We start from the raw sequence: 72,089 nt of genomic DNA on the forward strand, positions 1-72,089 counted from the left end.
GTCCTGTGCCCACTGCCATTTGGTCCCTGCCTTCTAACTCCAACCTCGCGCACTAGCTGCATACTGGGTCTCAGTTTCCCCCACCCATCCACTGAGAACAGTCATATTGACCTCGTAGAATAATCAAATGAAATCAATTAGTAATGACCAAAACTCAAGATAATTAGTGATTGACAAGCAGATAGTCTAGAAGGAGAAGTTCACCCATAGAACACAGTGGATCAATGAATGACCTAGAATTGAAGTCCAGCCTTAGATTCTCAAACCAGAGCTCCTTTTCATGCACCAGGGCTTTCAAACAGTATTCCTATCAGGAGTCCCTTAGTGACATGATTTTTTTTTTTTAATTTATGCTTTTGTTTCAAAAATTGAAGGGCATTAGTGAGACCCCATTGGGTTGTATGCAGTTGATCATGTCCTCACCAAATAATGCCTTGAGAATTCAAAGCTCACATTTACATTGGGGTTTACTATAACGTTTTTGCAAAATGAAGGCCAAATAACTTCGTTGGCTGCTGTGCAAACAAAGGTTTAGCAATTGTTCAAATAGAAACAAGTGGAAGAAGGATTGAGTCATCAAACAGCACAGGTGACACCGGCAGGCCACACACAACCACCTCTGTGCTGAAGCAGACAGGATCCTAGTCTCTACTTTGCCTGAGTGAATGACATCTTAGTTTGTAACAATTTGTGAGATAGCACTAGCAGTAAGGATATACAACTGGAAAAATTTCTTGCCAACTGGAATATATTTTTAGTGTTATATTTTGGGTGCAACATTAAATCGATCAGCCCATCAAAATCATCTGTGGTGAAAAGTTTGCCTATTGTAACAAATGAAAAAACAATAATATTGATAACATTTCTATATTAAAATTGTAATAACCCTGGCAATCATGCTAACAGTGATACAGCATTCCCAAACATCAAAACAATCTAGTCAATAACATGCAGAACTTAAAATGGGAATACATCCTTCTGTGATTCACCCCAACTCTGGTGATCTTCCTTTCAGCAAAACATCATCTGTCACATTAAATTAATGCCATTAATTTGAATTTTAATGGTTTTATAGTTTTGTTTGCATTGAATTTGTAGTTGTGTTTTGGTTTTATTGCTATGTTAAAGCTCAAAGCATAAGGAATTTATACTTACTTTTATGTTTGTATATATTTAAGTAACAATGTGATCAAAATGATTTTAGTCAACACTGGGGGTCTGCGATACTTTTTTCCCTTCAAAATGCATATACTAGTCAATTTTAAGAATCACTGAGACACTGGTAAATGCACACTGCTAAATGCACAATGGTAATTTAGCTTAAGTCCTGCGTGATGTTGGATTTGGTCTGGCCCGCTGCAAGGTGGGATAGGAGTGTGAGGCAAAAATCCCTCAAGAGCATATCTTTGAGTTTTTCAAAGGGGCAAGCCAGTGAGTCACCCTCTCAAATGGCTGAAGGATCCTAATAGGCTACCAGTAATTTTTTGGTCTCTTTATGCTGTTCATTTTCTTAACAGTTCCTAGCAACTCCATGCGATTCAGTGATAAATCATTTGGTGACCTGCATCATACACAAACTTTGCATACATGCACTTTGCTGGAGAAGGTCCATGGTGCTGGCCAGGATTAGGTGTAGATTTCCCTCATGATCAGAGAGTCATGCCCCCACCACCACCACCACCACCAAACGCTGAAGGCAGTGTCTGATGTGTCTGTGCCTGGAGCTGTGGCAGGCTCTTTCTTTGTTATTCTCCATCCCCAGGAGAAAGCTAAGGAAACAGCGCCCCCAAAAGACTGGGTCACATATTTGAGACTCACAGCTAAGTAGGTATCCATGTGACTCCAGAGCTGGGGCCCCTAACCACTCTGCTCCACTGCCTCCCTCTCTCCTGGGGACTGTGGGCGAAGGAAAAAGAGAATAGAAAGTGGCCCCTGTGCTCAGGAATAGCTAATCTCCTATACCCAGGACTGGTTCTGTGCAACAGGGGAGTCCTTCAGCTGAAACCCCAAAGCCAGCAGCAATGGGTGACTCTCCCTATCCAAATAGGAGTCACCAGATTACTAGAATTCCTTCTCCTGGCTATGTGGAGAAATGTCTGTACTGTCTGTCTTCCTCACCTCCTCAGCCCACATGCAGTCTATTTAAGCAGAGAGAGAACGTATGTAAGCAAATGAGGTCACTGGAAAAGTCCAATGACCTTATTGCTCCCTATACCACTCAAGCTTCAGAGAAACTCTTGTAGAGATTAGGGTGCCTACAGGAAGGGGGAACTAGCACAAACCCCAAGCTCAGGTAAATTTATGACACATCCCTCCAGGTTTCTAAGTCGGGGTAGAGAGGGAGAACACTGCTGGGCTGCAGGGAAGGCGCAGCGTGGAGCTGGATGTAGAAGGAAGCAGTACAGGTCTGAACCGCTTCTTTCTGACATCCAACGTAAAATTTGTTCTGTGTCTGTAAATGATCAGGAAGCCCAGAATGTGCCTACAATGTCGTCAAGGGGAGGGAAAGGAGATTCAGCGGCCTGTTTGAAAGCATTGAAGGGAGAAAAGTAAAGACATTTTCTCTCCGTACCCCATCGAGTTCAGCCCATTCAATATATGGTTATATATACAAGAGGCAACTAGGGACCAAGGCAGCACAATATAACATCAAGTGAATTAAATCAACTGTAGAAATGGGAAAAAAAAAAAAAAAAAAAAGCACCGCAGAAAGAAAGCACTAGGGTTGTCAGGGAAGAACCACTGAGTAAGGGCCCTGCCAGAGACAGATCTGCCTTCAAGAACAGGGCAGATTCTGCCCAGGGGACACAGCATAGGTGAGTTCCAGACCTGTGTGAGCCGAGGCATGGGAGCCAACCTGAGCCAAAGCTGGAGACAGCCTGGATGCTATCCCAGGAAGGTCTACGACCCTCTTAAAGAACTTTTATGTCCCCCATCCTGGGCGGCGGATGCAGATTTTATGTGTATCTGCAGGAGGCTAAAACTGTCTTCAAACACAAAATTATAATGATCAGATGTCTGTTTCAGGGATGGGAGCGTTTCCTCGAGCTGAAAGAGCGTGGCAGACAGTGCCAGAAGTGGATTATAAATAACCCACTACCACTTCACTCCTTCCCATCGCCGAGGCTCCTGGCCCTGAGTCTCTTTCTCCCAGTTGGCATGTTCCCAGATTGGTTTTAATTAACAGTTTGCTTTCTCAGCTGCATGCATCTAGGTTTTCCCAGATTGAAAGGATGTGCTTCTGTCTCCTCTTGTCTCCTGGCTTTTGAGCAAAGTGGAGGCTCCTTGGGACCTCAGAATGTTGAAAAGAATAGAAAGGCCCCACACACCTATCAGAATGGAGTGTTTAGAGGGAAATACCCCCTTCATAGAGGAGGCAAGGTGCCTGATGTTTGGCAGAGAGATTCTCAGCTGGGCATCCACCATCATCTCTGAACTCAGAGGACCACAGGAAATCAAGACCGAGGTGTCCTGATGAGACCCACACTGTTAAGAGATCGAGCTTCCTTTTCCAACCCCATGTGCTGATTCTCCTGCTAGGCAACTCTGTTAAATTGGACATGTGCTGTTCACAACCACTACCCATGATGAGCACCCCCAACACTGGCTTGTGTGCAGGACCCTGCTCCCACTCAGGTCTCACCTCCAAAGCCAAACCCTCCCTCTGAGCCCAAACCTCACACAGCCTTGCTAGAAGCTGCCTCCCTGGGTCCCTGAAAACCTAGTTCCCCTTATCTGCTCCTCCTTCCTAGAGAGTCCTTTTTATCAGCTATCAGGGCCTTGGTTCCCAAAAGGGGTACAGCTGAAGACATGCCCATGCTCTGCAGAGGAAATAGGGCAGTTAGGACAACAAACTGTACCCTTCTGTGGATTCTACAGCATAAGGCATATGGACGTCTGTAAAGATTCCTGCCTAATAGAACATGGCTGGCAGAGGACCACCCTAGGATAGAAGAAAAATCCCTGGAGAAATCCCTGATTCTACCACTCAGGCCCCATGGCCAACACTGTCCCTCCCTCGAGTCTCTGCCTCTGTCTCTATGCACAGAGTTTCTCTGGGTATACACTTCCCTGACCAGGCCCAGGAGGTCTAACTACCTCTGAGGGTATGGGTTGCAGGAAACAGAGCAACAGGACATCTCTCTCATGAGGAGTTCTAGAAATGCCATCCCTCTTGGGAAACAGGGAAGATAGATGGCTCTGATGACGGACATGGAGGACACACAGGGAATCAGAGAGCTCCAGCTCCCAAGAGGTGCGGGGGGCGGGGCTGAAGAGAGAGAGATCAATGGACCTGTCAGTAGATTCCAGAAGTGAGCCCCACATGCCGTTCTCAGAAAGGTAGCAAAACTCTCAAGTAGATGCCTGGGATCAAGAAGAGAAAGCTGTGCTCCATGCCCAGCGGAAAGAGCTGGGAAAGAGGTAAGGTTCTAGAAATATCTGGCTACAGGATATTCCCAGACAAATAGGGCTCAGACAGCTTCAGAATTTTGCATGCCCCACTGGGTAGCAAAATGAGCAGTGGTTCTGTGAGTGTCCAAGTCTGGCAGGGAAGGAGCAGACCATGTTTCCAAGCCAAAAGAGTCTTGAAGCTGGGGCAGCACCCCCTAAGGGATCACACCAAGGGCCATGTTGCCTGAAGGACATGCCCAAGAAGCCAGGTGTCCATCCATCCTGTCACCATGCTCCCAGAACTCGCACACGCTGAGGAAGGAGAGGGTCACAGACACAGGGTCCTGTATGGATCATCTTGGTGGAATGGAAACCAGAAGCATGAATGAAATTGTTACTGGAAATTTGAGGAAATTCTGTTCCTGCACAGATGAGCTTCTGACTGGTGTTCTAGTCACTTTACCTTGTGAGATTTCAGGTACCTCCCACTATGGCCCTCAAAAACACCCAGTTCCAGAAGACCTGCTAGACCAGCTGAAAACTTGGCACACCTGCTTTCCAGGGGCTGGAGAGGAACAGCACCGGTTCTTTCCCAGCCTTGCAGGCAACTTCACTCTCCCTCCTGACAGTGAGGCCTGGAGCCTTCTCCCCAGTGGTCACATGTCCTTGCTATTAAAGATTGAACGAGATGCTACCTAATGAACGCCCTCAGCGCTGTCCCTGGTACAGATGAAGCAAGCCCTCAGTGAGCGTTGGCTCTTGGTCTTATGATTGCAGAAAACACACCCCCCTCTCCCTCCTCCATGGCGTGCCCCTCACTCTCACCCTCCCCACCCCACTTTCCCAAAAGGGCCCCCACTAATCAGTTTGATTTGTTTGGCAGGTGGCCGGTAACATTTCTCATCTATTCTAGCTGTCCTTTTCCAGTGAGTCTTGGTCATGGCAGCCCCTGCTGAAAGCGCCTAGTGGCTGGAAGAAAAGGGACCCCTGGACAGAGGTGGGGACAGTAGCGCAGCATGGTCAGCCTCTGCCCTCTCTGGTGCCATTGAAGGATGCTGACCTGGTAGACTCCCCAGATGCAAAGGTGCTCGGCCCTCATTCTAAGGATGGGGAGGCAGCGGAGGGAGGCAGTGAGCTTCCCTGGCCACAATGGAAGCAAAAGCAGCGTCAGGCTGGGAGCCAGACCTAGCCATCCCGCCCACTGCTTTTCCACACTCTGCTTCCGCCCGGGGCTGGACTCACAGAGGAGGAACAGGAGACTGCTTACTCTCATGTCTAATGACAGTATCACTCACTTCCTTGGATCCAGTCCCAAAGGGGTGGTCCTGGGAAGTCAGGAGGCAGCAAAGCAGCCAGATAATCCCCCTACATGGTCTCCAGAGAACAGCACTGAGCTAATGGATTCAATTCTGCCCCCTTCTCCAGGTTCTGGGAAGCAGCAGCTGAGACCTGGGGCTGCCCTACAGCTTGCAGGACCTGGTGGTCCAGTGAGAACCCCCAGGTGGGCAAGTGGGAGGGACATTGTCTTGGCTGATCCTGCAAGTCTGTATCCCTCCTGGGCACTGATTTTTGCTGACCACATTGCGACTGAAATGAAAGCATCCACAAACCGAGTCCAGCTTATTCCCACTTTTTTTTTTTTTTTCTCATCTAGACCCGACTATTTGGCTCAGCTCATCCACGGGCAGCCTGGAGACCTCAAAGGCAGCACTATTTCCTGTGAGTGAGGACAAAGGTCAGGGAGCTCAGCTCCTTTCTAGCCATAACCAGCTATGCTCATCAGTCAGTACGTTTTGCTAATCTTATAAAAATAGAATGTATCTGAAGCCTTCCTCCTTACAGGTGGGGAAACTCAGGCCCCTAGAGGCAAGGAGCTGGCCCAAGGTCATTTTCAACTTTTCTGTGGGCCTGCCCTGAGGCCTGCCCTGGCACTCCTCCAAGGCTAGGTCTGGGTCTCTCATCCCTAAGCAGCCACACCCCGCAACATAGTCTCCCTTCAATGATTTGGTCCGAGGCTTCCTTCCTTTAAAAGAAGACTTCTCAGAGGACAAGGTTTAAACCAAAAAATGGATGCTCCCTGGAGGACATGGGGCTTGCTGGACACTGTAGTGTGTGGGCACGGGTTTCTGGGGCCTCCAAGGGGGAGTGAGAGCACATTGGCAGCCTTCATCTTTTGCTCTGCAAGAGGAGGGCACAAGGGCATTGGCCCAAGCTCTGATTTGCAACGCTGTTCAATATGTGTGCTTCTCTCCCTCCCTCCCTTGAGGTCCAGCCACTGGTGGCCTCTGGAGAGGACAGTTTTGCAGCAACCACCAGGGGCTGAGCAGTGCAAATCTGGGGACAAATGCAGCTGACCTTGATTTGAGGGGAAGAAAAAGATGGAAGTTTAGCTTGTGGCCCTTTCAAAACAGATGAGGCCCCAAACTTACCCATTCTCACTCCAACTCATCTATTCACACCTCACACGCTCCTTGCTCTATCGTTCACACCACACCACACCCCCCAACACACCCATACTTCTTTATTCGTTTGTTCTTTATTCATTTACTCCTTCACGTGATGTCCTCTCACCCCCGGGTCGTCTCCTCACTCTTCTGTCCCTTTGTTCAGTCACTTCACGGACTTGTCCCATCATTGTCTTATTCGTGTACGAGGTGGGCATTAGTGCTGTTTGCGTCATTCCAGCTCTCTCCCTCCACGTCAGGTGGTGGACATTATCTTCGGGACCCCTCACGGCAGAGGATCAGCTCATGCCAGTGGGTTACAGTGGGGCTTACACGAATCTCCTCTGAACTAGAGCCTTTCATTGCCCGAGCAATGAAATGCCCTGGCGTCTTCCTAACCATGTCACAGGGGTCAGCAACATTCCAGACGGTGGCTTCTCCAAAGAGCCAGGGTCCCAGAGTGCGGAGGGCAGAGAGCCAAGTTCCTGCCCACCTCAGCAGCCAGGGGGTGCCTCTCTCAGATCCCCCTTCTGGAGAACCTGCTGGAGGAGCAGAGCTGATTGCCAGCTGCTAGCTGTGCCCCTGGCTCCCCCACTGTGTTCATATCAGGCTGTACCCTACTCCTCCCTTGAGCTGTACCAGTGACGAGCGTCCGCGTCAGGGATACCAGAGCTGGACCATTCCTGACCAGGGTGGGATTCCACTAATGGGCAATGTTGGGTAAGGGGTTCCCCACCAGCCTGGTCCAGACTTTTTCAGAATTGCCCAGTAGCCAGGCTCTTCATGCCCTGTCGCTCCTTCCTTCTCCTTCCACAGCTCTCACACCTGCATCAGGTTTCCCCCTGCCTTCCACTGCTCCCTCACCCTTTATCCTGCATAAGCCTTTCCCCAAGGAAGGCTTCTCTAATCCCACCTTGGGGATTTATTTCTCAGAGGACTGACACTGACACTGCAGTCCCAAAGGATTTGTAGCACAAAGAAGAGCTAACCCTTTGTTGTTTGTTGCTGCAGCAGAACCCAGCCTTATTCACTCATGCATTCAGCCACTCAATCTACGCTCATCAATGGGAGGTCTCACTGCTTGTCACCCATCCACAGGGTGCATGCTCATGTGTGCACGTACATGGGGCCCTGTCCCGTGCACAGGTCTGCTGTAGGGGGTGGAGGATCCCTTGTTAGCCCAGGCTCCTGCTAAACATGAGCCCCTTACCTGCCCCACAGGCACCCCCCACTCACATCTCTGTAGCACTGTAGAAAGTGGAAGCCGTGCCTGACTGCAGAGTGGTGTACGGGACATCAATTCTTCTAGACTAAAACCACCCAAGTGAAAACTTAAACAATGCCAACCCGGCCCAGGCAAGGAAGGGGCCTCACCTCGTGCTGGAGATGGAGCAAACAGATGTCAGCACAGACAGCTGAGCCGAGTTTTAGAAATGAGACACAGCAGGGATTACTACTGTTAAATCAGCCCCTCATTTCCTGAGCCCTTCCTCCCTACAGTGATGGGCTCATCCACAGCCCTGCCACACACGTCGTGGACTTTCTAATTAGCCTGGCAGGTATTTTTGTATAGGATGAGTGTTCAGGAATCCAGCCACCTTCCAAGACCTCTGGAACTTGGATCCCCTCCTCTTTCTGCCACCCTTTCTTACAGGTACCAAGCCGGGTCAGACAGAAGATCAGTCAGCTGGATGCTAATTCTTCTTGCCCTGACCCACCCTCCATATGGCCTCCAGAGTGTTCCCCTAAAGATTCATTTGTATCCCATTAAGAGCCCTCTATAGTTCCCTATCACCTCACAGAGAAAGCAGAACTGCTTAGCATGGTGGTTCCTGGCCCTCCTTCTCTCCTGCCCCTCCCTCTATCTCCCAGTACGTACATACGTATACACACACACACACACACACACACACACAGAGCATATGGGATCACCCCAAACTAGGGGGACTTTCCCTCAACTTAGTTCATTTCTCATGTGCCTGAAGCATCATTCCCACCCTTCTACACTTGACACAGTCCACTTGGCTCCTAGGACGCTGTTCAAGGTGACCATCTCTGTGACCCCCACTCAGCTACCCTGAAACGAGTTCAGGGATCTCTGGCCCTCTCTTAGACACCATGTTGAGGAGCTTTGGACTCGGCTTCAGTCAACATTGGAAGTGCATCAGGGTCCTGGCCCCTCTGCGAATCTCTGTCTGCATCTACAAGTGAAAATAATAACACTAACCTCTTCAGAGAGTGGTTGTGAGGATGGAAAAAAATATTCAGCAGACGAGCCCACCGTGTCCCCGTGTTTATGTCTGCACAGCCACAGTCACGGGAGATGGTCCGGAAGAGCAGCCACCACCACGGTGCTCTCGGCAGTTGCCTCTGGGCAGAGGAGATTTATGGGGATCATTTCTACCTTTGTTTTCCTTAGCTGAGTTTTCTGCATATGTTTTTTTAAATAATAAGTACGAACTGTTTTCATAATGAGAAAAAATAAAAGGAATATATTTCAAGGGGGATAAAATGAATAAGGGAACGTGCCTGGCTTGCAGCAGGCTGCCTGCCTCCCGGAGGCCATGGGCTCTGCTTGTCTCTGTGCATCCTCAGAGCCTCCCCAGCGGCCGGGCCTCATGGGCACCCATGAGCTCATCTGCTCAACAGCTTATTTAGGAGATGGGAACCTGAGATCCAAAAAGTGGACTCACCCAACATTAAACATAAATGAATCTTTCAGGGGGTCAGGCTGAAGCCCAGGCTTCAAGCCTCCCAGGCCAGGCTCTTCTTCTCCCACCGGTGGAGGACAGGTGGAGAGGATCCACAACCCCTCTCTTCCTGCACTACCTGCTCTCTGGGTTGGGTCTCCAGCCACCCACCCCCCAATACCACGCCCGCCCCAGGTTTGACTGGGTCTAGCCCCAGACTGAGTGTAAGCCATGCCCCTGAATCTGACATCATCAGGCCCACTGGGGTGTGGGGGACATGCACAGGGGCAAAATCACTGAGCTGCACGAAGGCGCCCATGTCAGGACCGAGACCCCAGAGGAGGTAAGGCCACCACACCACAGAGAGAACAAAGGGAGCCAACTATAGAACACACCTGCCCCACCGCTTCCTCCATTGTCTTCCTCCTGCTCCTGTCCCTCCTCATGTTCCTCCTCCCTCCCTCTGCTTCACCTTCCTCCTCCATTTCCCCTTCTTCCGCCATCTCTCTTCCTCATTTTTGGATGAATCTCAGGAAGACATATTTAAAATAAAAGCCAATTTCACAAAGTTCACAAGAACATCTATGCTTGACAGTAACATTTCATTTTCAAGTACAACAGAACCGTTTTCTAATGACATTGAAACAGGGGTGGCTGCGGGCTTCCACCCTAATACCTCTTTCCTGCCAAAACACTAATCAAACAGTAAGGATCCCTTCCCAGAATTCAGGAGGCTGTAACCTGCTTGGAGCGTCTACTTTTTAATATTAAGGCAATGGAGCCATTTTAATATTAAGAAACCCCTGTGTCTACCCCATATAGTTGACGATGGCTGGGATGGGACTAAGAGTGCTGGGGCAGACGGAAAGGGTTCCCCTGACATCTGGGTCATGAGGGTTATAAAGCCCACATATCTGGATATTACATACATATGGTCACCCCACAACAACCTTACAATTCCAATATGACACCTTTTGAATATAGTTTCAGGCAACTCTAGCACCAAAGAGAGGGGGAGCACCTGAGCCCCCCTATGGCACTAGTGTCCTTTGTAAAAATCCTTCTAGCAACCTCAACTTGACCAGAGCCTAGCCCCGGAGAACACTGAGACACAGCACTACAGAGGAAACTGGGAGGCTGCCAAGGTTTCCATCTGCTAGCAGGGGTCTCTCAAGTAGGCCACATTCTATTTAAAGTCCTAAGAAAGAAGGAGGGGTGGGGGGAGAGAGGGAGGGAGGGAGAAAGGAAGAAAGGGAAGGCAGACAGACAACTGCAAGGAAAGTCCATGAACTCAAGTGGAAAGATCTGTAAATGGTTGAATTATATCCCCCCCAAATTCACATGTTGAGGTCCTAACCCCCAGTACCTTAGACTAGATCTGGACATGGGGTCTTTAAAGAGGTCATCACATTAAAATGAAGTCCTTCAGGTAGGACCTAATTCAATAGGACTGATGCCCTTGCAAGCAATGGAGATTAGGACAGAGACAGGCACAGGGGGAAGACCACGTGAGGACACAGTAAAAAGATCATGTACAAGGTAAGGGAAGAGGCCTCAGGATGAACCAACCCTACCAACACCTTGATCTAGGTCTTCCAGTCTCCAGAACGATGAGAAAATCAGTATTTCTTGTGTTGCCCACCCAGCTTAGGTGTCTATGACAGCCACAGCAAACTGATACAAAATCTGAAGTTCACTGTCACCCAGGATGCACCTTATGGGCCTGTCCACAAGTATGTAGCTAACATTAGCATACCAGCAGAACATTACTATTAAGTAATTACTATCATTTTATTACTACAAAAATATAGAGAATAATATTAAGATGACATATTTTCTTCAGCCTAAAAGTTTTTTTTTCTTCTGATGTAAGGAGAAATTAAAGCATTTTTGTGGGTACCTGAGATACCGTGGTTTTGGGCACATGCCTACTGTGCAATCGGGGCAGCGCTTGAAGCACCCATGGCTGAGGCCGCACCACAGGCAGGCTAGGACACAGCGGGCACTTTTGAGAAGGGAGCAGTAAGTTCTTGTGTGAAGATGCCTTCGGGGTGGGTGGTCAGTGTCAGCCCCTGAACCCCAGCTGAGCAAAATCACTCCACCTCCAAGGTCACATCTCATTCCCAGAGCCTCCTATTGCTCACCAGGAACCCAGAGTCCAAGGGCCACGCCAGAGATGGGCTTCTGGCTGCAGCTCTGACTGTTTCAAAGGTTTTTGCTCCTGGGTCACAGCAGGCAAAGCCAGCAGGGAGAATAAACCGCTGCCTCTGCAGGGCTGTCTCCTTCACTCCCCTGGCCAGACCTCAGCCCCTCCTGCTGTGGGCTAGTTCTCCCACAAATCTCCAGGGATCCCAGAGTGGTTCTGGGAGGAGAGGCCCCAGTCCTCTCCTCTGCAAAATGCATGACTGGACAACATCAGAGGTTTCAGACATTTTTTTTCTGTCACAAATTCTTTTCATCCAATGAATTCCTATGCGGGAGCCCAGTGGCTCCCTCAAAGAATGCCCTCAAAACCCAAAAGTTCTAGGGGACACTTTTTGTAAAACTTTGGGCTGGATCATCTCTGGGACCAAGTGGGAAGGGCAGGGCCTAAGTCCCACAGTCAGGGATCAGCAGAGGCCTCCTGTTCCTGGACCAGGGTGACTAAGGCTGGGGCAGGGGAGGGAACAGGTGGCACCCCACAAGTAGGGAGCAGGGGACTGCCAGGTAAGAATGGGTCAGGGGTCATGGATGCAGAGGTCATGGATGCAGAGGTCATGGGCTCAGACATCATGGACACAAAGGTGACATACACAGAGCAGAGCTTCTGAACACGGCCCTGGAGCACACAGCGGCCATGCACACAGAGGTCAGCACACAGCAGTCGTGGACACAGGTCATGTACACAGAAGTCACGCACACTGTGGGTGTGGACATGGGTCATGCACACAGCTCTTGTGGCCCAATGGGCTTGCAGACGGCGGTCGTGGACACTGCCCTCTTGCACACAGCAGTCATGCACAGCCCACTGGGACGCTTCTGCTGAATCCATTACAGACTGGAGGCAAGGCCCCACCCCTTCTTGGGAGCTTTCTGGCAAGCTAATCCCTGCATAGCTGGAACATTAAATCATTGCTTCTCCTGCCTGTGGGCTGCCCAGGTACATCTGGTTTCATTTAGTTTCCCCCACTGAGCAGAAACACATGTTGTGAAGCCTGGCTCTCTTCTGAGGTGGGAGTCTGTGTGTAAGGGCTTCTGGGGCAGGCGGGAGTGGGGTTATGAGGAGAGATCTAAGGCATCCCTTTCAAAAGTGTGCTTTTTGGCACACAAGTGTCCTACGAGATGTTAATTAGGTTCTGTGGAAAAAAGGTTTTTTCGGTCAAGCTAACTGGCAAACTATGCACTGAACAAAAGTCGACAGAATTGTGAGATTTCACAGATGTTAATAGGTGACCCTGAGTGGAGAAGAGAAAGCACAGTGTTTCCCAAGCAGCCTTTGCTGGAATTGGGGGAAGGATGTTTTTGGCCGCAGGTGAATAGGAAATCCAGCTCCAAACCGTTTCTGGGAAGTCACTAGCTCACCCATAGAAGTCCCAAGGTGGGCACTTCAAAGATATGATGACCAAGCAATGCCATCCAAGTCAGACAAGAGCCCCCCATCTTTCATCTCCTCATCCTCTGTGTGTTCTATTGGGGATAGCTCCCCTCTGGGGTCCAAGGTAGCCATTGCAATCCCAGAATTTCCATGCAAATGCCACAGCAGTCAGCAGCAGAGGGAACCATGTGCCTTTTTCTCAAATGTCTTTTATCAATGAGGTAAGCCTTTCCCAGAAATGTCCCCAAAGACTTGTCTTCACATTTTATTGGCCAGAACTGAGACATGTGCTCCTGCTAAAACCAGTAATTCATTGCTATAGACCCATGGTTCCCAAACTGCTGGCAAGACACCCACTCAAAATTCAGAGGTGCTGCAGGTTACTTAAAATTTTCAAGAGAAAAACACAGCAACACTGGACAGTACACGAACTACTGTTCACGTTACTGCGTAGTTTCCACATTAGATCATACTTCATTCCTTTGATGATATCAAATCTTTGAAAAGTTGAGTTTTTAGTGGTTGCTATAATAAAAAAAAAACAAGCATTTAATGAAAACCAATCTAGAGAAACAGAAAACATTAAAGGTGATGTCCAGTCCAAATCCAAAGTCTGAAAAAACATGCAGTGTCCAACAGGTACACATATGCCATCAGGATATAATTCAGTTATTTTAAAATAAACTTTCTCCTTTTTTCCCTACCATTTCACATATATCATTTTTGCAGGTGGCTAATAAGTTCTTCTGGCATAAATACTAAGTGTTTGATTCTAACTTAACAGAGTGTTAGTTAGGTATTTCTTTTACCTTAAGGGTACTGTGGGGGGAAAAAAAAGATTACCGTGACAGGGCTAGAGCTAGAGCCAGCCGCACCTGAAGCCCATGGAAGGCACATACCTCTTACAAAGAAAGAAAGAGGGAATGTGTTAAGAAGACAAACAACGGGGTCTGCTAAACGGGGCATCATTTCTGCCCTGTGCAGAGAACTGGAGTTCTGCAAGTCTCCCTTTCAGAATTGTCAATCCAAGCGAGATTCTGTTCTGTAGATTGCTTTTTTCTTTGTCTGCATTATCACTACTTAGCAACTGGTTCTCCACCCCCATCCCTCACCCCCTCCCTCATGTTACCTGCAAAGATTCAAAGAGCAACAACTAGCATTCCTCACCCTTGTTGGCTCCACTCTATGCTGATCCCTTCTCTCTGCCCACCAGAGAGAGATTGAGACCCTAAAGCCTCCCAGACAGGCTCAGATACTTACTTCTCTCTTCCCATTAAGGCTGGACCATGCAGCTATGCTCTGAGAGAGACCACATGCCAGCCTGTGCTACCCAATCCTGCCTGGAGTTATAATGTGTGGGGTGTCCACAGGGGCTCCCCTTGTCCTCCTGCATCAGATCTAGCCTGAACTTAGTAAGGTATCCATGACCACTGGGTCTAGCTCAACCCTCACACCTGGCCTCACTACTTCCTCCCCCGCACATTGCTTCTTTGCTCCAGTCACTAGCCTCATTCCTACCTCAGGGCCTTAGTGCTTGGAGCTTCCAAAAACTGGGAGGGAGGGTACAGCCCTGCCTCCTTCTCATCCTGAAACAGCTCCAACCCCACCCCATGCCATTCACTTGTTTTCACATTGCTCTGTTGTATTATTATCTCAGTCAGAAAGAATTCAAATTTTCAACTGGTCTTTTATTGTCTGACCCACTAGGAAGAGAACCTCATGAGGACAAAGGCCCATCTAGTTCACCCCTACCCCCTTTTTTGGAACAGTGCCTGCTACTTCAGTGATACCCATCAATATCTGTTCAATAAATGGCCGATACTCACAATAGCCCTAGGGGGTGGAAATCATGCTCCCATCTCATAGATGAGGCAGGAAAAGCCCAAGGAGGAGAGCATGGGCACCATGCCACAGTCTAGAAAGGGCAGAACTGGTCTTTTCCTCTCCTCTCCATATGATCTGGTGTCCTGGCCAGTTGCCCAGCTGACCCTAGTGTGTCTGGTCACTTTTATATGGAAGTGCAGAGGACTGGCTGGGGGGGTACCCAGGCAGAGTCCACGTGGGTGTCAGGACAACACAGGTCACCTCTGACTCTGCCACTTCCCTTTTGCAGCCTCAGGTAGACAACCCACTCTGCGAACCTCAGTTTCCCCATCCTAGCAATATGGGTGCTAGTTTGTCTTGAACATCACTATCCTTTTCTGGTATCAGAATAGCAGGTCCAAGAGAACACAGTGGAATCACAGCACCAGGAAATGGGAGACACACACCCCACCAGCCCCAATCCTTTCTGACACTATGCCTGGGCTCCAAGAGCCAGTGTGCTTCATTCCTACCCACTCAACTATGCCTCCTTGAGAATAAGCCACAGATGACCAGCTCCTTTTACAGATGAGGACCCCAATGCCAGCAGAGACTCACCTTTCCTAAGGTCCTACTGCTAGTAGGTAGTTGAGCCAGAGACTGAACCCAGATCCAAAGACACCAGCCCCAATCTCAGAATGTCTCTGTCTGACCCTACAATACCCCACTCATTGTCCAGTCCCAAGCTGACCTATCCTCTCTCCCTGACAGATGGACCATTCTCTACGGGTAGTAAGTATCAGACATAGAGGTTTCCCAGAGACTGGTTTCTAGAGCTTCTCACAAAAGGAGTGTTCTGAAGAGTTTTTCTTATTAATAAAAAAAGAGAGAACTTCCCCAAGGGGCTAAAATGATAAAGGCTGAGGAGCTCATTTGGGTCACATTCTTCCTGTGAAGCCAGAGGGAACAGCTGGCCCCTCCCACAGGTGCCTCTGCCTGTCCCCAGACCATTAGGCCATGTTAATGTAATTTTGGAAGTATTGCTGGCAATTCAGATGGTTCCTGTATCTGTTTTATGAATGATGCGGGTTTCCTCTGCATGGGGTGGGGCGGGGGGTGGGGAGCTGAGCTGTGTCTGCTTTTCCTCTCTCTCAGACACGTTGTGCTGGACCACAGGACCATTGGGGGGCTGCTGTAAGCTGATTTCCATATCTACTTTAGACCCTGGCCAGATGCACAAAGGCCCAGTGTGTCTATGGCCTTCCACAAGCCTGGTGGTCCTGTTGTGATCTCTGTGTTCTCAACAAGGACATCACAGTTACCAGCCTTTCCCCAGGCTGACGAGCCAGCTGGTCACTGCAGTGGTTCTCAGGGAAGGAATGATGGCCAGAGGCTAGAGTCTGGTTTCTGAGGCTGACCTGTCTACCAAGTGCTGTGTGACCTTCACATTTACTTGAGCTCTCTGAATCTCCCAAATCATGTCCTGATGTTATTGAAGAGCAAATAAATGTGCCTTCCTACTTTAAAAGATGGTAGCTCCACAGTATTCTGGGAATGGGGAAACTGAGTCACAGAGAGGCAACTGTGTCCTCCTGAATTGGACAACTGGAGCACGGCTTGGCTTCTGCACAGGTTTCCTGCGAGGAAAGGGATGCTTTGTCATAGTGTTGGAGAAGCCAGAGATAGGCTATGGGGAGGGGGGAGGCACCCCCCTCCAATTGGAGAAACCCTCCAATGAAGATCATGGAGAGAAAAGGCTCTGCTAAGGAAGCAGCATGTCCCAGGCAGCAAGGGGATGCACGCTGGTTTGACAGTTGTATAAGATTTTCTCAGCCTCAGCCTTGGGTGTGGAAGATGAATATATGAATGTACTCACATGCACGAGCTGTGGAAAGGGTAAAATGAGGCACCAGCCGCACCACAGACTGGCCTGAAACTCAGCACACGTTTCATAAGTACACAATAAATGCCACACATATACACACACATACCTCTGCCATTGACAGGGCCACCATTCCAGCATTTTCCCTGATTCCCATGGTTGGTGACATCATCTGAGCATGACACATGTTCCTTATGATGAGGGCTTTCCTCTCTGTTCCATGACAACCTGTCAAGGTGCAGAGACAGGACAGGGCTTGATTTCCCTATACAGCACCCCCTCCCTATGCCCCTAGGCTAAATGCTCCTGGATCCTACTCCTCTGTCAGAGGTGGTGCTTTCTACATCTATACCAGCCTGAGCATCTTCTTTTGGAGTTAACTTCCACCCACCCTCTTCACCTCTGCTAACCTGCACCCCTGCACGTGAGTGGGGTCTCACACATGCCTGCTCAGGGTTGAGGGGAGAACAGGGGAGTACCCTGAGCAGGACCCGGGATAATGTGCAAGGGAAGCTGAGAGGTTTCACTTCAGCCCTGACTGCTGGGGAGACAGACTCAACACGGGCTCTGAGAGCCCACACAGGACCCTGGGTCTGGGCTAGGGCCCCCAATTCTCCACACAGCCATCTTTCTAAGAAGCCAGATGCTCTGCTGCCTGCTTGCCTGTGCTTCATCAGAATTCAGCAAAAGGGACATAAATAAATAAAGGAAACTCTGCTTAGCTCTTTCCTCCTCCTAACAATCGCCAACGTGCAGACGCTTAGAGACCACATTTTTCCAGAGGAACAATGGCTGAGAGGTAGAAGAATTTTCTGTCAGATATTATTGTTAGTTGCATTTTTTAAATGAACCAAAGCAAAGGGGTGGGGGTGGCGGGCATCACTGAGATTTCTATCAGATCCAGAAGGTCTCCTGCATTTCAACTTTTGTTTATTTGTTTGTTTTTTGTCAATATGTTACTGACTGAAATTTGTAACATGCTCACTTGCAGCTAGAAAAATTCCCTGTCATAGGGCAGTGCTTGAAAACACCATATTTTTAATTTCTTTCAGCTGGGCTTCTATCAGTAGATCTTTGGTTCACGTGGATTCCTTATTCATGATCTTGCCCCTCCCCATCTCTGTGGGGCTAATCAGCCTATTGGACATATGGACCTATTCATGCTTAAAGCAGTTAGCAACGTCACAGGCCAGACTGGTTTCAGAGAAATATATCCCTAACCCTTGGGGCAGAGCCCCCAGACCCCATTAGGCCTTCTTGGACAGAAGTGCACACCCCCAAGTCTAACCCTGAGGGAACACTGTGGAGGGTCAGAGAATGTTTTCACAGGGCGCACCAGACAGGGAGGACTGCTCGAGCTCTCCCCAGCACACTGTGTGACCTCAGCAATGCTTTTCCCTCTCTGGCCTCCTTCTATAGCAGTCAAGGGCAGGGTTGGACAAGAAGCAGGAAAAGCAGCAAGGTAGGCAGACAGTCCTAGAACACTTTGTGTGGGGACCTCGCATCACCCAGCTACATCCCTAGGCTGGCTCTCTCGTGGCATGGCAGCCAGTGGTTCTCACAAGCTGACTTCTTCCTGGGGGGTTAGAGGAAGCGTGGGTTCCATGGAAGCAGGCCTGACTTACAAGCACCCTAACTCATTTCCATAGACTTTGCAGGTATCCATCCTGCCCATCCGGTGGTGTTAGGCTGAAGGCAGGAGTGAAACAGCTGGAGTCTGTCCTTTGTGAAGGTGGAGGGTTCTCAGTCCTCACTGAGAACTTTTCCGGTCCTCACGCAGCCATGGGAACCCAAAGAGGTTCGGCCATGTCACCTGTCCAAGCCACAGGCTTATTAGACAAAATATAGGCTGCTGGTTACATTTTAATTTTGATATAAGGAGCAAATCTTATAGTAAGTATATTTCTAGTATAAGGATGTTTCAGATATTACATGGGACAAACTTATCCTGAACAATTTTCATCTGACATGCAAATGTAACGGGAAATCCTGTTTTTGTTTCTGTTTGGCTAAACCTGGCAGGACACAAGGTATAGTAGGTGAGAGCACTAGGACCAGAGCCCAGGCCCCAACCCCAAGTCTCACCTCTTTCCCCAGCACCTCCCTCTGCCTGCCCTTCCTGTTATCCTCCACCCCCAAAACACTGCAGAGAAGAGGGATGGGGTCAATAAAGTGATGCCTGTATTGCTGTCCTTATCCTCCCAGCAATCAACTCTTAAAACTCTGCTGCCAAAAGCAGGGTCTGAACAAATTCAGTAACTTCTTTATTCATGTTGGTGGCCCTGCCAGGCCTGGATTATGCTCTAGCATGCTACAAGGAACAAGAAGGAAGTAGGGAATTAATGAATGAGGACTGAGTTGCAGCCCTTTTTACTGGCTCTTGGGAATGGAATTTGTGGCATTATGGAAGACTAACATAACGGGAGTTTTTCAACTAGGGTCAGCATCCAGCCTCCCCCATCTTGTCACCTTCCTGCTTCTGAACAAGCCCCTCAGGACTTGGGTAGCACAGACACAGGTTCTCTTCAAAAAAGAAGTGGCCAAGGGTGGGTGGGATATGTGGGCCAGTTCTGTGCCTGAGCCCTGCTGTGCCCCAGCCCCCAATGCCTCTCTGCCTTGGCCCAGACACCCTTTGCAGAGTTGATGGAACCACTGAAGCAGAGAAGGATGGGGAAAGGAGAAGTTTGCAAATGAGCACTGGGCCATGTCCTAAAGTGCCAGCCAGATGGCCATCTGTGAGGCTTGGCCTCCCCAGGTCTGCCGGGGAAGGAAGTATGAAGCCAAAGCCAGACGAGGATGGGGATCCAGCCAAGTGCCTCTCTGTAGGCTCCCCCAAGCACATGCCACTTCCTCCCCAGCAGACGTGCACATGTGCATGCATGCACTTGCACATCACACACATTCTACTCAATCCTCTAGTTGGCCAGTGCCGATGGGTCTAAGGGGAAGGACAGTGCTCTGTCCTCGGATGAAGACAAGACCACAAGTCCACTCTGAAAAAATACTAAGATTGCGCAGAGGATTTCCCAAAATACTTACTGAGTCCCAGACAGTACTCCTGAGACTTGAGATGAGTCAGAGAACAGGATCCAAAGACAGGATGGCATCACAGGACAGCCCAGAGCTCAGAAGCAGATGGCCTATTTCTTCCTGGAATCACCTAAGTTCCTCAGAGAAGGCTACCCCTTCGGCTTTTAGGCCTCATATGTGAAATCTATAAAATGGGGATCTTGTCCTTCTGACCTCATTAGAAAGGAAAGTTCCTTGTAAACTAGAAAGGACAAGGCAGAACTTACAATCTCTGCTTTCTACATTTGCTTCCAGGGTTGCAAGGAGGCTGTTCTATTTCTGTTGGGTGTGCTATTTCTCCCAACAGCCCATGGTCAAGTACTTGTGTGAACAGGGCCAGAGGAGCTCAAATGTTGGAGAAGTTACTACATGTTGGTCTTGTGTGTTGTACCAGCCTGTCACCTCCCTCATTCTGTCTACTGGACCTCTATTAATGTAGCCCCTGACTCTCATAGGACTTATGGTCAGCTCCACTCTGTGCTTTTTTCCCATGCTCTGCTGCTAGCATTCCAACCCCAGGCCTGGGTGGGCCTGGAGTCACATGTTCCCCTGTTCCCAGGCCTGTAGAAATCCTTCTCTCAGGGTATCTCCGCCAGACCCAGATAAAACTCGTTCCTGGGCCAGGAGGGGATTAGAGGCCCCCACTGAGTTGGAGCTGGGGATTTGGCACAAAAATACCCTCCTTTCAGCTGGGCAGAAAGGAGAGGGAGCAGAGCCAAGAGCCCCAGGGCTTCCTGAAGAAACTTTACCAGAAACCTCCTGTTTCCTGAGCTTCTGCTGATGAGCAAGCTCCCCTTGGCCCTTAGTTGCCCAGGGCCTGGAAAAGGTTATCCAGATGCCAGGGAAAAGGTTCCCCACCCAGGTCACTCCCCTCAACCTCACCACTTACCCAACTTGCTCTGTGATCTCCTCCAACAAGTGTCTTCCCCTTCTGGGGCTTTAACTTCCTCAACAATAGTATAGAGAATAATGGCTTGTCCAGTGAAATTTCAGAGTTGAGTGGGTCTTAGAGAAGCAGAGTCTGTCTGGAAAAGTAGTGTCAGGGACTGCCAACACTCCTTCCTGTTTCTTCACTCCTTCAACAACGCCCTTACTCCCTCTAAAACCTGGGCCCTTGCTGCCTGAAGGTGAACTCTGGGCTCTGGACTGAATGACCCAGTTAGCCCTGCCCATATGGCTAGAGGAGAGAGGAGACAAACTGGAGGGGCCCTCAGTGCCAGCCTGCAGCCATGTGAGCAGCAAAATAACTACTGAGAAGATCAAGTTTTAACCCCTAAAGTCAATAGCCACAAGTCTATCTGGTTACAAATAAATAACTGAATAAAAATATATGGGACAGCTCTTCTTTACAGAAGATTCTAAGTGTAGAATGAAAGAGGGTAATAAGTTTGCCATGAAAACACCACAGTAATGATTACCATAGACAAGATACACTGATGTATGCTAAAATATGTGGGTGAGGGTTTGAAAAGGCAAAGAATTTTTGAATTGTCTCAAAGTATCTCCTAAGATACTTACCAGTTATGAAAGGAAGAAACCACACAATAACCCGCAGTGGGGAAACCCAGCTGATGCCCCTCGAACTAAGTGACCAAGGTCAATGAGACCAGAAATAAGACTTGTCGACATCATGGGGATTCCTGCTGGGATGCATCATGTATATGGTATTCTTGCCAAAATGATGAAACCTAAATCTAATCTTATGAGAGGAAAAATCAGACAATTTCAAAATAACTGCTCAGTACCCTTTTAAGGAGTCAAGGTCACGAACAACAAAGATTTGCTAAGGCACTGTCACAGATTGGAAAGGACTAAGGAAACATGAGAATTAAATACAACATAGATATGGTCCTGGATTGGAAACTGGAAGGAGAAATGAAAAATACGGTGAGTTCTGAATGAAGTCTGCAGTTTAGTAACAGTATTGCCCAATATTAATGCATTAGTTTTAATAATTATAAATTACGTAAGATGCTAGTAATATTAGGAAAAGCAAGGAGAAAGGTATACAGGAGCTCTCTGTTCTATGTTTGCATTTTTATTTCAAATAAAAATTTAAACATAAAATAGCCACCCCACATTCATTTCTTTAGGACTCTTCATGAAAGCCAGCCAATAGTTTACAGGGGCTCCTTCCATGGGGCCATCCCTTAATAAATGGTGGGCCCGCTGTGCCAGGTATTTGAAATACACAATTCCAATGACTCCTCATAATGATACTCTGAAGTAGGTATCAGTAACCCCATTTTATAGATAAGTAAACTGAGATCCAGGGCCAAGACTAGGAAGTAGAAACACCAAGAGTCAATCTGAAAAGTCTGTCTCAATGTAGAAACCATGCGAGGTGATGTGTTTCCTCAAACGCAGGCACTCACAGAGGAGGCTGCAGGCAAAGAGAGCAATGCCTTGCAATCCTTGGAAGCATGGCATTCAGATGCCACCCACCCAATCCAAACACAAGGCAGCTAATTACCTACCACTTAGGTGCAAATCCCAGGCCAGCTAATTACCTACTGGGCTCTTCCAAAAGCTACTTAATCCCTCTCCCTCAGACTGTTACACAAAATGAGGATTATTTCTGACATCCTATAGCCTGACTTAGGACAGTTCTACACACATCTTAAGTGTTAACCACCACATTGTCTTCACTCTCTCCATCACAACGGTGCTCTCAAACACCTGCAAAATGCTATCTTGCTGAGGGGGTTTGTCTAAGCTAAACAGTGAGTCAAGGCCCAAGCAAAAGCTAAGAGCGCACTGCGTGGGGATAAGTAAGAGGGTCGTCATCTAGCTGCCATTATCAGCCGAAAATCCTAAACTGGGAAACAGCCAAGAATCATCTAGGGGCATTGTGGAATTAGAAAAATGTCAAGGCAGGAAAGAAGCCCTGGAATAATCCAATTCTCTATTAACTCTCATGTGATGCACAGGCAGAGGCGTTCAACTACCCCAGGTATGACCAACCTAAGGTTAATTTTAAAAAGAGAAGGAAAAGAAGGGAAGGAAGAAAGAAATTGAAAGGGGAGGGAGGAAAGGAAGGAAGGAGGAACAATTCTCACTGAATGATCTCACCAAGAAATCCTAGAATCCCTGAAGTTTTGAGCATGAATCAATAAATCTCAGAATACTGAGCTCCCAAATCCAGGCAATGTTTGACTCCTGCTGGCTCAGTGAAAGCACTATTTTTTAAATGCATAGAATGATTGAAACCAAGCTGAGAACCACCCTCACTGATGAAACCTGGAGATGCAATTGATATGAGCAATGGCAGAATATGCCCTGTGGTTCTCCAGAGTGTTGAAGTCCGTTAAATACCAGAATCTCATCAACTTGATCAAAACCAATCAATGACTCCCACCAAGTCTATATGCGGGCACTTTTGTGGTAATAAGACTGATTGAACTGATTTGAGGACTGCAGAAATCCACTGTTTTGCGTAGCTAATGGGTTGGCCTTAGCTACTCAGTTTTGAGGATTTCATCTTGAATCAAAGTACACTGCAAAACCTCCTGCCACAATTGCAAACACCTAGATGCCATGAGCTGCCTCCTGGGGGGATGTAAAGAATATATCCTGTCCTCTCTGTTTTAGGTAGGCTTTCCCACAGATAGGTATCACCTGCATTTGCCTCTAGCTTGCATTTGCTTCTAACCATTCTTCACCTCAGTGGCTGTGTCTGCGAATTGGGAGGGTTGAATAAGGTGAGTGGTTTTCAAACCTGTGTGTACATTGGATCCAGGATCCAATCCAGGACCCTATGTTGTATTTAAGAAAAAAAATTAAATACAAATGCCACTCTAATTAAGAGAGACTATCTGGAATGAATTCCAAGTATTGCTCTTTTTTAAAAGCACACCAGAGTCTCCTGTTTGGTACCAGACCAGTTCTCTCAGCTTCCTATTGCTGCTCTAACAAATTACACAAACTTAGTGGCTTAAATAGTATAAATTCATAATATTACAGATCTGGGTTTAGGAGTATGAAGTGAGTCTCAGTGGGCTAAAGTCAGGTGTCAGCAAGGCTGCGGTCTTCCAACAACCATAGGAAAGAGCCCTATTTCTTCGCCTGTTCCAGCTTTCTAGAAGCCACCTCCTTTCCTTGGCTTATCTTTCCCTTTTCCCATATACAAAGCCAAATCTTCATACCATCATCTCTCAGGTTCCCTCTCCCTCTTTTCTTTTAAAAATCCTTGTGATTACCTGGGGCCCATGTGGGTAATCCAAACCGACTTCTTTATTTTAAAGTCAACTGATTAATTAATCCAATCTTAATTTCCCTTTGCCATAGAACATAACTTTTCACTGGTCTCAGAGTTAACAGGTGGTTAGCTTTAAGGGTTCATATTCTGCCTTTATACAATCTGAAATAATTAGGGGGGAAAGTATGACAAAATATCTAAGACAACTCTCACCAGACATTGGATAACAGGCAGCACAGGACTTCCATCCCTGAGAAAAAGGAAAACAAAGGAAGTGAGTCCCAAGATTCCAAAGATTTCTGCCCAGAGACACTTAGTGGATGTGGCAAAGATTCAGGAAGATCCAAGTAGAGCATTAGTCTCCATGGGCTGAGAATGAGAGATTAGAGTTTGGGAAGGCTGAGACTGCTAGAATTTGTGTGACTGCTAGAATTTGTGGACTAAAGAAGAAGCAGCTAAGCTCCAGAAATCTGCATAGGGATCCTTTGCGTCTTTGACAAAAAAAAAAAAAAATCAAGCTGAATGTATTAGAAGATACTCCATGAGGTCAGACAAAAAATAATTAGCAGGGAGAGAATAGCTACTGGGAAACTGCAATCTAAGCAAAGTCACACTATCTGGAGTGAGTCCCAAATATTGCTCTTTTCTAAAAGCTTCCCAGTGAGCATCTCAATATCATCAGGGTTGAGAGACAAAAAGAACCCCTTAGAAGTAGAACTAAGTTATCCCTAAATAAAAGTTACTCTAGACCCTACACAGTTTATAAACAACTCTCAAAAGTAGAAGATTATCTGAAAGCAAACTAACTGGCTGCCAGAATACAATTCAGTGCACATTATGGGAAAAAACAAAATCCAGACATTCAACAACCTCATGCACACAAAGTGCAGTATCTAATAAAAAGCAACCAAACATGCAAAAAATGTAACCCAGGCAATAGAATAAGTCTATAGAATCAAACCCAGAAATCACAGAGGTGATAGAATTAGCATAAAAAGACTTTTAAAGCAACTATTCTAAATATCTTCAAAATTTTAAGGAAAATATAATGAAAAGAAAAGAAAATGATTTTTTTTAAAAAACACTAAAACAAATTACAATCTAAAGCAAAAAACTCACTACTGGGCAGGCTTGTAAGCAGGTGAGCCACTGCAGACAGAAAACACAGGTAAAACTGGAGAGAAGACGAGAGTGTCTCTCCAAATAGAAGTAAAAAGAAAGAAAACTATTAAATCAGACATACCTTGATAACATATAAGACAAAGTTAAGTGATCTACCATATCTGCAATTAAAAATCCCCAAAGGAACCTCCCTGGTGGCGCAGGCGGTTGAGTGCCGCACTGTGAAGCTGTCCACAGCATCTGCAGCGCAGGTTCGATCCTGGCCGGCCGGTGAGAATCCCACATGGTGAAGCAGACCTCTCCTGTCTCGCCTGCTGCTCCCCTCAGCAGTGTGTTTCGTCAGTCTGCCTGTTCTGTTCCCCACTCTGTCTCCGGTGAATCCTCTCACCCTCCCGCACATCTGGCCTGTACCCCAGTTCTTGTATAAAAATAAATCTTAAAAAAAAAATAAAAAATAAATAAAAATAAAAATTCCCAAAGGAATAAAATATCATAAAAATTATTTGAAGAAGTAATAGTTGAAAGTTTTCTTAATTCTACTGAAAATATTGACTAACATAAAAAAAAATTCAACAAACCCCCAGGCAAGATAAATAGGAAAAATAATCACACCAAATAACTTCATAATCAAGCTTATGAAAACTAATGATTAAGAGAAAATCTTTAAAGTAGTCAGAGAAAAAAATAATTTTACTTACAGAGTACATAATTTTAAAATCACAGACACCACTCAACTGAATCTATGCAAGCCAGAGGATAACGGAACAATATCTATACTGTGTCAATCTAGAATTTTTTATCAAGTGAAAATACCCTTCAAAATAAAGGCAAATTAAAGCATTTTTAGACAAATAAAAGCTGAGCAAATTCACCATCACTAATAGAATATTAGTGATGTATAAGAATTATGAAATAAGCTCTCTTGGCCAAAGGGAAATAGCTGGAATTCATTCAAGTAACTGAAGAGCACTGGAAATGCTATATATGTGGCTACATTAAAAATAACTTCCATGTTTTCTCACTTTCTTTGAATGGTGGCTGATAATCCAAAAACAATATAACAATGTTTTACACGATTTATAATGTGGATATAAGCAAACTATGTGATAATAACTGCACAAAGAACAGGAGAGAGAAAGCAATTATACTACTGTAAGATTCTTACATCATACATAAGAAATATAACATTAATGGAAAGTAGACTATGATAAACTACATATATTATTATGAAATCTAAAGTAATTAGTAAAAACATAAAACAAAGAGGTGTAACTAGTAAGTGTATAAAGAAGACAGAATGGAATCCTAAGAAATATCAAATAATACCAAGTAAGGCAGGGGGAAAAGTGGAACAAGGAGAACTATAAAATGAATAGTAAGATGATATATTTGTATCCAACCTATGAATGACCATATTAAATATAAATTGCCTAACCATTCCAATCAAAGGTCCAAGTTTAACAGGGTAGATATAAAAGCAAGACACAACTACGTGTCTCTAAGATATCTACTGTAAATATAAAGACACAGGTAAATTAAAGAATGGTAAAATAGTTCACAAAAGCACCATATAAGAAATTTCTAATTACTACATTGATACCAAGTAAAGTAGATTTTATAAATAGGTATATGTCCAAGGACAAAAAGAAATGCTACATAATGATTAAAAAGTATGAAGAAAATAAATAGTATGACCAATTTTATGCCAAAAATTCAATAATTTAGAGAAAAAGTACAAATTCCTTGACAGTCACAAACTACCAAAACCCTCTGGAGTAAATAGAAAGATCAAATAATTCTATAGGTATTGATATTAAATAAACTGAATTTGTAGTTATTAGACTGCCTACAAAGAAAGCACCTAGCTCTGATAGTTTCACCAGTAAGCTCTATTTTTAAAAAGTTAAGTAGGAAAAAATACCAAGTGTATCAAACTCTTTCAGAAAAGAAAAAAAGAAAAAAATCCTTCCCAACTCATTTTATAAAGTCATTTTCTCTGATGCCAAAACCAGAAAAAAATATTATTAAAATAGGACTCTAGAGAACAATATCCTTCATGGGACAAAAATGATTTTAAAATATGAATGAACTGCACTCAATAATATACAAAAAGATAATACATCATGACCCTGGGAGATTTATCCTAAAAGGTTAGTTTAATATTCCGATATCAGTGAAATCATGTTTATCTCAATAGAATTAAAAAAATATTTGATACAATTCAACATCTATGATAAAATACAAAGTCACATATGCTGAAAATACAAAAAAAAAAAATACATTATGAGGAATACATGCACGCACATGCAGACCACTCTTCCCTGCACGAGGCCAGAGACCTGGCCTCCCCACTGAACTGGTCCATCTCAAGATTTCTATGGCACCGAGGCCCAGCAATCCATGGTCAGCTCTGCACCAAAGTGGCAGCCCTGGACACTTACTGGGAGACTTTTCCAAGCCAGTGGCTGCAATTTGGAGCAGTTCAGAAGTGGCTTAACTGCAGCTAACCAGAGGGTTCCAGAGAAGGCAGCTCATGGAGTCCTGCAGCCCTTCCTGCTGGTGTTCTAGAATTTTCACTGCACTTCAGAAACTTTACACTCAGAGTGAGACAGATTTCAGGAATCTGGAATGACCCTGTCCTTTATTTACAGGCAGAGAAATAGATTTGACACTTCTCCAAAGTCACGCAAAAATTTGGAGGTGAGGCCAGAGCTCCGGTCCACTGTGCTAAGTTTCAGGATGGGGAGAAAAACAGAAAAGCAGCCACTACCAGCAGCCGAATACACAGATCCCTGCATTCACTCGCCTTTTGTTTACAAACTTTCCCAAACTTACCAAAAGGTAGGAATCACACACACACACACACACACACACACACATACACACGTGTATCTGTCACCTAGATTTAACAACTGCTAATATTTTGTGCTATTTGCTTCATCTTTTTTCTTTGGCTCAAGTATTTTAAAGCAAATTACAAATACCATGACATTTCACAGCTAAATCCTTCCAAATCCATTTCTTTTTCTTTAAAGAGCATATTTCTATGTTAATTACAATGCCATTAAGGTACCTAACAAAATTCTTTAAAATTTCATGCCCTGTCCCAATTTGTAGCAGATACCACTGACGCCCCTCAGGTCTCTTGGGACCCTGCCTGGAAGGCAGCACCGTACACAGTGCTTCCCACTTAAGCACTGCTTTTCCATCTGAAGACAGGTTAGTGCTGCAGGGCCCCATGCTCCCATTGTGGGACAGGCTCAAAACACCAGGCTTAAACCTCAGGAGCAGGCCTCTACCCATGAGGGACAGAACTTGGTCAGTAGTCTTCCTTGCCCTTTGGAAGGACATTTCTGGGTACACTTTGTGCAGTCACTAGGGCCCCCTGGAGCTGAACCCCAGTGGGGGCCAGGCTCAGTCTGCTCTGATTTCCCGCCTTCTCTGTTTCACTCTGTAGCTCTTATTGTGCTTCTGGGATGACCTCCCAAGTAAACACCTCACACCTTGATTCTTGCCTCTACATTTGCTCTTGGGGACCCCAACCTATGACACTATTCAAATTTTTCCAATTGTCTTAATCACTGCGTGTATTCAAGAACTCAAAACTAAGGGCCTTAAATGGTAAATTGTGGAAAAGTGGGGCCTGAGGAGACCAGCAGGCACATTCACCCACTGGCCTGGGTGGTTTGACCAGTGGTACTGAACTTCTCTGGGTCTTGCCCCCTCAGCTTCTTAGCCCCTGTCCTAGTGAAGTCACCCCTATCTGACACTCCATTCTTGGCCCTGGTTGGTGAGTAAGGCAAGTTTGAACAGTCAATGTCCCCACAGCCCTGACTATGGGCATTTGTTCAGAAATGGATACCTGACCCTGGGGTCCAGGATTTACTGAAACAATCAGGGGAAGTTTGTCTCCTGTTCCTGCTGGTGAGTCTACAGCTCCTGGGGCCATTTCTGCCACCATGTGGGGACTGCCAGCCCAAGGAACGTTCAACACAGAAGAGATGGAGCTTATGGTTCCACAGGCCCCTGGTCCAGTCGTGCCTACCTTGGAGGTCTATGAGCTGACAACCTCCTTTTTGGTTTAAATCAGGCTGAGTAGGGTTTCCCTCACTTCCAGACAAAATGTGAGTTCTGACTAGTTCAGAGTCAAGAAGTTCTCCCTTTGCCAGGAAGCCCTGATTCCCACTTACACAGACTCTGGCCATGTGGAGCTCCAGGTGCCCCCATGGTGTGTCACAGACAGACCCAAATGCAAGCAGGCCTCTCAAGAAAGCCAGGTCAATCATTCCATCACCTTTTCCTGCCTCCTTCCAACCTGTCATCCGCCTGCCTCTAAGAATGACCTGTGCATGTCTAACACTATGCTTTAGAGGGAAGCTACTGGAGAGTGTTATATTCATTAAGTCCACAGTTTGTGAATTCCCCTAATAGCCCATAAGATGCAGACACATTAATGCTATGCTGAGACCCCAATTTGTTTAAAGTGCAATTTGAGAGTAAGCCTAGCCTATCACCCAGCACCCTCCTCTCCTGAAAGCCACAGGAGAGGCCAGTCACTTGGAGACCCACAGAAGCTTCAGAACTATCCCCTTAGGGGTGCCAAGGGCTCCCTAGTAGGAATAGTAGCTACTGCTGATTTAGCAGCCACTTTTTTGTCAGGTGTTGTACCAGGTCTCCCCCAGGCATACCACACGTATTTCCTCCAGACGATCTAGAGAGATTTCACTGTGTTCATGTGACAATTGAGGAAACCCAGGTTCAGAGAGTTAAGTGACTTTCCAAGGTCATGATGTTTGAGATGGATTTGCCATTCAATTCTAGGTCCAGAAAACATGCTTTTCCCAATTTCACCTCTGTCTTTTGCTACTAACTTCTATAAAGGCTGAATAATATGTATAGGACAGAGTTGAAGCTGCCCCTACACTGACCCTCCAACCAGTGAGTTGGAAAGTGAGAGGCCAAGGATGGCATCAGCAAACACATAAAGCATGCTCGGAGTACCAGGGCTTCCCAAACGGGCCGCATTCTCTGTAGTACATGAGTAAGCACTGAGCAGCTCTACTTTTTTTTTTAACAAAAGTCCTAGGTGATTCTTGTGATAAGTGCTGTTGACAGCTGTGCCATGGGGACCTATGAAAGAACGAAAATGGCCACGACACTTGTCTTACTCAGACAGAAGTGGAGGGAGCAGCAGCCCCTAGTTACAGAATAAGGCAAATACAGGTGATGGCAGGTGAAGCAGGAGACCAGAAGAGGGGAAGGAATTTTAGTCCTGCCCACAGCAGCCAGCAGTGTGTTTCCTCTTTCCAAGAACAAAGCAATAGTTTTAGAATGCTTCTCTGTGCCAATACCACAGCCAGGACCTGTGAGTATGTGCTATTCACACTATTTGGAGAAGAAAGATATTTGCATCTTTTATTACTATTTCACATTTCTTTACCATGTCTGCTGCAAACTTGATGAAAAGAGCTTTCAAGACATCAACTCAAAGCTCAGAGAAGAGAGAGCCCAGGAATGCCTCAAACATCCACTCTCAATGTCCACAGGAGGCCACATGCACTAGGGCCTCTCCCAGCCCAGTGAGGGCCCTCACAGGGCTCTGGGAGACCAGAACATCTTCACCCTGGACAAGGGGGAAGGATTCACATCTGTGGATGGGGAATCCTGGCTCTGTGCAAAGGTGTAAGCCTCTGTTTCCATATCTAAAAGTGAGGATAATAATTGTATTTTCTCATAGTCTTCCTGTGATGATTCAATGGATGTAAATAACGCATACAAAGTGCCTGGATTCAGCTAAAAATATTCACTATTATGCTGTCTGTTGTTAGTATTCTCACCTCATCTAAATGCAGATCCTACCTGCAAAGATCCATTCATTTTTTTGCCTGACTCAGAGCACGTAATTATATAGTGTCAGGGCTGGAAAAGTCTGCTCAATATCTCCTATCCAGTCAAACCCCTTTTATTGCATACATAGGAGGGAGGGGGGAAAAAAGCAAGACCCAGAGAGGTTCAAAAACTTAAAATGGTCACACAGGAGTTAGTCTAGAGCCAAGACAAGCCCAAACTCACTTAGCTTTTTTTTCCCACCACCCCTTGGCAGTTCCTTAGTCTGCAGACATGGTGAGTCCAACAAGAATTTCGGTGTATTTAAAAAAAAAAAGATTGATTTTGATGTTTTGAGGCTTCGTGAAACCAGCAATTTTAATCAATTTTTCAAAATTGCTAATTTCATCCATCCAAGGAATTCACACACAAACAGAAGGGCTGATTGAAATTTAAATGGCGGCTGGCTTGTTAGCTGCAGGCACCAGGCTGGGTATTTTCATATGCAAGTCTGCAACTGTGTCCCGGCCTGGCAGCAAGAGGAAGCAATCTCCACAAGACACTCAAAGGCATTAAGAATTCAGGCAGCCAAAATGAGAAGCAACAACATGAAATGATAAAACAAAGACAGATCATTATTAGCGCCAACATAATGTGTTCCCGTGTCCTCCATCTCATTTAGAGCCCTGCCCGTTGTCTATTGAAACTGTAATTAGGCTGATAGGAACCAGAGGATTAAAGTAACTTTCTCCCCCGAATTGCGAGGATTTCAAATGAGCGTGATGGGGAGGAGATAAACCTGAGAAAGATTTTAATATTCTGGGCTGCAGCTCCCGGGACAGCACAGGCTGACAAACAATGGCTGGTTCTGCCCCAGGCAACCAAAGGCTGGTGTTACTCTGCTGCCTGCCTGCCCCACCTGGGAAGGCCAGCAGCCTCCCTCCCCAGCCAGACAGGCACTTTGTCCTTGACCCCTCTGACTCAGAGACCCCTTTGTGGGTCTGACACAGAAACCCCTCATCAATTTGCCTCCCTCTCTTCCAGCAGCCTCAGCTGGCCTGGGCCTGTCCCAACACACCTGCCTCCCCAGTAATTGCTACAACCTCCTATCTGGCCTGGATGCTCCCCCAGATTTCTCACTTCAGCCTCTGGAGCCTTTAGTTAAATGGCAGTTTTCCACCTCAAATGGATTCCTCACAGACACCAGGGTGACCTTCCCAACCTTCCCAACACCAAAGTACCAGCCCTTCTTTCTTTAAGCCCACTCTGGGACCCATTCCTCTCTCCCCTCCCATTTTCCAATGAAGCTGACCCTAGCAAAGCCACTCCAGTTTGCTCCCTGCTTTCTGGTCCCTCCTGTCCCAGGCTCTGCTCAAAGGGACCACTTGCCAATCCTAACATCCCATGCGCTTCACCTTTCTGGCTGGTGCATACACCCCCAGTCTATGGTTCCTTTATTTGGCAAAATTCTACCTGTCCTTCAATATGCCCTTCTCTGAAAAGTCTTCTCTGGAGTCCCACAGGAGTCAGTCAGTCCCTCCTTCGGCCCATAGGACCCTGTTTAGACATGTGTCATAGTCCTCCTCCAAGCCGTGGCCTTCAGTGCCAAGGACACGTGGTGACCCTCCACCGGACTTGAAGATTGGGTTCACATTGGAACCCAGTGCTTGGCCAGAAACATAGAATTCCAATTCATTCTAACATGGATCAGCCTGGATATGTTATTTGGGACCCCAGGAAAGGTCAGTCCTGGAAACTTTTGCATCCTCTCCCTCTATCTGCTTTTCTGTGCACGTATCATCAACCTGGAGAGGGTTTCCTGTGTGAGTGTGAATGTGTGTATGTGTATGTGAGGCACTGAGGGGGAGGGGTATGTGCGTGCATGTGTGTGTGTGTGTGTGCATGCACCTGGAGTGATTGCACATACATGAAAACAGTAAACCCTCATGTGCTGAGTACAGGGGAATTTTACTTCCTAGATGAGGTGCCAATATAAGAGGAGTGGTCACCCTCACCTGAGACCAGAGAAACAGGTCAGCATCCAAATTCCTCACAATAATCTGCCTGGAATTTAATATTGCCTCATCCAGCCCCCACACCCCAAGTTCTAATGCTTCAAGAGCTGCTCTGAAAGGGGTAAAAGATTAATATCTGACAGTCCTTCACTAAGCTTCCACTGAGGAACTGAGAAGTGCCTGTCCAGGTGCTCAGTGTGAGGTCCTTTTTTTCCCTGGCCTCGGTCTCCCCACCTGCGAAATAAGGAGGAATCCCAAGTGGGTAAGGGCCTAAGCTATGTGACACTGTGACAACTTGTCAATGCCCCTTTGGGCTATGACTGCTGCATTCCTCCTGGGCCTTCAGGACAGACTTTGTGCCCAATAAGGGGAAACTTGGCCTTCAGAAGGGCCATTTGGGACTTGTCTGAATGGCTTCCACATGCCTCGCTGGGGGGAGGGTATCCTGGAACGGAACTTCACATCCCCACTTGATTATGAGGGAACGGGGAGGTGAAGGCCTGGACCATGTCATCCTGCAGCAGTCGAGACCAGGCCCCCTTTGAATTCTTGCAGAAAACCACTCACTGTCATTAGGAGTTGTGGACATGGCAGGAAGCAGCTGAGACCTCTAGCCTCACTTCCTGCTCCTCTCCCTCATGACAGAATTTCTTTGCTATGAGAGAAAGCACTTGCAAATGAGTTTTCTGCTTATGCCTGTTTATGCCTGGGGAGTACGTGGGTATAGGTAAGCATACCCAAGTGTGGCTGTGTGTGTGTGTGCATGTGTTACGTACATGAAAGCAAGTGAAGTGCTATGTATCACGTGTGCATGAGCAGGTGCAGGTGAGCATGTCATTGTGTGACTGTGTACTCACACCTGTGAGTGTACATCTATGTATATAGGTATGTAAGGAAGTCACAGGATACCCCTATGGGATGTGTGAATATGCATATGTGTGTGTGTATGTGTGTGAAATGTGCATGTTGTGTTTGGATTAGAGAGAGTAAGAGTCATAAAATGCATATCCTTCCTACAATGAAAACCATGCAGCCTGATCCCAGTGACAAGTTTTGATGCCTTTTCCCAAGACTTCTGTCAAGTAAAATTATCCTCAATTAGGCCACCTTATGCTTCTCATGTGACCCCAGAGACCAAACAAGTAGCATCAGGTAATGGCGCAGGCTGTCTTCCTGGACAGGTTCACTGGAGTCAAGGTTGATTGGCTTAGTTTCAGGCTGACTCAGAGGCAGCCTCTTTGTCTATAAACTGAATGGATAGAGCTTCCCTGACCAGGCTATATATAAGGATGAAGGACAGCAAATGTGCAAGGCCCAAAGCAGCATCTGGCGCTTAGTAGGTGCTCAGCCCCCGGCAGCTGTGCTTCATTCCAACTGACAGCTAAGGGGACTAGGCTTTGACTGCCAGACACTATTAGTGCCCACTCCTCCTGTGCTGGATCAAACAGGTTTTGGCAGGGTCACCCCGCCTGCCCAGCGGCCCCTCGTCGTACATGCCCCATTAGCTGCACAGTGCCCCAAAGTACAACGGGAATGCTTCCTATACTGTTTCCTCTGCTAAATACCTCTGTGACAGCTTCTTGGCAAGACCAGAATACCAAGGTTAACATATGTTAAGAATATGTGCTTCAGGCATCCCACCTCAATGTGAAAACAATGGGGAAGCCCAACTTCTGGGGACCTTTCCTTTCCTGAACCTGCTACCTGGAAAGATGGCTCCACAGATGCCCCACCCAGTCTCACCCAGATGACCATCAGTCCAGGACAAACCTACTCAGATATCTCATCTGTTCTTCTCATAGTTCAGAGCATCCTCCACCACATCCCTGTCCAGTGACCATCCAGCCTCAGCTTACACACCAACCAAAGAGGCACTCATCACCCCCAGGGGAAGTCTAGTACCTTTCCATATTCTGAAAAAGCCACTGGGAATGAGATTGTAAAAATGACACAGCCATGCCTCTGGAGGGCTTCCAATCAAATGGGAAGTTCTAACATCATGGTGAGGGCAGGGGTTCCTGTGCATGCATTCAGGGCACCAGTTCCACTTGCCAGCCTGTCTTCTGATCCAAGGAAAGACAGTGACCAAACATATGGTGGGCCATGGTCTGCAGCTTCATGCCCCCCAAAAAGGGCCTCCCATTGCTGCATCCCAATTTTACCCTCTTTACACCTAACAGCCATGAGATGGGATGAGTTAGATATCATACCTACATAACCATTGTAGTATGTGGCTCCAAAACCCCTGTCTCCTAGAGAACACGCTGGTCTCCCTAGAAGGGCAGAGCTGACACCATCCAAGTCCCTGGAACTGAAAACATTGGTCATTTTGTGGAAGTGCAACTCAAGGCTCTGAAAGGGCACATGATTATTCCAAAGTCACATAGCCAAGATGACCCTATCTAAATTTTGTTTTGTATCTAAATCAGCATTCTGCAGGGTTCCAGGGTTTGATCAGTGAGGTCAGGCTGGAAGCTGGCTATCCAAAAGGTCAGCTTAAGCATGGTTTTCACTGGTTATACTGCTACTGCAAACTACATCCTCATGAAAATTTCCATTTACAAGTTCCATGTTCCAGTTACATCCCATAAAATGTCAACATTTACTGAATTTACATTAGGGGCCCATTCTGTGCTCAGGGCTGTCAAGAAGAGGGAAATGGAGGTAGAGGGAACAAAGGAAACGTATTAACATAAAACAATGCTAGCTGCTGCAGAAAAAAAATTTGAAGATCTCAGAGACTTAACAGGATAAAGTTGTTTCTTGCTCATATTACATGTCTAATGCAGGGCAGTGGGAAGCTCTGATCCACACAGTCATGCAGGGAACCAGGCTGACAGAGGATCTGTCATCTTGTAGCTGTACCATCTGGATCACATGGCATCTGTGGTTGCTGCATAAGGGGAAGAAAGGATGGAGGAGGACTTCTGCCAGCTCTTAACTGCCTCAGCCAGGAAGTGACATATGTCACTTCTTCTTACAGTCTGGAACTACTCACATGGCCCACCTTCTTGCAAGGGAAGCTGGAAACGTAAGGAATGAGGTGAATCTTTGGTGAGCACTCACTGTCTTGATATAGACATTATGGCCCCATTTTTCTGGGGACTTTTAAAGTGGCCATGGAGAGAATAAATGTCCATTAGAGAAGAGAAGCTGGTTCATGGATTTGCATGGCACTGGAGACCAGAGGTGGGAGGAAGATTGAGATAATTGAGGAAGACCTCCTATGGCAGGTTGACCTAGAAAGAGGGATTCATTCAAGACCAGGGACAGATAGACTCTTCAATTAGTCTCAAAAAAAAAGGAAACTGGCGGCCACATAGGGAGAGAGTTTAGCCAGTTCCCTGGGGCCAGAGATTGAGACCCTTGGAAAACAGTCCGAGGAGTTGGGCTGGAAAGGAATGGAAAGTTAAAATGAATTAGGCATATAGGGATGGTGAGGCTTGTGGCACCACTCCTGTCTTCCCTCCCCAGCCCTCAGGATAACTGGAGAAGACTTAAAAGCTGGGGACATGTGAAAGGGCTCTTCTGGGAATCCTGGAGAGAAGAGATGAAGACAGAGAGGATGGCACTGAGCAGGGATCAGACTGAAGAGACATCTTAAATGGAGCCAGCTAGTCCCCAGGACAATCGCCCAGCTAGTGATAGAAATGCCTCTGAGTGCATAAAAATCCTGACCTCCATCCAACACAAGAGTTTCCGGAAAAGCTGCAGCATTAAACCCAATGAGAATTCTGTTCAACAACCGCGCTGGAAATGAGATGATTTGATTTCAGGAGGTAAAGTACATCTTGAAGTTAAATTCTTGGCTCTACTTTTAAATCCTCTCAAGTGGTTTAGAATAGCCAGCTCATCCTTAATGGATGGAGTTGGGCACTCCCTTCCCCTCCCAGCCACTTGAGCACATAAAAGGACACAAGGTCTCCCTTTGATAGCACATTTCTCCCCTGTGCAGGGTCAGCTGGATCTAGGCCTGGAGACGGGGAGGAGGAAATAACTGAGAGCACAGATTCTAGAGGGCAGAGGGAACAGGCCCATCTTCTTGGCAGAGGATTCTCTTGTGCCTCAAGTTGGGCTTCTGTTCTGTGCCAGGGGTTCTCTCATAGCAGGACCTGAACTATGCCCCGTGGTCACAATTGGGAAAGTAGGGTGGCAGGATGAAGTCATGACCAGGAATGAGCTGAGGGCATTGCTTGGAGGGTACATGGTCAGGTGATCTGACTGAATGATTAACAACAGATGCTCGATCCTGTGGGGTAAATTTCCAATGGACAAGTAAGTTCATGGGATTTACAGAGAGGCCCAATTTTTTAAAAGTCAAACTTATTCACCAGTGAAATAGGCTAACTTAGGAGAAGAACTGGGGTCCCCAATTCCAGAAAGCCTAGACAACCAGAAACAGTGTCCCAGCTGGAATGGAAGATTCACATAGGATCACGGTGAAGGCCCTGGCAGTGCTCATATGCTTCTTCATGATTCTATCACCAACAAGTCCACACATTGTTACAGAATGGCTTATACAGCTCAGTTCCCCAGCACAATCCCAGTATTAGCCAGTTTTAGTTCCATATGCCAGAAAACCCCTCAGTCCCTGGCACACCAAGACCCTACTTTGTTGGTCCCATGGGTGACCACCTTAAAACTCCCATCTAGGGCCTCCCTGGTGGCGCAAGGTGTTAAGCATTGCACTATGAAGCAATCTGCAGCCTCTGCAGCATGAGTTCGATCCCCGGCCAGCCAGGGAGCAACCCACATGGCGCAGCAGACCTCTCCTGTCTCGCCCACTGCTCTCCTCAGCAGTGTATTTCAGTCAGTCTGCCTGTTCATTCCCTACTCTGTCTCTGGTGAATCCCCTCACCCCCCACACCTCTGGCCTGCACCCCAGCTCTTGTATGCATAAATAAATAAATCTTAAAAAAAAATAAAGAGTTAAAAAAAAAAAAAAACAACTCCCATCTAGGCCTTTAGGAATGGGAAATTTACCCGTGTAGGGCACGGCCCAACCTGTGTCACCACCATTAGTTATGAGGTTTAAAAAAGGGATCAAAATTTGGAAAGATGTTTTAAAACTAAGAGAGGGTTCAAGGTTGTTCTTATACAAATACCACTCTGATCTCCACACATTCTCTATGCTTGCTTGTAGGGGACGAAATGAAATGAAACTACAGTTTAGCATGTCAGTGCACCCTATTCACCAGAAGTGAAATGAGCGACCAGTCCAGGTGGGAATCATGACAGAGTGTTTCTACCTTGAAAATAAGGAGACATGTACCTCATGGCATACTCTTGCCCAAAGAACTGAACCCAAGTCTGATGAAGACTGAAGCTCTAACCTCAGTGTTAAGAAATACAAAGGCGAGAGGAACCAGTTCAGCACCACCCCAACAATGAAGTCAACTAAATCTCCAACATTGGACATCCTACGGGCCAAGGGACTGACATTCTTCACTGAGTCAAAAGCATGAGAAATGAGAAGTGGGGGGTGAGCAGGAGGCTGTTCTATTTAGAGGCATACAAGCCAACTACAAAGAAAGGGTCTGGTTTGGACATGATTCCAACAAAGTAACTACAAATCAAGACTTTTTTCCTGGACTAGCAGGGACATTTGAACATGAACTGGACATTAGAGTCGTGTACTCAGGGCTCAGTACACTGGAGTATACTGAATTGTGAGTTTTCCAGCCCAGTTGGTGGGAACAGAAACTATATAAGCATCCCCTTGCAGACTCCACTGTTTTCTGTAATTCCTTCCTCAAATGCACATGCTGGGTGAACTCTGCCAAATATAGGAAGGGCCCTCTCTGCAGCTCTTGGGGTTTTCACTCTGTATCCCCCCTTTCCAGAATTGTCCCCCTGCATTCTAGCCACCTTGGTATACCTGCACTCTCAACCCCATTTCCTGGAATCAAGGAGTTCACAAGGGCTCCCCTTTTCTGTGACAGATCCAGGCAGCAGAGGGAGGAAATAATGGGGCTTGCCTCATTAGTCCCCACTTCTCATAGATCACAGTCCTTCACTTTCTGAACCCCACTGCTTTGAAAACTGTGGTCACGTATATTTTGCCTATTTTTTGTTGCTGTTGCTTCAGGCAGGAGGGTAGACTCAGTGCCTGTTAGTTCATACTGACCCAAAGTGAAGTTCTCCCCTGGTTTCAACAGGTGGACAGTATCCATTTCCTAGACCAGCGCCCCGAGACTCTGAAAAGTGGATTGGCTTCCTTAAGTGGTCTTAAGTCACCATGGTTTCAGGATCCAAGTTCTAATTTTAGGGCAACTTCTGTGGGAGCAACCTCCCCAGGTGGGCTTTTAGGCAGGTGTCATGCCCTGACAGAGCTTGCCAGTCAAGTTGGAGCCTGTCCTGCAGGGAGGGGGCACTTCCTAGCACTTTCCACCGGGGTCTGGAAAGCTGGCACTAGTCTGTGCTACTCATGAGTTTCCATCAGCAATTTTTCCCCTGTTATCAACACTAAATAAAATAAACATTTGTCTGACTTGAGGTTTTTGGCTTTCATGGACGATTTCCCATCTGTCTCTTTCTTTCCTTCCCTCTGCCCCACTCCCTATCATTCTCACCTTCTGCCTCCTCCACACCACAGCACCGTTCCTCCTCAGCCCCTAGCATGCATGTGAGCACACACAGTCACATGCAGTCACACACACATCCGTGAACTGAGTTCTTTGTTCCAGGAAGCACTTGTCCTCTCCTTCCTTCTTCTCATTCTTTGCTCACTTTTCCCTTTCCTCCCATATTAGATTTCTGCCCTAAGCATCTCCCTACTCTGGCATTACTCTGCCCCTTGCTGTGTGGCCTGGAACAACTCACAAACCCTGTAGACTGTATTCTCTCTGGGCTTCAAATCCAATCAGATGCTAAGGACAGGGGCTGAGAAATGTGCTGAGGACTCCGTCCTGCTGGTCATCAGGGGCAATGTGATGGGAAGCAAACCCGGACTAGGGATCGAAGGACCTGGGCCCAGCCCAGACCCTGCAGCGCCCTGATTGTGTGGCCCTGAACAGGTCTCTAGATCTCCCTGATCTAATCTCTAAATTGGAAACAATAATTCCTGCACTGCCAGTACAACGGGGCAGTGTGAGAGCTGCCTGCTTCTTTGGGGGGATTCTCACAATTGACACAAATAGTTCAGGAAGTTCTGGCTGAGTGTGGCCACAACGTAGAACAATGTGGAACAAACACATGGCCATGAGATGCCCTCAATCAAGCGTACTCAGGAAAGGAAGGATACTGGCTAGGGACATAGACAGGCCTAAAATCTTTCTATTGGCTGGCATACACCATCTACTGGCCCAATTTGCCTGACACAAGAACACAGTCCTGAGCTGAAAACACAGTTCATAATTCTTTACCTTTCTGACCACGTATACTTTTAAAAAATGGAAAGCTACAGTAGAGTATATGGAAAGAAAAGTAGCCCATAATTTATTACCTATCTTTATATACATGTATTTGTAAATGCACACTATAAAATGTTTATAGGAAAGAAAACATATAGATGTTTCATAAGTCCAATAAGCATGCAAAAAATACCATCTTCATTATTATTCAGTTACTTCCAATTTTCTTCTCCCATAAGTGCAGACTTAGTGCAGCTGACCCAGAACTCTCCTCCCTCCATCACACGGTTCCTGAAAGGTAGGCCCAAGCTGCCCATGAGACTAGGATGGGGGCTTTGGGTGGGGTGGTAAGAAGGGGCTCAGCGTGGTCATGGACCCGGCTATCAGCCCCCCTGCTGGCCTGCACCACACGGCCTCTATCACATTCACAAGGTCCCTTCATGGGCCACCACCTCCTCATGTCATCTCTCAACTAATACACAGCTTCCTCAAGGGAACCTACAATTCAGCTGCCCTTGAGTATCACCAGCCCTGGGAGAGGCAGAGGAGCTAAGGTGCACAGAAAGAAGAAATGCACTGCTTTCTATTTTATAAGGCCGGTTCATGGTGTACTGTAAACCATGTACCGATTTTCCCATTCAGCAAACCTCCATCCCTGTTTACTAATTACAGCAGCTCACTGGACCAGACACTGTTGCAAGGACTTCCTGGGTAATAACTCACTTCAACCTCACGCCATGTTATCATAGATATGTACTATACGAAAGGGAACTGAAGCCCAGAGAGTTCAGGCACCTTGCCCCAAATCACATAGCCAGAAAGATGCAGATTTGGATCCCCCTCAAACAGTAGGCCCCAAAGCTCACACTCTCATCAGGGCCATCATGCCCCTGTTTTTCAGTGTCTCCCCACCAGATTCCAGATGGGGCTTTCTCCCTTTAGATCATAGCTCCACGAAGTAGCATTTCCAAGTTAGGTCCATGGGAAGGGTCAAAGTCACAGAAATTCGCTCCTCTCCTCTTATTTGCCCAACAGCATGACAGCCCAGCAGGCACCAGGGCCACGGGTACAGAGCAGAATCTGGCATGGTCCCTGCCCACCACGAAATCTGAGCCTCTGGTGAGGGAGCCAGACATGGAGACAAATGAGGCTCCCCCTGGTGAAACGGGGAGGGTGATCATTGAGCCTCTCTCACAAGGCTGGTGTGGAGATGAGATTAGATAATGCGTGTAAGTGCTCAGCACCGCGCCTGCATGTGGCATTGGATAAATGTCAGCTATTAACAGTATTTTAAAATGTCACCACCCTGATGACCCAGAGCAAAGGAGAAGGACCATGCTTCCCTGAACCAGCCTTGTGTGGGGTAACAAAGGGAGGCCTCTTGGGAGCCGGCCACTAGAGAGCAGAGAGCCCCACCCAAGGGAGCCACCCAGGCCTCGCCCTGACCAGCCTGCCATGAAGTGAGCCAGGCAGGCCAGACAGCTCTCCACCCAGTCATCAGCCACAGACCAGAAATCCCACAGGCTCACTCTGAGTCAAGACTTTGCAGGCCCCTATTGAGGTGCAAATATTCCCCAGAGGGGTGCCACAACAAGGCGTCCAAATAACATCCTCCAGATATACAGCATGCTCCCTCTTCTCCCACTGAGATGCTGAGGGAAGAAGGCTTCAGATATCCTGATCCGCAGTGCAAACAGAGTCTCCTCCCTTGGCTTGTCAGTCTTTCCTTTCTCCATATAATCCACAGACATTCTGAGGCGCTGCAAAAATGAATTTGCTATGGAATTTGCCTCCTGGGTCTCACAGTCCAGCATGGAGGCAAAGAATCCCCCAGGCCTCTTCCAGGTGCTTCCTTCTTCACTTCTGCCTCCTGTCCTAGGATGCGAAGGGGGTTCAGGAGCTCTGGGAAACATGTGAAGCCAAGGTACAGAGGAGGAGAATCAGGGAAGTGGATGGAGATGGTGAGCCTGGAGGAAGGAAGAAACAGGGAGGATTCAGCTGCAGGGCAAAAGATGGAGAAACAAGAATGCCAAGCAAGAACTGTGCTACCATTTCTTTCAGTAAGAAAATGATCGTGTTACAGAGCTAGGCTTTGGAGAGAGTCTCTGGCTGGGGAGAAACTTTTAAGTGTAGCAAAAAAAAACACTGAAGACTGATACCTCCGCTACCCACCTGGCCTCACAAGTCTACAGAGGATACTGCCTGTCCAGACAAGAACAGAAGAGAGGACTCACTCCCTGGCCCTCTGCATGGCCATTAGGTCAGCCCTCTCTCACCATGCAGCCCCTAACACGGCTGCCAGCTCCTCTGAGATGCTCATACCCTGGGTGCCTAGCTAGAACAAACTCACCAAGAGTCTGCCCATGCAGTGCCTCCGCTGAGCTGTAGAACCAAATCACACTCCTACAGGAACTGGGCCGAGAAAAGCAGGGACAGGATAGAGGCCATGGATGAGAGAACCTGGCACAGGCCCTTGCTGCTGAGACAGGAAGCAGACTCCCTAGTCAACCTGCCCAGGGTCAAGACCAATCCAGCCACATACAGCTAAGTGACCCTGGTAAGATCTTCAGCTTGCTGCCCCTCTGTTGTCTCAATCTTCACCAAGAATCATGGCCCACACCTCCAGGGATGTGGTTTCACATCACAGGGGATTGCACTTTTAAAGAACTGGGCAGGTAGGTGGCTTTGGTTCATGGATCTCCTCTCCCTATGTAGCATGAACATAGAGACTGGCTAAGGGAGTGCTTCCTAAGAACTAAAGTTTACATGCAGACTCCTCCCTAAAGCAGCCAGCTGGGCTTTGTTAGAGAGGAACTTCAGACCCAACCCACTCGACCTGGGGCCAGTCTTCTGTGTGCTTTGGAAGCACTAAGCGTGTGCCTATTTTACAGCTGGGGCGAAGCAGACAGAGGTGAGCCGCTGGGTCTCTTCCAGCCCGATGAGTTGCTCTCCCTGCTGCTGCTGCTGCGAGCTCAACACAGAATGCTTGGAGTCCTGCCAGACACTGAGGCGGAGTCTGCTTGGCAGCAGCTCCTGGGAAAGAAAATTGCAGAGCCCAATTCCCAGAAACTGGAGACAGGGGTCTTCTGATAGGGCCAGTCTGCTTTCCCGTTGACCGAAGCAGCCCCGGACACGGGAGTTTCGCAGCGGGAGGGAAAGCTGCCCAGCCCTGCTGCAGAGCCAGGCCCCACACTGCATTGCTGTCCTCAAGGAGAGCTGGACACAGATCGTCCCCTGCATCCTTGACACCCACGGAAGCAGAGGCTCAGAGGAGGGGAGTCACGTGCCCAGTGTCAAAGGCAGTCTCAAGACAGGAGTTACAGCACCTCCTCCTGCGTCACCTCTCCTCACCCTCCGCCTTCTCTCGCAGTCAGTCCTCTCCTCCTGCTCTCCTGGTGAGGTGTGAGGCCACCTAAGAGCTGGACAAGGCACAGAGGGAATGAGCACCTGAAAGGGACTCAAACCCAGGTTTCAACCCTGATTCCACTGAGCAGCTGTGTGGCCCTGGGCACATTTATTTCCTTCTCAGGTCTCTCTTTAAAAAAAAAAAAAAATGTTTATTTATTTATATATACAAGAGCTGGGGTGCAGGCCAGAGGTGTGGGGGGTGAGAGGATTCACCAGAGACAGAGCGGGGCACAGAACAGGCAGATCCACTGAAATACACTGCTGAGGGGAGCAGCGGGCGAGACAGGAGAGGTCTGCTGCGCCATGTTAGTAGCTTCCTGGCCAGGGACAGAACTCGTGCTGCAGAGACTGCGGATAGCTTCATAGGTTGCATTTTAACCCCTTGTGCCACCAGAGAGGCCCCCTCAGGTCTCTCTTTAATTGGTATATGGGAATGATACGTGGGACCTGCCACACAGACTAGGCTGTGGCAGAGACGGTAGGAGCTCAGGTACAGAACAGAACGAGCTACCATCACTTACTCCGTGTTTATAAACAGAGGCAGGATCCACCCAGCCAGAGCCAGCTAGGACTGAGACCGTGAGAACAAAGGCAGAACTCTCACTTCCTCAGTGGAAGATGATGAGCTCAGCCACTCACCTTTCTCTACATCAATTTTGTCATCTGTAAATGGATACAATAATACTCAGAAGGTCATTGTTATGATGAAAGTGTGTATAAAACACCCTCCAGAAGGGTAGCTATTAGCATAAATATTACCCCATTTGAGATGGCTGAGTGAGCCCCATCTGACTTCTTAAAGCTGTGACTTTAACAAACATCTTGTGGGATGGAGTTTAATGTTTAAAACACTGTCTTAAGCCAAGGTCATCCCGTAGCTACCCCAAGAGGCAGGAAGATAAACATGATCATCCTGTTTCCTCAGTTTACAAACAGAACTCTAAGGTCCACAGCTTAGAGGATGACTAAGTCCTGAGACCAGGATTCCTTTGCCTTAGCTGGGGGGAATGGACCCACAGCACACCAACTTCAAGTGCACAGGCAGGGAGGACCCAAATGTCTCCACTGAGCTCATTGTAAAGCTGCTGTGAGGAGCTCCCGTGCCCTGCAACTAGTGTGTATGAAGCTTCAGAACGCCAAATCCCCCAGGCCTCAAAGCCAGGCCCAGTCAAAGCCCCTCCCCCTGCTCCCCGTGGCTCAAGTCCATGTGGCAACCACACAAATGGGCCAGGAGTGTTTACAGGCTGCAGGCTCTGGCCAGGTAGCCTGAGAGTCTTCTGCCTCCCAGCAAACTGAGGCATCCAGTAGCCAGGGAGTGTGGACCAGGGTGGCAAGATGACTTGAGAAGAGCCAGCTGGACCCAGGAGGGGTGATGCCCCTCCCTCTCCTGCTTAAGCAGAAATCAGGCCTATGGTTGCCCCTGGTCAGTTTGTGTTTGTTTGTCTTTTGTTTTGATATTTTGATACCTTGAGACATCTTGGGGGAGGGTAGCAGCAGAGGGTTGGATGGAAGTGTGGAGAATCTTAGCCAGTGGGCTGGGCTAAGCAGCTTATTGGCTGCCAGATATGTCAATCATCGCTGTACTGCAGGGATGAGGAGATAGTCTCTAGAAGGAAGGCAGCCACCTGGGAGGCTTTGCAGGAAAGAGAGGGCTTCTGGAAGCTGTTGGAAATAGCCAAGGGATGGAGGCAGGCTTTGGAGAGAGGGCGCTGGCCCCCACAGCTTCCCGCTGCTATGGAGCAACTGGACTTACTTAGTTCCTAACCTGCTCAAGATGAAACACTGGTACACAGTCTCAGCCAAGAATGGGGGCAGCTTTGCCAGCCAGGGAACCCAGCCCTGCCTGACTGGCGCTCAAGCCAGCAACCTAGGAGTCCACCTTTACACCTATCTTGTCAGTCAGCGCCAACAAGCTGACCTGAGTTTCCTGCTATCTGTCTTTTGAACCCATCTACTTTTTTTGGTCCTTCTGCCAGCCTGGCTGCCCATCCACATCATTGCTCACCTGGGAACTGCCCTAATTTCCCAACCAGTCTTCTGGCTTTTCCTCAGAACCCCTAAAACCCTTCTACCATTTGTCTTTACACTACAGGGGATCCCCACCATCCTGCCTTAAGGGCAGAGACTGTGTTTATTTTACTCATACCTAACCCCCCCCCCGCCCCAAGGTTTAGGACATTACCCAGCACTGTAGGTGCTCAATATATATTTGTTGGATTAATGGAAAGAAAGAGGAAAGGGAGGGGGGAAAGGCAGCAAGTCCTCATCCTTCAGAGGTAAGGTACTCCACCATCATGGCTTCTTTCCATTGCCAACCCAGAGCTTGGTCATTTAAAACAAACATTTATCATCATCACCCATTTCTGTGGGTTGACTGGGCTCAGCTGAGCAGTTGCCATGCCAGGTCCCTGAGGCATTGAGGTCAGATGTCCAGAGCAGCTGAACACATTTGAAGGTTTGATGGCTCTGGCCATCCTCGTTGGCTCCCTCACGTGGCTGAACTATCACCCGGGGGCTCAAATGAGTCTGTCCACCAGTGCACCTACACCAGCTCTCCATGTGCCTCAGCCATTCAGCATACTAGCTGCCTTCCCAGAGGCAGAATTCCAAGAATTCCAAGAATTCCAGAATTCCAAGAATTCCAGAATGTCCCAAAAGAGAATTCCAAGGGACCCAGGCCAAAGCTGCAATGCTTCTTCTGACCTAATCTTAGACGTTAAGGGACATCACTGCTACCATATTCTATTGGTCAAGCAGACTTAGGCCCAGCCCAGATTCAAGGGTGGGATAGGAATCCACCTCCCAGTGGGGAATGGGCAAGATCACAGTACAGAAAGCATGTGGTATGGAGATGGTGTGATGGGCATCGCTGGAAAGTCACTCTTCATGCCCACAAACTATCATTCCCAGGCAAAGAAACTGGTGCTTGTGGAGACAAGGAGAGGACACTGTCCCAGGAGTAGATGGAGTTGGGCCTTACTTGAGGCGCTTGCCAGCAGTCACCTCCACTGGCAAGGCAGTCGCTCTATCCCAGCCGGCTTCTCATGTCTCCCCATCTGCTTTAGGGAGTCACATGGATGAAATGAAGTCACCTGCTTCTTCATTCCAACCTAACAAGCATTCATCAGCACCGTGTTTGTTCATCTGGTCAACAACTACATGTGGAGGGTCTACTCAGACAAGCACAGAGAGGGATCCCACATGACCAGAGGACACAGCAGGGTTCAATGGAAGAAGCATGCTCAGAGCTGTAAAACACCACTCAGTGCAGTAGGCCGTGGTGGACAGAATCAATAGGGTACAGACCCACCTTGATCAGGGAAGGAGGCCTGAGTCTGCTCAACAGCTTGACATGAGTCCCAGAATGAATGAAAGGAAAGATCCAAGAGCTCATTCTAAATCTCCATCACAGGGCTTGCTAGCCTACCTTTCTGCAAGCAACATGATCGTGGCTACGGAGCTGCTCGTTCCAGACCCCACCCACTAGCACCCCAGACCACGGTGTACAGCAAGGCCCCTTAGAGCCCCACTCAGACAGATGCAGGCTCATTTTGCATGACCTGCCACCATACTGCAGGACCCCAGAATCAGGCTGTAGCTCCTCCACAGTGTGCCGCAGCCCACTCCTCCACTGCCATACACCCCCCCATGCCTGCCTGACCCCTGTTGAGAGCACTTACTGCTCACTTAAATGAAGTCCATTTTAAGATGCAGAATGAGATTCCCCTACTGCAAGGCTGCTTGCAGCTGCGCTGGGAAGGCTGTCACTCTGGGTCTGCTGGGAATTTCTGAGGAGCTGGTGCTGAGAGAAGTAAAACAGATGCTCACTGGGGACAAGTTGCTCTTCAGAAACAGTGCCTGTCCTGGGTACAGAGGCGGGCCCTCCTTGGCATGGGGTATGGGAGGCACTGACCTGTCATTTCAATAAATCCTACTGCCCTTCCATCGTGGATCCAACAACAGCCCAGCTATCTCTGGTTCGCACTGTCCTGGGCTCCTTCTGCAAGAAAGGCCAGAGCGTAGCCCAAGGCATCATGCACTGGCACCTAGATCATCTGCTCTAGGCCCAGAGATTTTTGTCCACCCCTGGGCCCCTTGGCCCTGGTATCAAGCTCTTCTAACCAGCAAGGGTGAGAGGTATAGTCAGCCCCGTACGACAGGTAAGGGAACAGAGGAGGTAAAGGAACAAGGCTCAGTGCATATGTGGTGAGGTCAGGATTTCAAACCCAGATTGTCTGCCTCCAAGGGCAGTGTTCTGCTCCTCTTTCTTTCTCATGTCTCAATTTTGGACCTTAACATAGGTTCTCATAAACCTCTAATGCCACACTACAGAATTCTGGCTGAAGACTTCACAGGGGTCCGAGCTTTGGGAAAATGGTGAAGGATGCATTGCAGAGAAAGGTCCCGGTGAAGGGCAGGTACCAATGTGGGGCTTGGTGTTGGTGACAGCAAATGCTGGGACATTGTTCCTTCCATTCGGAGGTCATCAGAATAGAGAAGCAATGAAGAGAGGGCCAGACACCAGGACTAGTGACCAGTCCCTCGAACATGTGGCCCAGCTTTGTGAGGGTTTTGTTAAAAACTTATGGTTATTCCTGAAGTCTTGGGGGGAATTTACTACACGGGCCATTCATATAGACTTCTAAACAAGTTCCTTGTCTACAAGCAAAAGAGGTCTAGGAGGGAAAACAGACCGGGCTTTATAACTAAGCTTATGAAGATAAATACTCAAAAACGCAAGAGGCAAGTTCCAGAACCTCCTGCAAAAATGCATAACCCCAAATCTAAATCTTGCATATTTTTTAATACACTTGAATAAGATACCACAGAGCAGCATCCATCAGACCTTACATTCCTGTTCATTTTTTCTGGCAGTCCTCACCGGTACCAACTCCCTAGAAGTAGTGAGGTATAGTGGAAATAAAATGGGTCTAGGAGCCAGGAATCTTGTTTCTATTCATCCTTCAATTTACTGTGTGACCGAAGGCAGGAGTCATACCCTCTCTGGATCTTATTCCCCTTCCCTGTAGACTAATGAAGGTGGACAAGTCAGTGTCAGACACCCTTCTGGCATCGCTAATTTTAACCCCTGTCCATCTTGCTTCACCCCCAACTGTCAACTCAATCACACTTAATTCCAGCCAATTAGCCTCTGACAAGCTGGGCCACCTACAGACCAGCCAATGTACAGGTAATGCCATTAGCCAGGCAGTGATGAAAGGGAGTGATATATCACAGCAACATTCTACTTCATCCATGCCAAAGCTCTGAGCAGGAATGTCTCAGCTCAGGGCAGCTGCAGACCAGGTTAGTTAACAGACTGGGTACCTCTCTTCCATCAAGTGTCCAGTGCAGAGTTTAGTACATCAGATAATCCCCATGGATAGGCAACCCAGGGCCAATGTACTTGGAGCCATTCTTGCTTTAAGAGGCCCATTGCATAGACAACAGTGCCAAGTCTCAATAAAAGGGAGGTGACTTGCCCAAGAACACACAACCAGTCAATATCAAAGCCAAAGCTAGGGTTCCAAGCTTTGATTTCCACTCTGGACTAAAACTGATGCTGACTTCAGATAGTGATATTACCAGGTAGCAAGTCCACCAACGCTGGAGCAGGCTCCCTCTCCTCTGCTGTCTTTTTCCAATATACCCATTTGCCCTAGTCAGGGTGAGCCCTACTGCACTTTGTCCTGCTGCTGCTGCTCCCACCTGGCTTGCCTTCCCCTGGAGCTTCTGTTGAGGCAGATTCTCCCTGCGGGAATCTACTCATCTCCTTGACTTTCAAGGCACCTTCTCTGACCCTTCAGCACCCCATAACCTTTTTATTCCTGTTCTTGAAGCCCTGTAGGACTTTGCATTACACTCAGGAGCTCTTCCTAAGGCCCATGACCCCATGACCAGCCTCTTCCTGACTCTTCAGCTTCTCCACCAGTCTCAGCTCCCTTCTTCTACCCCAGCCACACCGACCTCCCTGAAGTTCCCCAAACCGCAGAGCACATTCCCACCAAGGCCTGTTGTCCTCTGTTTCTCTGCTCCTTCACCCAGCATTTCATTATGCCCCCAAGTTACCTCTTTAAAGAGGCTTCCCCACCATCCCATTAAATCTGCCTTTATGCCCTTCAACTCCCTAGCCTAAAGCCAATTTATTCAAAGCACTTGTGGTTGCCTGAAATTATATTAAGTATTTAGTTAGCTTGTTAGTTATTGTCTCTCTTCCCCCGTGAGAATGCAAATTCCATAAGGGCAGAAACTTTGCTGTGTTCACTGCTATACCCTTCACTCCTAGAACACTGCCTCGCCCATGGGGGCCCTCAACTAATAAATCAGTAAGTGAATAGATAAATTAACTTTTGTAATAAAACAACATCTCAGAAATAGAAGGAGCTAGAATGCCCCTAGTGTATACAAGGCAGATTTGGGGAGGAGTCCTTGTCTATATATACAATTTGAGTCATTCAAAATCAATGTTGTCAGCACCATTCTGATGACGTAATCACATACGGTATCCCACAAAGGAAATATTGTGTAATGAACGATCTGAAACTGAAACTCAGAAAATAGTTTCATTTATAATAGTGTCAAAAAGAATACTTAGGGATACATTTAACAAGTGGAGTGGAATATTTGTACTCCGAAAAATACAAAATATTGTCAAAGGAAATTAAAGCTCTAAGTAAGTGGAAAGACAGCACATATTTGTGGATCAGAAGATTTAATACTGTTAAGATGGAAACATTCCTCAAATTGATCTACAGCTTCAATGCAATTCCAATTAGGATCACAATCAGAATTGGCCTCTGCAGAAATGGACAAGCTGATCCTAAATTTCATGTAGAACTTCAAGGGACCCAGAATAGCCAAAACAGTTTTGAAAAGGCACAAAGTTGGAGGACTCCTGCTTCCAAATTTCAAAATTTACTTTGAAATTATAGTAATCAAGACTAGTAAAAGGATAAACACATAAATTAATGGAATAAATTGAGAATCCAGAAATAAACCCTCACATTTACAGTGAATTCATTTTCAACAGAGTGACATAAGAATTGAAAAATGAAAGAACAGTATTTTCAATAAAATGGTGCTGGGATAACATGCATAAGAATGAAATTGGGTCCCTACTTCACCCCAAACATAAATTAACTGAAAGTGAACAAAAAACCCAAAAGTAAAAGCTAAAACTAGAAGACTTTAAGAAGAAAACACAGGGATAATTTTCATGACCTTGGATTGGACAATGATTTCTTAGATATAACTTCCCCCAGTGCACAAACAACAGAAAAATTAGACTTAATCAAAATTTTCTTTTTAATTTTGCTTCAAAGGACACTATCAAGAAAATGAAAGGGCAAGTCAAAGAATAGGAGGCATATTTGCAAATCATGTATCTAATAAGGAACTCATACCTAGAATACATAAAAATATTTTATAATTCAGTACTAAATGACAACCAATTTAAAAATGGGCAAAGATCTAAATAGATATTCATCCACAGAAGAGATCTAAATAATCAACAAGCACATGAAAAGATGCTTAATATCATTAGCCATTAGGGAAATACAAACCAAAACCACAATGAGATACCTCTTTAAACCCACCAAGGTGACTAGAATCTAAGTCAGATAATAAGTGTTGGTGAATATATTGAAAATTAGAACCCTAATACCCTGCTGGCAAGACTGGAAGATGATAGCTTCCAAATTGCCACTTTGGAAAAGAGTATGACAATTCCTCAAACAAACAGAATAACCACATGACCCAGTAATTCCATTCCTACGTACACAATCCAGAGAAACAAAAACATGTCCACACAAAAAAATTGCACATAAATGTCCATAGAAACATTATTCATAATAGACAAAAGTTGGAAACAACCCAACAGTCCATCAAGGATGAATGAATGAATGAATGACATCTTTGCCCACAATGAAATGTTATTGTAGCCATAAAAAGAAATAAAGTAGTAATACATGCTACCACATGGATGGACCTTAAAAACATTATGCTATGTGAAGGTCAGTCACTAAAGACCACATATTTTATAATTCAATTCCTGTGAAATGTCCAGAACAGGGAACTCTGTATAGACAGAATATAGATAAGTGACTGCTTAGGGCTGGAGAACACAGGAAGATTGCGACACAATCGCTAAAGGGCTCAGGATTTCATCTGGGGTGATAAAAATATTCTGAAATTGATTGTGGTGATGGTTGCACAACTATGAAAATATTATCACCATTTATTGTACAATGTTCATGCTCTTAACGGCTATGCTGTGTCTCAGACAATGCTGAGGTCTCCACCATCTGATATGTGTTGGGTCCTTCCTCAACCATTTTCTCATCAAAACCTACAACCACCTTGGAAGAGAAATACTATTATTTCCATCATACAGATGACAACATGGGTTCCAAGAGGTTGAGTGCTTACCCCAGATCCCACCATTGCAGCCAGGAATCCACATGAGCATTCTAACTCCAGCATTCACCCCATAGTGCCAAGCCATATCCAACAGAGCAATAACTTCTCCTTCCCTATATTCAACCCCAGACAAAAGCAAATCAACAAAATCAACGTTCCAAAGGAAAGAAAACTTGGGACAAAAATCCTAACGTTAACTGTCAAGTTTCTCAAGGGCTCTTCAGTGAGTTCTCCCTGAATCCTGCACCCACCTGGGCCTCCAGTTAGTAACATAGTCCTTTCCCTTCCTTCATAACAAATGATCTAGGGGCAGGGGATAAGGGGAATCATTTACACCATTAACTTTGCTTCTTCATTACCCTTGAATTCCTCACTTCAGTGCAACCTGACTCTGCCCAACCCCAATGTTCCCAGCAAGTCCTAATGCAAATAGAATGGACACTCTTTGGATCTTTCCACCCAGGACCTCTGCACAGCCAGCTGCCCTGCTGACCCACCCCTTAAAATGCACTCTTCCCTTGACTCTTAGCAAATACTTTCTTTGCTACATGTCATGTTGCCTTGGTCCTCCTGATTTCAGTGAAGCCAGATCCCATGGCTCAGTTGGAGGCCTGGGTCCAAACTTGGAGGAGTAAATGCCCCCAGGGGCAACCATCAACCAATGGAAGATGGGAGCTAGTGATGAAACTCCATCCTTGGCAGGGAGAATTTTAAGGTTTGTTCTTCACAGTTCCTAATAGGGTAAAAATGGGCTTGAGCCTAGTTGACCAGAGTGGTCACCTGCTCAGTTATGCACTCTTTATTGGCCATTGGCCTTCCCTCCTTTTTGTTTTTCTCTCTCTCCTTCTTCTTTCAGGAAAACCCTGAAAATAAATCACCTGCACCCAAGTCCTTGTCTAGGCTATACTTACTCATCATTGCCTTGATTTCTAACTTCTGATTCATTCATTTCTGACTCTGTATACACTGCTGCTTATGAGCCAGACCCTTCATTGTTGGTATTGCTGCTCTGCACTGCCTCGAAGCTCTTTCCATGCCCATTCAACCCCACATATTAGCTACCAACTAATCCCTCCATGCCACCTTGTCTCTATCCACACCACAGTTTCTGCCTGCAGCACCATCCCCTATATACCTTAAGCATGTGGTGAGCACCCACTCCCCATGCAATCTGCACACCAGCCACTGCACCTCCATTGAGCCTTTCCCAACACTGCATCACTATTAACAACCCTCACTGTGCAGGTGGACTGGGTGAGGTGCTCTATAAAACACCCGGTGATGTTCCAACAGACTCTTTGTTCCTTCTTATTATAACGTGAGTGCTCCTAAGAGCCAGGGCTGTGGATTTCTGTCAGTGCATCCCCCAAACCTGGCCTGTGGTCCTTGCTCAACGAATATTTGTGGATAAATGAAGAAGCAGTCACACAAACCTCTCTGCTCCTCCATATTTGCATGCTCCACCCCCAGTGTGCCTTGGGCAAGAATTAAATCCCATGGTTTGTGGTTTCCCTGCATAGAGCTGGCAGCTTCATTGGCTTCAGCCAGGAGATGGAAACTGAGCCACCCTTTCTGCAACTATTCCAATCCCAATGTTGTTGGTCCTTAGCTAACCTTGTAAACACCCCAGGTCTCTTTAAGAGCCAGCAAGCACGCAGGGCACCATAGGAGCATCTGCCCTCTGTCTCGGGTCAGTGCATGAGAACCTGGGCTTACCATGTGCACATTTTTTGGGCTATTTTCAAGACTAGCCCTGGAAAAGGCCAATGGCCCCGCCTGACAGTGTCCACAGCCTCTGGTGCCAGGAAGGATCCAGGGATGACAAGGAGTCAGCCAAGGTGAAATGAACACTCCATCCAGGTCAAGTAGGAAAAATACCAGCCCAGCAAGCATTTGCCCGGCACCTACTCCACTCCAAGCCTGTGTCAGATGCAGAGGGGGAAAAAGTACTGGACAAAAAGCTGGCCCCTGACCTCAGGTAGAACCTCAGGTAGACCTCATCTGAACCTTGCCCACACTTCTGATATCAAAGTTCCAATCAAGAATAATAACAAGGGGCCTCCCCGGTGGTGCAGCAGGTTGAGCGCAGCACTGTGAAGCTGTCCACAGCCTCCGCAACACTGGTTCGATTCCCGGCCAGCCAGGGAGAGTCCCACTTGGCGAGGCAGACCGCTCCTGCCTCGCCTGCTTCTCCCCTCAGCAGTGCTTTCTGTTCGTCTGCCTACTCTCTCCGCTCTGTCTCTGGTGCATCCTCTCACCCTCCCGTGACTCTGGACTGTACCCCAGCTCTTGTATAAAATAAAAAAAAATAAATCTTTAAAAAAAAGAACAAGAAGAAGGACATTCACTAACATTTATTGAGTGCTTACTGTGTGCCAAGGTTTTCTGAGCATTTTGAAAGCATTAAATGATTTATTCCCCACAATAACCCGGGGGTGGCATACTAGAGCTGGCTCATATCAGCTCACAGAACCAGTTGTTGCATTTTCAGGAATTTTACAGGATGGGTGTTAAATAGGACTATTATTAAAAAATTTAATTATGTAAACACAATTAAATTCTATTAAACACAAAAGTAATAAATACTCAAAACTCATCACTTCCCCATCGCCTTACTACATCTGATTGTTGTCTACATGCTTGAGTTTCCCCGGGTCTCTTGTACTTGTGTAGTGGGAACGCTGCATGGTAGTGTAGTCAGGCCCTGATTTGTAGCTCTCTCCCCAACCCTGCTTCCAATGACATCACAAGGAATTCACGCAGCAAGGGCTACAAATCAGGGCCTGACTTATTTTTCGTGTTGATTTCCTAGACTTAAGAAAGTGATGGAGAAAATATTAATCATGCAAATGAAACTTAAAGGTGTGTCTGAATCTGCAGCTGTTACTTTCTGAATAGCACTCAAAAAAGGAGGAATTTTTTTTCTATATTCAAAAACGATCATCAGTTTCAGCAAAGAGGTCGTGCACACCTTTGACAAGTGAGTGAAATTTGTACATCCATTTCATCGTTTCACTTTCATCTCACTCATTAACATATACAATACTCGCCAACTTTCTCGTTGGAACTATATGGAGAGCCTCCCACGTAGGTGCCCTGGGTGAGCCCACCCAACTGGCCAGAAAGGAGCAGAACGGGACTCTGACCAGGCAGCTTAACCCCAGAGTCCAAACTCTTATTAAACACATAAAGACGGGGGGCATCCTGGCTGTCCCCAGTTCTCCCAGGTTCCTGCTAAGGTTCATGCTGTGTGATCTCCACCCAGACAAGACAGAGCTGTCCCTGAGATGGGAGTACAAGACACACACACCAGATGGATGGGGAGTGCCAACGGCAGTGAGGGTGTCTTGCCACATCAGGGAGCCTCAGGCCTGGGCGGAGATAGCGCTGTCTGAATCAAAGCTTCAGGCATTTGTTCAGGAACACAGGTTAGGTCCAGAGGATCCAAAGCAGAGAATAGGAGGTGGGGCTGCCTGAGACTCCAGACCAAACACCAAGGGCCTCAGTCACTCTGGAAGGTTAATAGGGTAAATAGGGCAGTTGCTGCCAAGATACCAGGCAGGTTTGAAACTCTCCTGCCATCTCAGTGAGATCAGTATTTCAGGCTCCTGTGATGCCCCCTCATCAAGGAGCACCTCCCAACAGTCCCTGAGCAGCCAGAGAGAGGAATTCAGGGATATTTCAGGGGTAGGAAGAGCTGGCCCAAGAGCCTGGTTCTTATGGCAACAGTGGAGTCAAACTCACATGGCCCATTCCTTTCCAGCTTTGTTCTTTTCCTCCATGTTCCTTTCCAGCCTCTCCCACAAAAGCATCCAACATTCCGGCCACACGAAGCTCCTCGCTGTTGTCCAAAGAGCAGGGCTTTTCCTAACTCTGTGCTCTTAATACAGGTTGATTCCTCTGCTGGGGAAGTCAAGGAAGGCTTCATGGAGGAGGGGATGTCTATGCTGGATACTGAAGGAGCAAGCTAAGGTGATGGGGAAGGTATTTAAAAGAGCCCGGGGTCCCTCTTCCATGCGCACGAGGCATTTATAACATAAACAACCCTGCTGTATCTTTAAGTGCTGGAACAGAGGGAACACAGTCTCTCTGGCACCCAGTAGGTACTCACTAAATGTGTAGGCTCAGTAAACACTTGGGCAAATTGCCAGGCTTTGAGACCTGCAGCTTGAACTAGCTGTGAGCCACATGCTCTCACTGATAGAAAACTATGTTTGACCTACAAAACTAGTAATTTCATATGTTCCAACCTAATAGCCTCCCTGTGACTCTGTAAATGGGGTTAATTGCAGTACCACTCTCATAAGATTGGTGGGGGGATGAAATGAGTTAACACCTGTGCAGACACCTGGCTAGTGCCTGGAACGGACAAGTGGGTGCTCGCCACAACCACTCACACTTACATGTTCCTACTATGTGCTGGGCAGGGCCCCAGCTGCACCACCAAGGGAGATAGGCCAGCCTTCTGCAACAAGTCCCATTCTTTGCCCCTCTTCACAGAGGAGCTTACCCAGATGTTGTAGGGCTGCAGGTGGAGGGCTGGAAGAGCACCACAGGAAGGCTGTGCGAAGCACTGACACAGGTGGGTATATGAGCAGGAAACCCCAACACATCTGCCAATTGAAGAGAGGGCTCGAAGGAGTGCTATGAAGGCTGCCACTTCTGGGAGATCTACTGCCCAGCACCCGGTGGCAGTTTGGACCACCAGTCCACCTGGCAAGGTCAGAGTATGGAGATGACCTGGGCACTGGAGCCCACCAGGCACCTCTGCGTCTGTCTGTCCTCACATCCCTACCTCCTGGGAATCATGATTTCTTCTTTACTTCCACTTCCAGACCTCACACAATCCCACTAGCAGAACCCCACAGAAAAGGGGATTCTGGGAAACGCAGGTTCCCTCCTTGGCCAAGCTGACAGAAGCCAATGGAGCACAGATGGTGACTCCAGGAATAGCATCATGGAGGAAACCGAGGGGGTTGGGCCTGCCCAGCACGCTTCCCATTTCCCCTTCTCCTGTAACAGAAAGCCACCCTCCTGGGGAGACCCCATTCCCAGCTTTGCATTTGAGACCCTGCCACCAGGCAGCTGCCTCTCAGCCCCTTCTCTAGCTGCCCCCACCCCCTGGCTCCTGCCACCCCTCAACACATGATGCTTTGTCCAACCTTGGCATGGACTATTCCCTCAGCCAGAAACACCCTCTAAACCTTGTCCCCACCTCCCCATATGGGGCCTTTCATTGCCCACCCATCCCTCCTCCTGCCTAGCTCAGTGTGGTCCTGGCATCAGCCCCTTTCCCACAAAGCCCAGGGGCTCGAGGGAGGTTGATGTCAGCCTCCTCAAGAGTGGACTCTGTTAGCCAAAGCCAGTCAGCTCAGGGGCTGCCATGGTGGCTTACTGGTCCAGACCATGTTCTTCTCTAAGGCTGCCCCTGGCCCACTGTAGTCCATGCTTGAAGGAGCTATTTCCCTCTCCCCCACGAGCCCTCACTGTGGCTGAAACCCATCTTTTGACAAAAGAGTGAAATCAACACAGTAGATGACATTGCGAGAGAGAGTACAAATCCGAGTCCCAGGTGACACCATAGAGCTGCTGAATCAACCAGCCCTGAAGCCTGAACTATCTGCTTGAAATAATAGTTTTTTTTTTTCTGTCACTTGTAATTCTGAAAGCATCCTGACAGATACACCTGCTTCTTGACCAGAGACACCCAGTACAAATGTCACTCCTTCCAGGAAGGCCTTTCGAGCCTGAGTGGAGTCTCTCCCTGCTGTGTCCCTGGTGCCCAGAACCTCCATCTATTCCAGCACTTCGCTACATTCTTCATTCCAGTCCCTGAGGTGTCATCTCCCCTATAAGCTGCTGAGCTCTTTAAAAGCAAATCATCTCACTGAGACTAGAGCAAGAAAAGTGTATCCGTTTAATCTCATTCATTCCACATTCGTTCAGCAAACATTTGCTGAGTGCCTATAAGACAGAGAGAGCCAAGACAGTATCGGTTTTGCATATACATGGCTGCGGAGGGCAGTGAGGGGAATCCATGCCTGGGGATCTACTGGCGGCACAGACTGACAGCGGGAATGGGAGTCAAGTCAGAAGGAGCTTGATTGGATGATGGGCAGGACCCTTGGGCCTTGCGGCCTTGACCCCCTCCTCTGACACGCGGTGTGCTGTGCCGGAAGAGGAGGGAGATGTGACTGAGAGAGCTTTGGGAAGAGAGCAGAACGCTGAAGCTAGATTTGCTGGGGCACCTCTGAGAGGGTGTATCTCCGAACAGCTCTGAACAAGGGGTGAGCTCAGAGGAGTTGAGTATTCAAGATTCATTTATTCAGCTCATATGATGAAGTGCCTCCTGTGAACCAGGCACTGTACTTGGCGTGTGGGACTACTCCATGAACACAGAGTCCACTGACCTTTCTCTGGCTCAAGGGGTCAGGTTGTCCTTTCCTGAGGTCTGGAGGTATTCATGTTCATCCTCCATGGCAAAAACAGAGACGTCAGAATCAGAATCAGCATCAGCTTTCAGGGTCATGTGTTCAACTCCAGATGCAGAATAGGCTAGGGCACACCAGGGTCCCTTCATGTCCCTGAGAGTCGATGACAAACTCATACAAATCAGTCCTCTCCAGATGGGTCCTGCCTGCACCCTGAATCTCTGAACAGAGCCTCCTTGACCCGTGCCCCTGCAGCTGTGAGAACGCCACGAGCACAGGATGAGCCCTGTAAATATTTCATGCCCGTCTGAATGGCAAATGTTCCCCCGCCCCGAGCCGTGTGTCAGTCAGGACTCTTGTTGCCAGTGACAGAAACCCAACTCAAACTAGCTGAGGCCAAAAGGGGAATTAACTCACTCACAGAATCCAAAAGAAGATTGCATGATCAAACTAAAGAAAGGGAGCACGCAGCTGGGCCTCAGGCCATCAGGAACCAGAACTGGCCCAGAGTCTTCTCTCTCTGCCTGTCACCTAGTTTTTCTCCATATGGGCCTTTCTTCTCTCTCCCTACAGGCCAGCTCCCTAAGAAGACACAAACCCTGGCCGCCCAGTGATCCTAGCTTATACCATCCCAGAGTCTGCACTGAGGGACCCTGGAGACTCCTCTTCAGTTCCATCTTGAAAAGTCACAGGGAGGGATCCCGTAGGCCCAGTGTGGGTGAAGTACCCATGTCAACGAATTGGGGTCCTCTAAGAATACCAAGCAGGGTATGAACCTGGAGAGGGACACTTGTCCTGCAGTGCTCACAGTACAAACTAGAATACTACCTCCCCTGTCCTGCTCAGCTGGGCAGGCTAAAATAAAGATTTTTCATGTCACTCTCCTGCTCAGGGGCAACAGTGGTCCCGTGGCCAGTAGCCTCTTCTGGATCCCAGGCTCTCTGGGCTCAAGGTTCAGCCCTACCCCCTCAGGCTCCTCCGCCGCATACTGTGCCCTACTCAGCATCCTGTGGACCGAGGTGTGCTCTCTCTCCCCTTCACCAGCCCACGCTGCCTATCCTTCAGGCAGCTCAGGGCCCCTGCCTCCCTCAGGTGACCAGAGGGTTCCTGCCTTCCTCAGGAAGCAGGGGCTTCTGCTTTTTGAAGTTTCTCACTGACTTCCAATTCCCCATCTCTTAGCCATCCAAATGCTGTAGGTAATAAAGGCTAAACTGGATGATGCTGCCTTGGCGAACTCACCCTTTGAGTTCTCACTTATGGTGATCCTGGAAACTTACTCTCCTGACACTTAAAAACAAGTGGGGAAAATAAACTTCTTTGTACTAGGTTCTTTTCTCCCACTTTTTCCTTCAGAAGTTCCTATGAGCTGACCTCAGCATAGACTCTTAGAGAAGTTAGGTGGCTTGATCACAGGTTTGAGGGCCGATTCAGGAGATAAGGAGATTTTGGAAAACAGATGTTAAAGAGATCTACCTTCTTAAGGAATGGCATGGGACACACACACTGCTGAAACCTCCATCACCCACAGCACACATCCCCAATGGATGCCTTTGCCAGTCAACATGGATTCACCCTCAGAACCTACCACACGGTACTCCAAGCAAGCACAACCAATCAACGGGAGCTAGTAAATGATGTGAAATTCAGTTGCCTCCTGGGATATAATAATCATAACAATAACTTATTTGTCTTTGTCCCTGGATTGTCTTAGAGTTCCTGGTTGACATGTATGTCCCTCATTATTCATAAAAAGCCCCCTGTGGTCATACTTGAGTTTATGCTAACAAGATAACATAGGGTCTTGCATAGTTTCCAGGAAGGGACTGGCCACACAGAATGATCAAGCCTGGGACTGGACAGTTTGAACTTTGAGCCCCAACCTCCAGTGAGGAAATGGGAACTGGATTTTTAGTCCAATCACCTGACCAGTGATACATTCAGTGATGCTCCCCTAATGAAAACCCAGAAAAAATTGACACAGGGTAGCTTCCTGGTTGGTGAACAAACACATGGGTGTGCTGGGAGGATGGCACATTGGGGTACCTGGAGGAGGGGGCATGGAAGCCTGCAAACCCCTACCAAAGACCTTGCCCTATGGATACCTTCATCTGGTTGTTCATTAGAACCCTTATAAAAAAATGATAACTGTTAGGTACATTGTTTTCATCGGTTCTGTGAGTCATTATAGTAAACTACCGAACCCAGTGGGTGGGAGTGGGGTGATGGGAGCCCCCAAATTTGTGGTCAGCTAGGCAGAAGTAAAAGTAGTTTGGGGATACAAGAGTCTTACAATTGGCATCTGAAGTGGGTGATGGTCTTGTGGGACTGAGTCTTTAACTTGTGGGATCTGTGTTAACTCCACAGGTAGTATCAGAACTGAATTCACTTCTAGGACCCCAGTTGGTGTGAGAGTTGGTGTTGGAAAGTTCCAGCTCTACCCTATGTACTGCTCTCCAGTTTGTCTACTGAAGGTTCTTTAAAGACAACATGGAGTTGACACACAGAGGAAGAGTAGGAATCAGCAGCCCTGGAAACTAGGCCAAGTGTGGGCCACTATTTGTATAAAAAAAACTTTATTGGGACACAACCATGTTCATTCCCTTACATGCTGTTTATGACTGCTTTCAAGTGACAATATCAGATTTGAGTAATTGCAAAAGAGGACTTACAGCCTACTAAGCCTAAAATGTTCACTATCTCACCCTTTACAGAAAAAGTTTAATGACCCCTGACCCAGAGCACCAGGCAACATAATAATCCCAAATTCCTTTCATCTTATCTTTCATTTTGAAGACACAGGAATGTTGCATTCCCTCCTATTTTATATATCTATGTTATACACATTTCACATAAAAGAAATTTTTAAATTGCCACTAGTAAAGCAAATATATCTAGAAGAAACTCCACATTTTAAATGTTCCAAAAATGGGTGAAATCAATATTTAAGAGGGACCACCCAGAGCAATAAGCTCTGTTTACTTGGTGACTAGGAATTATTCTTCACTTCCCAGAATGCTTGATATTGGAGGCATTGGGGAAAAGGGGGAAATGGAGTGCTGATGTGCACTGGGGCTGAGGTCTGGGCACACATCAGTAGCTTCGCACTTGAGAATCTTCTAGAAAAAAAATTTCAGGAGTGGCAAGACGATCCAAATTAAAGGTTTAAATACTGACTCAGATATTCATCTTCTTTGTGAACATGAGCAAGTCAGTTGTCCTCTCTAGAATTCTCTGATTGTCTAGGTTTCTCAAACTCTGTTAGTGTTGACCTTCAAAGTGTTGGGTCCAAGCAGGACACCTTCTGTTGAGTTCTATGAATACTTGAGATGTTTCCATTTATTTGTTCTCATAAAAATCAATTGCAAACTGTGTTCTCTAGGACCTAGGGTTTCCACAAACCTCAAAGGTACTGAGGTGGAAGATGGAGTCTAAATGAGGGGCATCCAAGTCTCGATGATATTCCCTGTTACAGTGTGACAAAAGGAATCAGCTGAAAAACAAGGTTTGAAAAGCATAGGTCTAATTGACTCAATCAGACTCAAATACCTCAGAGGACAGGCATAACATAAATGAGCAAGTCATGCAAGCCTGGCAGTAGGGAATGGTGAGGACTGTAACAAAAAGAGCAGGTACCCCTGAGTTCTAGCCACATGAGACAATGTATTTAGTATTCGATCTTCCAGTTTTTTTCAGTAAATCTGGAATGTTATGTGGATGAATATTTCCCAATTAATTAGACATATGAGTCAAACAGATTCATACTGGTAAGCCAGATGTGGCTGATGGACAGTCAACCAGCAACTCCTGGCTTGGCACTGCCTTTGAGAAAATCCAGCCAAGAAAGGCTGTTATAACTTTAACTCGTTCATAGGGCAGTATGGGACAGAGGGAAGACCCAACCAAAAGGCAGGCAATCCAGTTCTGGGGCTGGCCCTTACTAGCTATATGAACTTGGTTATGGCCCTTAACCTCCTTAGCAGGCTTCTGCACAAATGTGATAATAGTGCTTCGCAGGCAAGTCATAGGGAGAAATGAAGAGAAGACAAGGCAGGTGAAAGTACTACTGGCACATGTGGCACAGACTGGACACAAAACAAAGGGTATGTTTACCCTTCCCCTTTGCTGGTTGCCCAGCGTGAGTGGTACAGGAACACTGGTGGGGTCTCTCCACATCAGTCCCATGGGTGCTGCCAACCCTGAAAGTCCTAATCCCACTGCTAAGAGACATGAGAAATGACCACCTTCCCTCTCTGCTCTTTGGTACGCAGATGAGATGCCAGAGCCCCATCGGAGCCCAGTGCCTGGGCTCACGGCTGTCTGGAGGGATCATTAATAAGATAGATGCTCCTAATGGCTCCAAGAAGGATCATGGAGCTACTCATTATCAGGGGTTGAAATCGCTAATTATTCGTTTCTCCGCAGCTGTCACGCAGCACCCACCCAAGCCACAGGGCCCCAGCAGCAGTCCTTTCTCCCACGGCCAACAGGGGGCTGTGATCACGCATGGCCAGCCGCAAGGCTAGGGGCAAAGTCTTCTCCCCGCATTAAATACTTATTAAAGTTGATTAGAACTCAATGCACCATAAAATCTCTTTCAAGTCAGTGAAATGCCTTTGGCTACAGATTTTTTTCCCCCAATTCTGTCCAAAAGGAACTCCCAAGCACTCAGGGAGTACTGGAAAAATTAAATAAGGGTTGAGGAGGGGCAGTGTGGCATTCCAGATTGGGAGGAGGGGAGGTGGTTTAGAATAGTTATGGGAGAAGATAGCAATGCCTGGAATGAGGGGCATCCAGAACAAAAAAGGGAGTGTGGATTCAGGCGGGGTGGGAAGGCTGCCGGATGCACGTATTTTTAGGAATGATATTACCCTGGACCTAAAAATATGAGACATGGCTTTCTTTAAAAGCGATCTAGGCCCTATTTACATTTCAGAGCAAACAGCATATTGTTTTCATCAGGGGGAAATAAGCACTCATGTTTACCTTATGTTTCCTTCAAAATATTTGCATTTCAAAGCCTTCTGAGCTTTAAGTTTCAGAGCTGTTCAAAACGTGGCACCTGGGCTTTTCCCAGATGGGCCGTGTTTACAGCACAAATCCATACCACCCAACCAGGATGGCACCCAAAAAAAGGGCAGCGGCCCCTTTAAGGCCTGTGCCACATCCCCAGGAGCAATGCAGCTGGGACTAAAGCTGGTGGCCAGATGAGAAATGGGAGGGCTGGGTAGCCCAGTCACAAAGCTGCTGTGTGAGTTCTGCAAATCTTTCCTCTTATCGTGTTTTTTTCATCCTGCCTGAGGACAACAGAGACCATGCAGGTGGCACAAAGTCTTGGGCACAGAGTCCTCTAGGAGGAAGAAACAGCCCTGGAGCACTCAGGAGATGTATGCAACTGAGGCTGCACTGACTGGGCAAAAGAGCAATCCCAGTGCCAGGGGGCTGGACCAAATGACCTTCACCACCTCTTCTTGCCCCAAAACTTTTATTCATTCATTCAACAGTTATTAACAGTTATTGAGGATTTGTTATATACAGAACTTCAGGCTAAGAACTGGGGCCACAGTGATAAACCAATCAGAGCTAACTTTTATTAAACGTTTATCCCATGCCAGGCACTGTTCTTAGATACATATTAGAATGGACAAGGAGATTTTAAAAATCCCAGACCAGTTAGAGCCCAGTCTCTTGAGGTAGAGCCCAGATGCCATGAAGTTTTAAAACTGCCCTTGTGATTCTTCTGAGCTACCAAGTTTGAGAACTGGAGTTTTTAAGTACTTCACATACTTGAATTCATTGAATCCTCAACCTCTCAGGCAAGTAAGAATTAGTATTTCCTTGTCAATAATGAGCACAAAGATGCTAATTCAGCCAAGCTAGAGGAGCAGAGCCAGGATTTGAACCCAGGTGATAGGCTCGAGGAGCTGAATTCCTAACCACTCACCATAGTGTGTCCTGGTACCAAGTGCTGGTCTCATGTAGCTCCTGCTCTGGAGAGAGACCAACAGACCCTTGAATCTTGGGTTAGAAGCAAGACGGGCAATGTGGAAGGCACGAGGGGCTGTCAAATCCCCAACCATTCTCAGCCCTCATCTTCTCCTTCCTCCCATTAAAAAATCAGACTGAAAAAAAAAAAAAAAAAACCAGGCTGAGAAGCCAGAGACTCCTGCCCCTGCCCTCTTGCAGCTAGGGTTTTGGCCAATGATATGCCATGGGGACTTAGCTTGGAAATTTCTGAGAAGGATTTTCCTCCAAGGTAAAAAGACAGGCTTATGATGAAAGCTCCATTCACCTTTTGAACCTACTCTCAACCTCCCAGATGATATTGCTATATGAGGCATCATGGCAAACATGCCATGACGTTTACAGCTTCTGCAGCCATCTTGTGACCATGAGGAATAGGCTAAGTGAATCACAAAGATCAAGGTTTAGCCCTCCATGGATTGGCCCTCCCTTCAGATTTCTTATTGAAAGAGTTAATCAAGATGTCTTCCTTGCTTTCAGGTATTCAGTTACTTGCACCTGCACCAATTAGAATGAGATTTTCCTGTGATTTAGTAAAATAAAAGTGGCTTCTGCAAGGTAGGAACCTATTTCTGTTTCATATGAAAGAAATCTGAAGATAAGCAGTCTACAGTGATGGGGAAACTTTAAAGTTATCAAAGAGCCAAGCTTCTTTTCTCTGTCTGCCCTGCCATTCTTCACATGTGATTTCCACTCTCAGTAATCAGAGATGGCTGCCCAAGCTCCAGGCATCACGGTTGCATTCCAGCTAGCAGGAAGGAGAAAAGAGGTGAAAGAGGGCACATTCTTTTCACAACACTTCGCAAAATCTCTCCTGTTTATATCCCATTGGCTAGAACTTTGTAATACAACTACACCTGGCTACAAGAGGTTGGGAACCATGATTATTCTAAGCAATCATGAGTTATGCCAAAACAAAGGATTACATTGATAAGGAAGTATATTTTGAAGCAATAAGCAGTCTCTGCCATTCAGTGAAAGTCAACTTAATCAGTCCAGATGCTTGAGAAAGGGCTCTAAGTTTACTTCTCTGATGAAAAAGGGGGAAAAGATAGGGGCTAGTGCAGTCAAAGGAAGATAATACAGGGTTCTGGAGAGGAACCACATCTTGGGGAAAGGCTTAGAATTGAATGAAAACTTGGTACATTTGCAGAACTGGAAGAAATCCTGTACTGGTCAATAAAAGCAAGGTGGGTAAGAGCTGAAATGGGAGACAGATTAAGGGACTGAGCTGTGTAGGACCCTTTTACCATGGGAGGAGCTTGGACTTTATTCCAAGCATGAGAGATCCACTGGAAGGCATGTGACAGAAAAGTGACATGACCAGGAATGCATTTTTGAAAACTCAATCTAACTGTTAGGTGAAGCTGTAATGGGTTAGAGAAGGGCAAACCTGGAGGCAGGGAGATGCAGTAGGAGGCCCCTGAAGACCAATAAAGAGGTGATGTTGGTTTGAAGCAGCACAGTGGCAGGCCCTGCGCAGCTCATGCTGGGAGGCAGAGGAGAGATGAGTTAGAGCAGAGCTACTCAGTGGGCTTGTCTACAGTGAGGTTCAAATCTTGCACCAGAACCTAAATCAATTCATTGCTCCCTTCACTGAGGGAGTCTTACTATAAAATTTATTTACATATAAAATCAACTGTATTAAACATGTACCTAGCATTGTATTTGCTCTGTACTCTCACACACTCTTTCCTGCTTTGTGGACCATTAACAGTTTGCAGACTAGCACTGATCAGTCTGTGGACACAATATGAATATCACTGGTTTCAAGGTGAGGAGCTCCTGAATTCCTTATTCAAGGCTGCTCTCTCAGATCTGGGAGAAGGATGGTTTCTCTATTTCTGACACAAGCCTTGCTGTTTCTTAATGGATCCAATGCCCAGTGTTAACCCACTGCACCCCTCCGAGGTTACCTGTGGCTGAAGAACAACTCCTGACCTGTTTGTCCATGCAACCAAGCTCCCAACAATCAGGCTGGACAAGAGGCTGGCCTGGGGGTGTCTCAGCAGCTGCCCTTCCAGAGATTTACAAAGTCCTCCTAGTCACATTATTTCCAGAAACAATGTGATTACCTTGGGAAGCAGGGGAAGAATTTTTTTCCAAGTTTAACTCTGCAAGAGACACCAATGTGAGCTGTAGAGTTAGTTCTGGGGGAACTTCTCAGTTCCTCTGCTACTGGAACAGGAAAGAATGAAGGGGCCTGTGAGTCAGCCAGTGAGCAAGAGTGCCTGTCAGCACAATAGGGGCTCCTCCAGCCCAGGACCCAGTCTCTCTGAACAACAGACTTCCCACTTCTCCAAAGCTGTCCATGGCAGGACTGCCCCCAGTCTGAGAGGAACATCTCGGCACCCTGATGCTGCTCCATCCATCTCAATGCATCAGTGCTTGAAGCTGCCCCAGCTGCTCAATGGCTTGGTCTGCACACCCGCCTTCCAGCGAGGGCCAAAGTACAGGTTGGGCTACAAGAGGTCGCCTGATTTGAGCTCAAAATAAAGGAAACCAATTCCTCCAGTGGAGGTTCATCTCCATGTCAGCACAGACGTCATCAGAATAACCCAATGGCCAACTTATTAGTCACAGGACCTGGGAGAGAGGACCTCCAGATCTGCTCAGCAGGACTCTCAGGGGAGCAGGGTCTGGAAGCCCTCGTAGAATGTTGGGGACACAATCTAAGAACACCCTCTTCCAAGAGCATCCACCCCTATCTGCTCATGAAACAGTTGGCAAATATGCAGCAGAAGGGAAAGTATCAGACCAAAAATGATGCCAAGGATGGGAGGGCTTACGCCAGGCATTATCCCCAGGGTACTACCCGACTTCATGCATTGGCTCCTGCAGGACCCGGAAGAGAGCTAAACAAGAAAGAAGTTGGCACAGTTCTGAAAACAAAGAAAGGATGTGGGTCCAAAGGGACTCCAGCCTCTCACTCAGCCCCTAGCACCATCCAAGGAGTCGGGCTGGAGTGTCCCTGCTCCTTCAGAACACCACCCTAAGAAATCAGATCAGCAAACCGAGGGACATCAGAGGACCATGCCAGCTACCCTCCCAATTGGCTGAACCCTTGGTCAGCAGTCAAGGCACTGACACCCCCAACCTGGCTCTCAGAGCCTCAGATGGAAGGGAAAGCTGACTCTTAGACTTCCGCCCTGGTTACTGGAACCCTGCCCTCCACCCAGCCCCTTGTCTCCAGCTTCTTGTCTTATGTAAAGTATATTGGGATCTGGGAGGGGAAGTAGCCAGTGGCAGGCCAGAGAGGCAGGAGAAAGGCAATGAATGAAATTCTTTGTTTAAGAAAGGAGTGAGCCACGCGTCTGCAAGCCCTGGAGAAGCATGTCATTTTGCTGGAAATGCGATTTTCCCTAACAAGTACAGAATTCTACATGACATGTTGAAAAGTGTATCTCTTTGAGAAGCTGCTCTGTATCTCAGAGGCATCGCCAGTACAGAACCATGTAATGTGGCAGTTGCCATGGCAACACCTCGTTTTCCATAGACAGGAAAATCAGAGTGGCTAAGTCGATTGAGAGGCCCCAAATAATGTCTCAAGAGCAGGTTGAGATGTGGCAGTGCCTGGAGTGCTATTTGGGGGTCCGGGGGCCACCTTACATGTGCCTCATAGAGAATCCCCAAGGTAATGTTAAATGCCTCCTCCTCTTTTGTCAGAGACTTGGAGATTATGGAATAGGATTTTCCAAGGCCTCTAGGCAGTGACAGGCCCAGGACAACCAGGCTCCTGCTCCATGAATACCAGTGTTTCCAGATGAGGTGACACTGGCTTCCAGGTCCCCCTCCCACCATGCTCCCTTCTACCTCTGGTTCTACTTTCCCAGTTGTCCTGAAGATAGACATTGCCCCTCAGCACCAGCTGACTTAAATGACAATGTGTCCCCAGTATGTGCTTCCACCCATGAGCACACAATCATGTGCTCCCACTGTGAGCTCCCCGTGGGTGTTCCCTGAGCACAGGGTCAGAGCCACACAGCACAGGTACACCATCCATGGGTGTAGCACAAGTAATAGTTCCTACATGCCTAAACACACCCCGGGGCCCTAGAGCTCGGAGGCCACAGTTCCATCACCCCAGGGCCTGGCACAGTGTATGGCAAGGGACAGATATGCATGGATGTGACACCCTGAATGCAACATACACACACATACTGCAGCTAAGCCTTGGGGCAACATACACACACATACTGCAGCCAAGCCTTGGGGCCCTCAACAGTGGCATGCTCCTGTTCATCAGGCACCAGCACAGAACAGTAGCCAGTCTGGTCTTCAGCACAGTTTGAGGTCATGAGGGGTCAGCCCAGGATGCTCAGAGGGAATCAGCCCAATCTGAAGCCTATGGGTAAAGCACCTTACCCTTAGGGACTCCTGAATCAACACAGCATGGCCCCATGAGCCTCTCTATTGTGTCACTCAGTGTTCAGGACTCCCCAATTCATCTGTTATACTTCACCCTCCTTGCTCTTGGGAGAGGGCTGGCAGCTAATATTGGGGCAGGAGCAAGAAGAACATCCATCCTACTCTTTAATCTCCAAGCACAAGTTAGCATGGGGACCGGGGAGTTATGGAGGGGGAGAGGCACATGCTCCCCTCAGCTTCCCAGAGGGAAAATTTTATAAAACTGTCAGAGATGTAATAGAACTGTCAGAAGTACAGGAAATCAGCTGCACAGATTACAAAAACATATGTCAGGGACCTATTGGTTTCATGACAGTGTGAAAATCACAATTTTTCTGTCAGGATAGAAAATAGAAACAGAGAAAAACCAGAAGCACGTTAGCATACACCCGCTGACAGTGGCAAATCCCCCCAACCATCACAGGGAGAAACCCCCACAAGCAGGAACAAGTGATCCAGCAGTGAGTCCCCAAACCTTCACCTCATGGGAGAAGCACCCCCATGCAGTCAGTCCCTCTGTCTGAAAACCAGAGCCAGTTCCTCCACGGGCCAGGTGTCAGACCCCCACCACTACCCCACCTTCAGCCAGGGGTTGTTCTCGGCCTTTCAGGTTTGGGAGATTCCCAGATAGTGACCAAGTCACATGTTGACCTGGCTGCTCAGCAGTGTAAGAAATAGCCTCAAACCAGGCCTTCTTCTGCTCCCTCTGAATCATGGGAAAGCGAACCCAGGCCCCTGGGGAGTGAGGGAGGGGGCAAGACAAGACAGGAGACCAGGGTCTTGAGGAAACCACATGGCCCTGGGCCTCCAAGCTGCCCTGCATGAGGCGCCAGAGTCTTTTTTTTTTTTTTTTTTCCTAAGGGACATCACACTGCAGGCCACCCAGCCAGCAGCTTTTCTGGAAATTGTAACAAGAGTCAGGGCAGAAGCATCCTCCTGTCGGTGAGAGCCAGGAGGTGACAGGCTGCCCTGTCCACATTCACATGTGGACGGTGTAAGAGCACCCAAGGGTTGGGAAACAATGAGACGTGCTCTGCGGACAGACCTGGTTCTCATCCCAGACCCGGAGTTGGCATGCCCTTGGTGAAAGCACTTGACATCCAGGGCCCCTTCTCACTGAATGTTCATGGAATCAAGAACGCTCACCTCTTGAGCCCACCAGGAGGACGTCAGAGGACAGCAGGTGTGCATTTGGGCTTCCAGGAAGCACTTGCTGGGAAGTACATGTCCTTGCAACACCGATCGACATGGCCCCATCTTTGTGCGCCGTGTCGCTGCTGAAAAGGTATTTTACATCTAGAACTTTGCAGAGCATTTGTTCCCTTGTCAGTAAAATGAAAATGATTTTTTCCACTCTCACTCTTTTCCCAGAAGCCAGAACGAGCCCTCGCCGTTCCTAAGCACTTGCGCTGGTGTTAACCCGGATCTTCAGAAGGAGCAGCAGAGAGGGGATGCAACGTGCAAGGAATTTATTAGGAAAAAAACTCTGTGAGAGGAAATGGGGAGGGAGGCAGGAAAGGCTGGAAGCCATCAGATCCCAGTGTGTAAAGCCTTCGCAGTGCCCTCCTTCGCTCCTTAGCTCCGTGAAGGCTAAGGAAGGCTTGGCAAGGCCAAAGGCAGAGGTGAGTGCACAGCAAGCGAGGCCCGGAGAAGGGTCTGGGAGTTATCACAGCCACCTCGAGCCCCCCATCCCACATGCTGTCCCCTGCCTGCAACACTCCCCTACTCTTAGCCTAACTAATCCCTGCTCAAACAGTGAGTCTCAGAATAGAGGTCCCTTTCTCCAGGCAGCCTTCTCTGGGCCCTGCCCCCTTCTCTCTTCGGACATTAATGCCAAGTAGCACACGTGCTCAGAAATCCTTGCCACCCCTGCTACATGGTCCTGCCTACAGTTGCACCCTGCAGCTGCTGAGAATATTTGAGTTTGGGAGTTCTGACCCCAGACCCCCTCACCTGTCCCACTGTGAAGCCTCTCTTCAGGGGGGTTATACAGAGTGTTAGTAACGGGAAGATCACAGGTGCCAACCAGTCTGAAGGGCAGTTGCAAGAGTAGATAGCCACCCTGCCCCTGCCTGAGCTCAAATCCAGATGCGGAGGCCCAGGCACTCATGGGCCAGGATGCAGGACTTTTCCTACAAAGCAACTGTCTCCATCAATGAGCTGGGAGGCACTTAGAGACACCAAGCTTCACCAGGGAAGGGACCTTGAGCTCACCTACTTGACCGTCCCCGCTACTATGCCAAGCTTGTGAAGTTGCCAAGTGCTTGAGATGTTTATTCCCTTAACCCTCTTCATGGCCAGAGCAGGCTCTGGGACAGCCAGAGCCCCTAAGATGGTCTCCCCTGGCTGTAAGCAGCCTTTCCTGGGAACGCTAGTATACCACACAAAAGTAATCCTTCTTTATGCATTCCAGGACATTACACAAAGGTCAGGAGGCGCTGATTTGGTCCAACCCCATTAAACAGTTGAGAAAACTAACACCCAAGGAGAGAAAGGGCGCTCACTTAAGGACACCAGAAATAAGGAGATCGGGGTTCTTCTCCCAGGGCTGCCACGGGTCCACCAACCCAGGACACCACAGCTCTGTTCCCACCAATCTCAGCCTGTTGTCAGCCCTGGGTCCATCTGGGCCATCATCCCCAAAACAGCTCCCCTCTCCCTCCAAAACCTGGAGATCCCCAAGTCCCTGTTGACAGCCTCTGCAAAGAATGAACTCATTTCTTCGGCAGCCATCTCTACTTTCTCTGATTTTCCTCTCGTCGGGGAAGGCATCATGCTGGAGTAGGATGTTCAGCTAATAAATATGTATGCAGGATTTTTATTACTTAATAGTTGTAAGGTTAATCGTCGTGGTGAACGCCTATATTTAATGTGTCAATGGAGCTGCAAAATGCCAAACTGAATAGCTTTAACACACATTAGTTCTACTTGTGAATCTACAAATAGGAACCTTGTCAGAAAAGTATTCAAACCAAGATCAGTATTGATTTTGGTCCTCAGGAAAGGCACTGGACTGTGACAGTTTAAAATGATAAAT

This window comes from Talpa occidentalis, unplaced genomic scaffold (genome assembly GCF_014898055.3).
Source record: "Talpa occidentalis isolate TD23 unplaced genomic scaffold, MPIMG_talOcc4v2.1 talOcc4.8, whole genome shotgun sequence".
Classification (NCBI taxonomy): Eukaryota; Metazoa; Chordata; class Mammalia; order Eulipotyphla; family Talpidae; genus Talpa; species Talpa occidentalis.